This window comes from Toxorhynchites rutilus, chromosome 1, assembly GCF_029784135.1.
Source record: "Toxorhynchites rutilus septentrionalis strain SRP chromosome 1, ASM2978413v1, whole genome shotgun sequence".
Lineage (NCBI taxonomy): Eukaryota > Metazoa > Arthropoda > Insecta > Diptera > Culicidae > Toxorhynchites > Toxorhynchites rutilus.
The window spans coordinates 178,656,286-178,728,374 of NC_073744.1; the positions used below are offsets into that span (position 1 = coordinate 178,656,286).

At 40.0% G+C, this 72,089-nt stretch overlaps 3 protein-coding genes across 3 annotated transcripts; 2 read left to right on the plus strand and 1 right to left on the minus strand.

The window, feature by feature from the left end:
* Positions 1-6,231: 6,231 nt before the first annotated feature.
* LOC129773381 (xaa-Pro aminopeptidase ApepP-like) lies at positions 6,232-18,105 on the plus strand. The gene is made up of 5 exons (XM_055776982.1): positions 6,232-6,725; positions 16,022-16,157; positions 16,215-16,623; positions 16,685-16,780; positions 16,854-18,105. The coding sequence occupies exons 1-5, from the start codon at positions 6,646-6,648 to the stop codon at positions 18,068-18,070; spliced, it is 1,938 nt and encodes a 645-aa protein (XP_055632957.1). The 5' UTR covers positions 6,232-6,645; the 3' UTR covers positions 18,071-18,105.
* A 7,591-nt stretch (positions 18,106-25,696) lies between these two features.
* Positions 25,697-26,693, plus strand: LOC129761615 (uncharacterized). Its single transcript, XM_055759349.1, has 3 exons — positions 25,697-25,832; positions 25,886-26,069; positions 26,136-26,693. Coding segments are annotated over exons 1-3 (744 nt in total). The 5' UTR covers positions 25,697-25,830.
* Positions 26,694-26,918: 225 nt separating this feature from the next.
* On the minus strand, positions 26,919-28,943 carry LOC129762265 (putative nuclease HARBI1). The gene is made up of 4 exons (XM_055760366.1): positions 28,583-28,943; positions 28,086-28,518; positions 27,878-28,022; positions 26,919-27,816 (listed from the first exon to the last, which is right to left on the minus strand). Exons 1-4 carry the CDS (start codon positions 28,693-28,695, stop codon positions 27,557-27,559), a joined length of 951 nt encoding a protein of 316 aa, XP_055616341.1. The 5' UTR covers positions 28,696-28,943; the 3' UTR covers positions 26,919-27,556.
* Positions 28,944-72,089: the final 43,146 nt, after the last annotated feature.

The following is a 72,089-nucleotide window of genomic DNA, read 5'->3' on the forward strand; positions in this document are numbered from 1 at the left end:
TTCGTCCACATTTGTTCAAATCATATTCGATATAGAAGGTACATGTATGAAATAAGCTTGGTCTATTCACCTAGAGTCTAAATTTAAATTTTCTGATGCATATAAAAATGTTGTAAGAAATACATAACGTTCCGCAAAATGAGGCTTGGTTTAGTTGGAGTGGCATATTAATCCAGGGTCAAAGACACAAAATGATCTTCTTCAAGAGCAGAATGTGATGAGGTATATCAGCTTTAGTAAACAGAACATAGTAAGTCGTTATTCAGCACTTTGCCCCCAAACATCAAAGTGAGTGCTATGCTAACTAATCGTTGAGTTTAAACAAAATATATGCTCACCTCTCCTAGAATATGTGAACAGTCGTCCAAATCGATGATTTGTCCAATATATCAGATTGAATAAACTAAATTTCATGAGAAATGAATCAGAACTATGGCTGAATGGCTATCGAAAGAGCAATTTTTTATTTATATTTTGACATGCGACAGCTCTACTGAAGTACAGGGGGACTCAAAAGTCATTAAATGCTTCAAACATAAGGTGATTATCAATACGCCATCTATAGTCAATAGTTTTAGTACCAAACAAGCAGGTGACCACTTTGCCCCCCATGACCAATTTGCCCCCACTACCCCTATGCAAGTCGGGGGCATTTTTATATTGCAAGTAAGGTGAGTGATACGATTAATTCTAGCAAATAAAATTTAAATTTGGAACGTTAATGTTGATTGCTTCGTGAAATTTCATATCAATGACCGATCGTGTATTGTGAAAAATTTAGCAGCAGTGTAAGTGTAAAATTGTATATGCTAGCAGTTGTGTTAAAAATGACTTGATATATGAAACGATTTATTTCAATTTTAATAAATATAAACCAAAGTGTGTTCCTGTTCGAGAACGGGTCGTTTTGATCAAGCTCTCTATTTCGTTGTGTTCATTTTCATCCAAGAAATGTTTATACAGCGAGAAAAATTGGAAAAGTGAAAAAATATTAGAAAAAGTGATTTTCCATATAGTATTAGGTGCTGTTAGTCCAATTAAAATTCGCATATGGGTTGAATAAACACTCAAAAAGTAAAAGTTATAAAAGAAAATTACTTTTTCCATTTCAATTATGTTTTCTCTATATTACTATTTGTTACTGATGAGAAAAATAATGATAATTATGTTCGGTATTAGTAATTATCTTATATTACTTTGGTGAGTTTTTTTTCTTTATTTCATCCATTCATTCACATATCGTCTAGGATCAAAAGGGTGATTTTCACCTTATCTCGCTCCACTTCGGTATCTTTTATCTGATACGCACCATCCAACGACTGTTTACCATCCTTCTGTCATCATCACTCGGTAAACACTGGTGGAGTGAACAAACAATGTCCAAAAACCAAACAAAACTGCTCTTTTCAGGACCAGCAAATCAATATTAAAGAGTTAAACGATGTAATTCTTCAAACATATTCAAAATCAACAGATAGCCTAACGTAATCCTACGTCAACTATGCGGTCGTGTCTCGGACACAACCCTCTTGTGACTTTTTTTTAATCTTCACAGTTTTATCGAGCTTTTCTATTTTTTCGGCATTTTCAAGTTTTTTATTCTCTATTGTTAAGATTGCTTCCACGACTTGATTGAGGTTATTGAAACTGACTCAGAAACGTTTCACGAGACTGTGGTTGCCTGTTTTAATAGAGACGGAATACCATACAAGCAGGATATTGTAGGATATTCTGCCGAAGGGGCTAATAACATGACCAGTACCGAGAAGTCATAAAGAGCGTACCTAGAAAAGTACTGCCCAAGATCGTTCACACTAAAATGTGTTTGCCATAGTATGGTTATGTGTGCAATATATGCATGTAAATACATGCCTGAGAGAATTGAGCAGCTGTGTAAGGATAACTACTCCTATCTTAGCTGTAGTCCTTTACGATACAGTAAGTTTGCTGAAATTCAAACTCTCTTGTTGAATGTTGAAACCGTTGAAAATGCTGCATTCGTCAGCCATGCGGTGGATTTCATTAGAAAATGTTTTATTATACGTATATTGGAACGTTACGAACCGCTCCAAATTTATTTTGGATTTATTTTGAATGATGATAAAGTAGAGAAGATCCGAGTAAGATCGATCTATGACGGTTTAAATAATCCTACGACGATCATTTATTCAACCTTCTCATCTCATACTCTAAGCATGGTTAACAATATTACCAGAATATTTCAAAGCGGAAGTTCGGAACTATTTACTTTGCGTTCGAGCATTTCAAGATTGTTCAGGACACTTTTGGATAACTTTTTTGAGACAGATATGAAAAATATAATCAATCTGAACAACATGCAGTTCGATCAGGACAATTATGTCAGTTTGAATAACGTTTATGTAGGTGCCGCGATTGAATTGTTGATCAATGAATATTTGGTCGCATGTATAATCTTGCATTTAATTTCAATGATCCTTTGATTATCAACATGACGAATATAGATCCAACTAATATCATAAAAAGGAAGCATATGTCAATTGTTCTCCTTCTACAAAGTCTTCCGAATATTTGCGATCGAAATCGAAAAATTCACGATATTGATAACGAGTTTGGGAGGATCTGAAACCTAGATTTTACTGACTTTACTGTAAACGAATGCAAGGATGCAAGGAATGACAATCATTTTGCTTATCCTAAGTTGAAAAATATTATTCCAATGTTTCTGATTTTGCCGCATTATTCAGCAATCGTTGAACGATTGTTTTCAGAATACAATTTGAACAAAACAAAACTAAGAAAGAGAACAGGAACAAAAACTATGAGCGGAATTTCAGCTTCCAAAAATTATGTAGACATGCATAAAGAACAGTCAGGGTTAGTAAGAATCACACGGAATGTAAAATAAAATTATAATGGTAATAATGATCATGAATTTTAATTGAGGAAATTTTAAATTGCTAGGGTACTTACGTATTAATGCCAACGATGTGCAATTTTTTATGAGTTTATTCTTTTGCTATAAAATTTATTCTGGGGGTAAAGTAATAGGGTGGCGAAGCTCCCATTTAACGAGGATAAGGAACCAATTCATCGAGGTGACGCAACCCTAGTCGACCGCCGACTCGCTGTCAGAAGTGGCGGCCTCTCGCAGGCAAACCTGTTTTCCCAAATTGTAAGCAATAAATTTCACAAAAAAAAAATCATTAAAAATAACGCTCCGGTGGCAGTAATACGTAAGTATCAATGCTACATAATGACACTGTCACTGTGTACCCTTAATTGTATTGTTAATATAAAAAAATTGAAAAAAATAAAAAAAAAAAATTTGTGGCTTTTTCAATTTTTTTTTCTAATTTTTTCCAGCTTTCTCCAGTTTTGACGTAGGTTTACGTCTTTCGGGAACATATTGGGGTACAAATTGAAAATTGAAAATCGAGCACATCGTGATAATTGTCCAATTTCAAACGCTTATTGCTCAGTCATTTCATGATGGTTTGTTGAAATTTTTGCGTCAATCAATTTCGGCACTCCATAACAATTTTTTATATTGAATAAAATAATATTTGTCATGAAACTAACTATGGAACAATTGAAAAATCTCAACCCCTATTCTAATGGAAACATCCACTTCTAATTGGTCAAAACACATGCGGCGGTTCCCTAACAGAGACATCAAAACCAAGCTGTCTGGCCGAAATCGGCATTACAAATAGATGAAAGTAGGGGGAGCTTTTGTTCCTACCGAAATGTGTTCACTAACAGAGACATCAAAACCAAGATGTCCGAGGGAAATCGGCATTTCAAATATATACAAGTCGGGGGCATTTTTATATTGCAAGTAGGGTGAGTGATTCGCTTAATTCTAGCAAATAAAATTTAAATTTGGAACTTCAATGATTTTTTTCAATTTTCATAAATAAAAACTAAGTATGTTCCCGCTCGAGAACGGGTCGTTCAGTTTAAGCTGTCTGTTTTGTTGTGTTCATTTTCACCCAAGGAAAGTTCATGCGGCGAGAAAAAATTGGAACAATGAAGAAATATTCGAGAAAGTGATTTCCCATATGCTCTACATAAAGTATTAGGTGCTGTTAGTCCAATTAGAATTCGTATTGGGTTGAATAAACACTCAGAAAGTAAAAATTATAGAAGAAAATTATCTTTTCCTTTTCTAATATGTTTTCTCTATATTAAAATAACATGTTTTTACTGATGAGAAAAATTGATAATTGTGTTCGGTATTGGTAATTATCTTATATTACATTGGTAAGTTTTTTTTTCTTTATTTCATCCATACATAACACAGGAGGCGTCTCGCCTAGGGTCACAGAGGGCGGTTTTCATCATCTCATTCCATTTCGGCATCTTCTATCTGATACGCATCACCCAACGACTGTTTACCATACTTTTGTCATCATCATTCGGTCAACACTGGTGAAGTGAACAAACAATATCCAACTACCAAACAAAATTGCCCTTCTCAGGGCCACCAAATCATTATCAAAGAGTTTAACGTTGTAATTCTTCAAACATATCCAAAATCAACAGATAGCCTAACGGAATCCTACGTCAACTATGCGGTCGTGTCTCGGACACAACCCTCCTGTGATTTTTTTTCCAGCTTTTTAAAAAATTTGGTTGGCATCTCTGTTTGCGAATCAGTCGCGTGTTAGCTCGTATTAGCGATTTAGCTCGAAATACAAACGTGGTGCCTGCCTCACCAACACTGAGAAGGAAGGGAATACTGCAACAAATTCTCAAATTGTTTGCAACGAGTGAGAGTACAAAATATGTCTTTTGTGTTACTTTTTTTTTTGATTACATAGTCTCGCTTAAGCTGGACAGTAGTCTTCGCAGAAAAAAAACTGCGTCCGTTTACTTTACGAGCGGTCATGGGTGTCATTCCAAAATCGTTGGTTGACAATTTTCTAAATCACATTTTGGAGAATAGAGATGTCTATCTTAAAAGTTTAAAGTCACTATAATAAAAAATATAAAACAAACAATTTGTGTTCTAGTCTTGTTCCAGTCAGCGAGCAGTCTTTCCGGATACTAATGTTAAACACAGCGTTTCGCTCTATACAGGTTTGTCGATCGTCGATGCCTAATTTTCAGAGTTTGTATGGTACAAATGAAATAGGTCAGACGATTTAGATAGCGGTTTTATTTTTGTTATGCTTTAAAAATTCATAACATTATTTCTCTCGTCCACCCTATTATATGGTAAATTATTACATAATTATTTTAATGAAATTAAAATTCATTTTGTTACTTTTTTCTTTTTGCGGATTTGCCGCCGGACCAGCATTTCAAATTTACTCGCACTGCAACCAAGATTATCCATAACTGGCATGATTTGATACATAGAGCTGTTCTTCGTGATAACTTTCTGTATTGATAACGGGATAACTTTATTTTGGGTAGGCTCCACGTCTCACCAAATCAAACAAATTTTCTTCGACTAGTCTAGAGATTCATCGAAATTCGGCTTCTTAAACGCGGGGTAGTCGCAGGAAGTTGATCCCTAGAAATCATTTACTATCTCGATAAAAGGACCACTTTCCCACTTTATCGCTTCATCAACTGAATTGGATTCTGGTGGTATCCGCCACCGAGCTACCGTTGTCTGTTCTAAAATTTGGTTTACTAGAATGGACTGTAGATACTGGAATGTGAAGATGATCCGCCACAAATTTCGCCTATTGCGTGTCTAGAACACAAGCTTTTGTTACTTCGATCTGAAAATGAACGAAGATTTCAAAGATATCACCTTTAATTTGGCGAGGATAAGAAAGCAATACATTTTGGGATTCAGATCTCGGTGTTGTACTCAATCATCTGTATTGAAATGCTACGATAGTTTGCTGAGCTGTTTTTCCAGTTTCCGCCACAGGTTCAAGATACGGTACCTTGCTGTGGATGATGAACTTCGAAAGCAGCCACAACAGACCAAACAAGTTGTCTCAAAATTCAATAACATACTTTTTTCCAGAACAAATTTGTGTTTGAATTTGTATTCGAACACAGTTCCTCGCCATCACACGGTACATCGACCGGCTGTCCGTCTCAATGCTCAAAATGCAATCGTAAACGGCAATACAATGGCAGAATGGCCGACGAGCGGTTGGGGCAAAGCGTCCCCCCATCCACCCCCGAGTGTGGCCTAAGTGAACTTCTGATTATCGAACAGAGAGTGTGGGCCCCGGCGACACCCGCCATTTATGATCATTACCCATTTGGTGGTTTACGCTCGATTGGTGCGGGACTGACTCCCCCGTATTCGGACAACGCAAACACTTTAAGGATTTATTCTCTGTCCCTCAAGTTCAATTTCGCTCAGTTCCGTTTCGGTGCTTTACCGGTGTGGTGGTGGACAATGTTTCGGAAACTTGACTGACCTACTACTGACTACCGGTGGCGTGAACAACGAGGAGAACTCGGTCAGTGGCGCACGTTTTTTCGGTTACTGTCACCAACCATTAGCGGAAGTAACGGTGAAATAGAGACCTTTTAGGAGGAGTAATTTATGGTGCGCACGCTGCGGGCGGAGTGAGAATCGTCAGCTAACTTAACGACCCACACGTGTCCTGTTTGCGGAGATTTGTGTGATATTTGCTGATTCCAGTTGATTGTGCGGATGATTTATGGAACACCAGGACTGAGGTTATGAAGAACGCCAAGAAGTATGTCATTGCCGCATCGGCCCTACTTATCATTCTCGTCGGCTGTGGAGTTGCCGTGGGAAGGTAATATATATTCTCTATTCCGTTGAAATCAAAGATAAATTGGAGCCGTAATCATGCGCTCAGGCACACAGCAATGGAATGATGGACAAATTGCTGCTTATGTGGTCGGCCTCCTGTCGGGTCGCTTCGAGTGTAATCAATTTGATTTAATGTCGGTCAGTCTGTTCAAATATGTTATGATAACGGTTAAACTGAATTCATTCCCCCAAGAAGAAGACGAAGTGCCTCAACGGGAGTGCTTGTTTGTGCAATAGCATTCCCCTTTGGCCCTGCAAATCCGGCCGATTACTTCCTGATATCAATTTTAATTAGGACCAAACGGTACGACGTCGAGAATTTGCAATAATCCATGCTATGCTCTATCTCGAATCGATAGCCCTTGGCCATTCGGAGGCAGACTCCCGTCGTCGTCTCCGTCTGCTATCAGTGCCGAAGCATAATGATCTACTCGAAATTAAATCCGTTTATCTGAAGGTCAATATCGGAGCGGAGCGGAGCGAAGCTTGGCATTCTCTTCCCCTCCGGGAGTCGTTACTTTGCTTAGTAATGGAGTGATGACGGAGAAGGGCTGCTCCTTTGCCTAACCGGAGGAACAACGCGACGGAAGGAACAATTTAGGGCCCATTAATCGCACTCAACAAATTGCCAATAAAACTGTGCACCGGTTGAAAATTGTATCGCAAGATACAATGGAGCAGCTGTAAAATTTGTCATTATCTGTCGTGTACAATGGGACTTTAATGACGGCTGTAAACCTTAATTGATGTACCTTCTGATAAGGGAACGGAACGATTCGGGTATGAGGATACCGGGGTTCCGTTGGTTATTGAATCCAGAGCTATACGATAGTGGATCTTTTTTCTGTGCTAATTAATTTTAATGAGTATAAATGTTCAACGCGGAAAAATACGGTACAGAATATTCCGCCATTTACTTCTTCAATATTGCACTGAGTTACGTTAAAGGGGGGCCCAGTCTGGAAGTTCGAAAAATAATGAATTTACGTGATTCTTTTTCGAATGTTAAGAATAAAATGAAGTGTTCGGGTGTTTTTGTTATTGTTTAAGGCAGGGGTTCTCAAACTGTTTTGGGCGAGAGACCCCTTTTTCAGAATGAAGTGATACCGAAGACCCCCATGGCAAAATTTCTTTAAAAATCTCTAGTTTTTTTTTTCTTATTCATACATAATACCTATCAATTTAAAAACTTTGCGGTTGATGAAATGAGAGAATTTGACCTTATTTTCTTATTAAAATTCAACAAAATAAATATATACATGAAATTATATATTTATTTTGTTGAAATAAATATATACATGTAATCCTACATCAAAAACTATGGATGGGTTACATCTAAAATACAACCGCAAGGTTGACGTAGGACTACCGTTGGCTTAGTAGATATTTTAGTGTATTGATTAAATTATTGATTAAACCAGTGATTAAATGAAACAATTTTCTGTTCTAAGCTCTTTCCGTATATGTTTCCGGACAGTGGAATGGTACCAAAGTTGCAGCTCAGCAGAACTAAAATGAGCTATCTGATCACATACGGTATTGTGTCATATTTTTTGAATGGCATCCTTCGTTTACTAGAAAATTGCAAGGATATCGTTATCGGATTCGACGAAACGTTAAATAAAACACAAAAGCAACAGATGGATGTTAGCGTCCGTTACTGGAATGTAACGCAGGGAACAGTGGAATCCAAGTACATTGGCACAGCTTTTCTAAGCTCAACGCGTGCACTGGACTTGTTCGATGGATTGAAGAAATATTTTGAAGCTAGTTTGAAGTGGGTCAACTCGCAATTGACCTTCCCCATGTTAATTGGAGAGTAGTGAAGCAGTTGAATGAAGAAATTCGTGAAATCCGAAGCAGCCAAAACTAAGAGCTCACGAATATAGGTAGCTGCAGTTCGCAGATTTTGACAATTCATTCAAAGAAGGAATGAAAAAGACTGTTTGGAAAATTGATGAATTCCTCCAGTGCTTGTATAGCCTGTTTGAGAACGTTCCGTTAAGATGTGCGGAGTGTTCTTGAACTATTGGATCGGCTGAAGTTTTGCGGAGTAAAATGGATCGAAAACCAACCGATGGTATAAATAGCCCTTGGCATGATGCCGTACTTTAAAACCTTCGTAGCCACAGTCTAAGCACAAACAAACTTACGTTCCTAAGTACAAAGATACACATCCAGATTTCCGTAGGAGCTTTGCTGCTGTTTTCACAGCCAGTACCTTTAGAGTAGTTGCAGAGGCTTTTGAGGATAAATTGTTGAGGGCTTTTCTTAACATCAGCTGCTGCAGTTCAACCATTTATGAAGAGCTTTCAGAGTGACGAGCCTATACTGCCCATGATTGCATAGGAGACGTAATCGACAACACCATTAGTGTTGGGAAAACGCATTTTTGTTGTTTTTTGGCCTACAAGCATAACCATGCAAATTTCCGATACAATGATCTGTCCAGTTGAAGGATATTATCGGTAAAAAGAAGGCCTAGATCAATTTGCGAATTATGACATATTTTTTCCATTTGGAAAACGCTTGCGTCTATTTATGCGAACAATCAATCGTTTCAATGAACATTTGTCCGCATAGCTAGACGTAATCACCAGGTTGCTCTGTTTGTAGCGTTACTATTTACAATTCCGATAGTAGTCAAAACGTCTCCGTCGGTAGTTTCAGTTGTTATCGGATAAAATCAAAAAGGTTTGGAAGAAATTATGGGAAATATCTGGAAAAGGCGCTCTTGATTTGTTGCGAGTTTATGAAAGTACGTTTTGATAAGAACAGCAGGTTCGTGTTTTTTCAATTAATTGAATTTGTAAAGGCAATCTGCAAGTGGTTCCCATGGCCTAGTGGTAAGCGTTGCGCTTGCCAAGATGGGGCTTTGGGTTCGATTCCCGTTCGGGTCAGAAATTCTATCGTCATAGATCGATTTTCTGGCTTGCACTGGTAAAGGGGAACTGTCTAGGGGGTGGTGGGATGAGCATTGGGCATTGCCAGTACCCAAGAAAAGCCACAAAAACCCGGAAACAGCTCCTCTAAGCGAATGGACGCGGCTATGAGCGTCTTCGCCCAGTCCTGGTGGTACTCGGGACGTAAAGCAGCAGTATCACGATGGTCCTCCTGCGAGATAGTGGGGTCGGTCGCAGGCCTTGCAAGCCACACCACTAAAACACCAAGCAACGAACGATACACAAGAAAAATTGTGAATCGGGCCATGTTGTAAAGACGTTAAGCCAAAATAAATAGATAAATAGGCAATCTGCAATGTTGGTAATTTCGGCAACATGATTTACCGTTATCACGATCAATCGCACAAATATGGTAGAGTGTCAACGGTATGAGTAAATGCTGAGTATGTGGAATAATTCAATGTTTAATCCGACGAGTTGTAATGCTAAGAACCAAAATTATTTTAATTTTACTACTGATCTGATTGTTTCATTATCTACTTAAAAATTCAAATGCATAAATTAAGGTGATTATAACATTAAAAAACACAATTGCTTCTCTTTGTTCAACTTGTACAGAAAATAGTAATTATATGAGCAGCGTTTCAATGGTTTCTTATATTCATCTATTAGGAAACACTAAGTAATAAGACACCATCGTGACAGGTATGTATGGACCCTAAAAAGAATGTGATTTAAATATAGATTTAGCCTCTAGCACATAATAAAGGGTGTGTCACATCAAATTGCATCACGGAAAAAACGCTGTAGAAATTCGCCCAGTAGACTGATCCTTTTGAAAATTTTAGACAGTAAAATAAAAACTATTAAACAACTTTTGGCATTTTCCATTTTTTATACTTCGAGCCCAAGCCCGTATGCTCGTACCTTCCTCTTTACCCCGTCCATAAGGTTCTGTACAACGTCAGGTTGTAGTTTTTTTTGAACAGAAATCCATTTTCTCTTGAAGTCCGCCTCCGATTTGACAACTTTTGGGTTCTTCCGGAGGGCCTGCTTCATAATCGCCCAATATTTCTCTATTGGGCGAAGCTCCGGCGCGTTGGGCGGGTTCATTTCCATTGGCACGAAGGTGACTCCGTTGGCTTCGTACCACTCCAACACGTCCTTTGAATAGTGGCACGAAGCGAGATCCGGCCAGAAGATGGTCGGGCCGTCGTACTGCTTTAATAGTGGTAGAAAGCGCTTCTGTAGGCACTCCTTAAGGTAAACCTGCCCGTTAACCGTGCCGGTCATCACGAAGGGGGCGCTCCGCTTTCCGCAAGAGCAGATCGCTTGCCACACCATGTACTTTTTGGCAAACATGGATAGTTTCTGTATGCGAATCTCCTCCGGAACGCTGAATTTGTCCTCTGCGGAGAAGAACAACAGGCCCGGCAGCTGACGAAAGTCCGCTTTGACGTAGGTTTCGTCGTCCATTACCAGGCAATGCGGCTTCGTCAGCATTTCGGTGTACAGCTTCCGGGCTCGCGTCTTCCCCACCATGTTTTGCCTTTCGTCTCGGTTAGGAGCCTTCTGAACCTTGTATGTACACAGGCCCTCCCGCTGCTTGGTCCGCTGGACGAATGAACTTGAAAAATTCAGTTTATTGGCGACATCCCGGACCGAACTTCTCAGATCACGTCTAAACTGCTTAACTACGCGCTTGTGATCTTTTTCACTGACGGAGCATCCATTTTTGCCGTTCTTCACCTTCCGGTCGATGGTTAGGTTCTCGAAGTATCGTTTTAGTACTCTGCTGACCGTGGATTGGACGATTCCCAGCATCTTACCGATGTCCCGATGTGACAACTCCGGATTCTCGAAATGAGTGCACAGGATTAATTCACGACGCTCTTTTTCGTTCGACGACATTTTTCCAAATTTACGAAAAATTGACAGTGAAGCATGGCCAACGTGATCTATACACTCTTATCTGATTTTAAAGCAAAAGCTGAAGATATAATTCCTAAAAATTAAATTTCTACAACGTTTTTTCCGTGATGCAATTTGATGTGACACACCCTTTACTGACAATTGTTGATTTTCGAACGATGTATGAAAGCTGTATGGAACTTCATCTGCTATGCGGACAAACAGTAACGGAAACGTTTTTTCTAAATTGCTCAAATGTTTTCGAAAAAAAAAAGTTTGTTTGCATGTTGAGTAAACGTATTAAATTGTGTAGGATGCGAAACAGCGAAAAAGTCGATTTTGTTCATTTTGTCATTTACGTCTCCTATACAAACATGGGCAGTATAGCACCTTTTCTATTCGAACTGACGAACCCTTTCAAACCAGTAATCCCTTATAAACGTCGATCTTTCCGATGATTCGTTTCTGATAAGCAGCGACTGAAATTGAATTAGGATTCGCTGTAAAAGTTGCAATCAACGGTGTTGTGGAAACAATCAAGTTTATGAGATAAATATCTTGATTTTTGACAGAACTGTAAAGAGTACTACATTTAATTTCTCCGAAAAATTAAGGAACGATCACCTTTGTCGTATCCACGACAAAGACACGACACGATATATTTCTTGTATCCAGCGTTTATTGTTTGCAAAACAGCGCATGAATTTCGCTCTTGAACATTTCGTCCAGAAAAATAGAATCAGTGGTACCGTGGCGAACAAAACTAAACAGGAATTCCTCGAGTTTTGTGATACTTTTGGATCGTGCGATATGCTAAAAAACTATCGTCGAAAAGAAGAACGTTTGGTTTTTTTTGTGGGTGAAGAAACTCATAGGTGCAGCGGGAAAATAATATACAAACTTGTCTGACTTTGTCAAAGTGATCCTCATTCTGCCGCATGGCAATGCTACATTGGAGCGAGGTCCTCCATGAACAAGGTATGTTTGGTGGTTAACCAAAATGATCCGAGTTTGGTAGCTCATCGCATTGTTCACAATGAATTCATCTTATTTTGCAAACAACTTGTAACCTAAGTGCAAGCTTGTTATGTTTGTTTGGACTTGAATGTGATCATGGCTTCATTCGTTCTACTTAAATATAAGTCATTATTGTAACAAATTGCTTCACGTAATACAACTTATACAGTGTCATGAAATTTTCAAATGAGAACAAGTATTAATTAATAGGGGTCGATTTTCGACCTCTTCGACCCCCAAAATCAATTTTCGTTTGTATCGACCCCTTGGAAACCGAGATCGACCCCACTTTGAGAAACCCTGGTTTAAGGTATATTTGAAGATGTGTTCACTATTTTCTGAGTACACGAATAATGATTATTACGCTGTTGAAAGCTGGATGGGTAGATGCTGTCGGAAAATCGATACCTTGCTAATGGTATCAGTTCTGAAGCAACGGGGTGTTGCAGAACGAATTCCAATGAATATCTTGAAACTAGGACAATACCCAAACCGTTACATAGGGGGTTCTTGAAAATTGGAAAATTTGCCAAAATGGCGGTAATTTTTGTTAAAAATAAGTTATTTTTCACGAAAAATCACTGTTTAGAGCCTCATAAAAAAAATTGATATCAAAAAACGACTATGTAACGCTTAAGATAATTAATTTTTACATACTGAGAATGAATTTCAGCCGAATCGGTCGAGTAGATCCTGAGATATTGATACCACCAGCTGAACAAACATGATTTCGAGAAAAACGCGCTTAAAACTTCGTACAGCAATACTGTATTCCTTTGATGTGACCTCATACTATTGGCTGCAACACTCCAACGAAAACAAATAGCGAAATACTTCTAGGACAACATGCCCTTAGGATGCCCTTAGACATGAGCTTTCCAAAAATGAAAAAAAAAGTTTTTTTTTAAACTTTCCAGAACGGTGTTCGTTTGTTCACATCATTGCGTCCCGAATCGTTATTCACGCTTGCAAATAAAATCCCGCAACATTTGCTCGTGAGTTGGCTAAACTGTTGAATTATCTCAAATTCACGCTGTGTAACGTTGCGATCACTGTAGTGGTAATTCTCGCTGTTGAGAAGAACCGTTTAGTCCAAATGGCCATTCAAAAGGTTTTATTAAAATCCGACGATCAAAAATTTGCTACTAAAAGGAGAATTCAAGAGCAAACCAAGTGGAAGATTGGACTCTAGTCACTTAAAACATGTTAATTTGCAAAATAATAACTCAAAAGCGAAAAATAACACTTCTCTGATTTTCGGATATATTATGTAAAAAACCTCAGCTTTACAGAAAAAATATAAAAAATATAACGCCCTCTATCTTTAACCGAGAAAACTTTGAAAAACTAACACAATCAATAATTCCAAAAACGAAAATCCGGATTTTTCGCAGAAGTAATATTATTTCAAAGTATGCTAACTCATTAGCTTCAATTTGATATGTCGATCATCCAAATCGGTTCAGTAGCTCAAAAGTTATGGATTTTTTGTAGTGGAAAAAAGGAGGAAAAATTGATTTTTCGGACCATCATACCTTAAAAAAATGAAGAATCATACCTCCAAAAAAACAAAAAAAAAATTGCATCTTTGATATCGGGATATATTATGTACAAAATCCTCAGCTTTTAAGAAAAAAAATATATCGCGCCCTCTAGTCCAAAGCCATGAAAACAATAACAAAAAACTAACAACAATCAATAATTACTAAAATAAAATCCATTTATTTGTAATTTCAATATAATTAAAGGCTATTAAAGGCTTATTGGCTTCAATTTGATATATCGATCATCTGAATTGGTTCACTGGTTCAAAAGTTATGAATTTTTGAAAACTTATGGAAAAAAGTGGAAAAAATTATTTTTTTGGACCATCCTAAAATGGAAATGGGCACACTAATAAAAAAAAAATAAAAAAATACAGGTCGAATATTTTGAGATAAAAAACAAAATAACCATTTTTTACGAAAATCTGAGAACCACTATATCGGTTTGGCATGGAATGGCTGCTATGTAAAATAGTAACACATTTTTTCGCAAATTGTGTAAATATAAAGCCTGTCCACGTTAAATTTCGGACACTTTCCTTCAGTGTAGTTTATGAAGTATTTCGCTAATCAATGAAATATTTCACTTACATGACAGCTGAAACCCTCCTCTTTATTTCGATGTCCAACATGTTTTGCATTCTTCTTCAGTTTGGCAAAAGGGCGTCGAATCAAGTGGAAGTACGCAAACGCATTTTGTGCGAACGGCAGCAAAATCCAACACTGTCGGTACGCGATCTCGACAAAAAGCTAAAACTGCCGTGTTTAGTGTGTGCAAATCATTTGACCAGCGCTCAACTGTGGATCAGAAGGTTGGAAGCGGAACAAATCGAAAAGTATGCTCCCGACAGATGGACCGAAAGGTGGTTGCTATTATTGAGAAACATCCCAACCTTTCAGTTAGAAATGTGGCTCGAAAGTTTGGAAAATCAAAATCATATGTACAAAAAATGAAGCAGAGGCATGGACTGAAGGCGTACAAAGTGAAAAAGGTGCCCAAACGTGATGATAAGCAAAATTTCACTGTAAAAAGCCGTGCTTAGGTGCTCTACACCCAGTTTTCGCAAAAATGTTCATGCACCATAATGGACGATGAAACTCATGTTCTCGAAGACTTCAAACAGCTTCCGGGTGTTGCTTTTTATACTGCAATGTGAAGGAAGCAGTCTAAATTCCCCAAAAAGTACTTGGTTTGACAGGCCATATGCAGTTGTGGCCGAAAATCCAAATCTTTCGTCTCTACCGGCACTATCAACAAAGATGTCTACAAGAAGGAATGTCTCCAGAAGCGGTTGCTACCATTCATAAGAAGCCATGACTCTCCAGCGTTGTTATGGCCAGATTTGGCCTCTTGTCCCTATGCAAAATCCATCCTGGAATGGTATAATGCACATGAGGTCAAATATGTGCCAAAAACAGCAAATCCACCGAACTGTCCAAAACTTCGCCCAGTGGAAAAGTACTGGGCTCTGATTAAACGAAAACTATTCGAAACTAAGAAGAAAACGAATTGCATTAATGATTTCAAGAGGACATGGAAAAGCGTCGCCGCCAGCATATCTGAGGATACTGTACGGATGTTCCCAAGAAAGTTCGTGAATTTTACAGACAACGTAATCAACATCGAAGTAAGCTTTCCTTGTTTTAGATATAAGTCTATTTTACTGAAATAAATAATCGGTTTTGTTGTATTACGTGAATTTTTGTTTTACTGGCATCATCTTGGTGCCCGAAATTTAACGTGGACAGGCTTTATGTGATCGTCCGGGAAAAAGGAGTCTTAGGGTGAATTTTTCGATTTTGAGTTTCCCCAGTCTACACAGCAAACATTATATCTGCAAATAGTAAATTAAATTGAATTATCTTTGAGGACCACCCAAAACGCAATCCGATTTTCGTTCCAGGGCTCTGAACGGCTACGATGAGTATATGTTTGACGATACCCCCAAAACGATGGAGGAGATCCTCACGGAGATACGCAGCCTCTTGCAGAGTCATTCTCTGGCGGCTTATATTGTCCCCTCGGTTGATGCTCACAACGTAAGGGTTTTATTTTCAAACTCAAACATTCTCTGATCAATTTCTTCAACCCCACAGAGTGAATACATCTCCGGGCACGATCGACGGCTTGAGTACGTGACAAATTTCACCGGTTCCGCCGGCACCGCCATCATCACGCTGAACGCAGGCTTGCTGTGGACGGACTCACGCTATCACTTGCAGGCGGAGAAACAGCTCGATCCCGCCTACTGGACGCTTATGAAGCAGGGTTCGGTGGGCGTGCCATCGATTGATCGATGGTTGCTGGATAACCTTCCAGTCGAGTCTAAGGTGGCAACGGATCCGTTCCTGATCACCTCGACCGAGTTCGAACGGCTGTCCGGAGTTCTTTCTGCGGGAGGTATTCGGTTGATGATACTCGAGCGGAATCCCGTGGATGCCATTTGGAACAATCGACCACCGCAGAGCAATGGGTCGTTGATTCCCTTGGATATAAAATTCTCCGGTAAGAAGGATTTTTATGGTCATGGCAGGTGGGGGATAATTTTGAAAGCATCTCTTTTTAGGGAAGCGAGCGTCCGAGAAGATCGCCGATCTTCGCAAGGATCTGGAGACCCACAAAGCCGCGGCCATTGTGATCAACGCACTGGATGATGTTGCGTGTATGTAAGATTTGTCCTGACTTGTTGATCGACAACACACCCAAACAAAACTCATATATTTCTCACTCCAAAGGGCTTCTTAACCTTCGCGGATCGGATATTCTGCACACACCGGTCTTCTTTGCGTACGTTATTGTATCCAACGAGCATATATATTTGTTCACCAATCCGGATCGGATAACCGAAACAATCTTGGAACATTTTCGAACTGAGGGGGTTCGGGTCCGCATCCGCAACTACGAAGACATCCTCGACGGCATTGCGAAGCAAGTGCGGAGCGGTGGCCATCTGATCATCTCCACGGCGTGCAGTTTTGCTATTTACACCGAGATTCCTGCTGAGCAGCGAATTCAGGTCTACAGCATCGTGGCCAACCGAAAGGCCGTGAAGAACGCTGTGGAAGCGGAAGGTATGCGAAGGACTCACATTCGGGATGGCGCTGCCATCATCCGGTATCTCCACTGGCTCGAGGAGAATGTTGACTCGGGGAACGTGACCGAGCTGTCCGGAGCGGCAAAGCTGGCCGAGTTTCGCAGTGTTCAGGAGAACTTCGTAGACTTGAGCTTTACGGCGATCAGTGCGTTTGGTTCGAATGGGGCTATCGTGCACTACAGTCCCACCGAAGAAACGGATACGCTGATCACCCGGGATAGCGTATATCTGATCGATTCCGGTGGGCAGTACTTCGATGGAACTACGGATACCACAAGATCCGTGCATATGGGTGAGCCAACGGACTTCCAGAAGGAGGCTTTCACCCGAGTTTTGAAAGGTTTCCTCAGTTTTGGGGCTGCTGTTTTCCCCAACAAAACTTCGGGTGCCTTCTTCGACGCCATGGCCCGTCGTGCACTGTGGGATGTTGGTTTGGACTATGGCCACGGGACGGGTCACGGCGTGGGATCCTTCCTTGGGGTTCACGAGTATCCACCCTCGATTGGGTCAACCAGCGTCAGTCAAGGTTTGGTGGAAAATATGTTCACTTCCAATGAACCCGGTTACTACGAAGCCGAGAAGTTCGGTATTCGGCTGGAGGACGTCGTTCAGGTAGTACAAGCCGACGTTCCTCATGATTTTGGGGGGCGGGGGGCACTTACGTTCTACACCAACACGCTCGTTCCGCTGCAGACGAAATTGATGGATTTGGGGCTGATGAGTGAACCGGAGGTTGAGCTCGTCAACAGGTACCACGAGAGGGTGCTGAAGGAAGTCGGACCGCTACTGCTGGAACAGGATGCGAACGATGCGTATATTTGGCTGGTCAAACAAACACAAGCTATTGTTAAAATTTAACGGTAGTAAAGCTTTTAGGGTGGTGTGAAAGGTTACGCGAAGCGTTTGTTACAATGTATCCGAACGTTCCTGGGTTTGGTTGTCCCGCTGTGTCATGACTCTCATCGTTGATGTTGAACAAATCACTGGGAACAAATCATTGCCTAATTTTTTGACGTAGGTCTTTCAGTAATGATACCAAATCGGAAATTAGGGCACGTTTCTATGAAATAGAAATAGCAAATTCAGCGTTCGCTCTATGGACAATGTGGATAGAGAAAATATTGCAATTCAAGCTCTACTCGTTTTCAATTTATTGAGCATAAACGAGCTGTTCGTGATTTCATAGCATTCCCGTTTCATCAGTTATCAAGTTTGAGACCAGACGGTAGAGAGGTTTTCCAAATGGCCACAGTCTCGATCCAGCTAGCAGTCAACCGTCATTCTCAATGTTGTTGTCAGATTCAACTATTTAGCTCGATACAAAGAAAGAATGAAACAGTGGTGCAATTGTTCGGTGGAACCGAATTTAAAGCCGTATGGATTTTTCACATCTGTTTTTCTGCATCTGTACTGCGGTGTATGTATAAAACTTCGAAATCCGCTATCAAAATCTAAATCGTGGTATCTTCTGTCCACGTTCTAACGAAGAGGCAGTCATCCCGAAACCGCCATCTCAGTTCAAATTGCAGTCATTTCTATCCACTGCAAAGCCAAAGAGGTTTACCGTTCTTTCGACCCTTTTTGGGCCACCAAAACCTTCAACTAAAGTGTTATTTTTAAAATTTTGATGCATTCTACAGTCGTATAATAATATCCGAGGTAATCAAAAATGAATTGATTTTTATATTTTTCTTCTGGAAGGAAGCATCTGTGATTTATTGTATTTTTTACGTTGCCACCTGGTCGCTAGCAGAATGACAGATAAATCGTGGATGAGTTATTGGCGATTTTTTCCTTACAAACAATTTCCGTGAATTCGAGCATTGTTTTCGGGTTAAAAGTGGGGTCAAAGTGCAGCGCATTTTAAGTCGGACGTGAAGAAGGTATTCACGAGCTTTACGTCTAAAGTCTTCTCGTTCATTACCTTGAGTTTTAGAATCACGATTTCTTAGACTCATTGTAAACAGATTTTGTTTCACCCGAACAAAACAAGAAAAACCTTCGCCCGATTTTTCTCATCATCATTACCTATTCCGACGGTATTTCATTATTGTACAGTGTTTTGTTCAAATGCGTCCTTCAAGCTTATCTTTTGTCCACTACAAAGCCAGACAAGCGGTCATCTTGATCCGCTACGTCAAAAAAACGAATGGCGAAATATATTTACGTAATTATAACCTCACGAATCGCCAATTGTATATCTATATAAATAAAAATGATTTAGTGTATGTCCTCACGATTTAACTCAAGGACGGAGCAACGGATTTGAACAGTCAGTATCAGGATTAAACATATATCCAAGATACATTTCGATGATATATGATGCATATAACTGGCATATACACGCAAAAGTGGAGATACTGGAATAAAAATGTTTCAAATTAATGGTGGTGGTGGTTAAGAAAATTGCTCCGATGGGATTCGAACTCTGGTTGTTTGGGTTATCGAGTTTTATCGCACGGCTATCAGTAATATAATTCTAGAGCAGTTGAAACATGTACATATGAAACGAAAGAGATGCATTCGGATGCGTAATTCCTGGTTGTCCATTTAACTTATTTCACTGTGTTCTAAGGAAAAGGAAGTCTTCCCAATCAAACAAACAAAATAATTAGTTGCGTTCATTGGAAATTGATAGGAACAATCTCAATTGTATTATCTGACAACAATTTGTTCTCTCAAGTAATTCTGAATGTAGTTTTGCATAATTTGATACTATTTGAAATCCAACTTGGCAGCCTTGTAAAGCAAAATAAACGTCAACAATTTTTATGTGTGTGGTGGTGTGTGGAGAGATTAGCATCGAGATGAGAATAGAAGGTGGGAAGATTCACGGATTTTGGTTGTGTATAATGTATAGGGAAATGAGATTGTTTCCAATTTTCATCAATTCAAACCATATACAGACTATGGTATAGTAATGTATAGCATATCAAACAAATCTTTAAAAATTCCGTTTCGATTGGTATGCAAATCGTTTAAATCCGTTTACAGCAAAAATAGTTATTAACGTTAACTTTATTTTCGTTAACCTGTTTTCTGATTTGGCACCCTTAATGAACGACGTAGTTCTACGTCAAAAAACAGAACATGTCACGAAATAAAATGTTTATTTTTATTTCTTTTCTTCTTATATTAGAATTTAGTGTTCTAATGTCTACTAGGTTTGGGTTTTAGAGCAAATTCGTGGAATTTTATCTTTTGTCAGTGACTTCACAGATTTAAAAATCTTCCCACCTTACATTTTCCATCTCGGATTAGCATCACACATATCATGCCAGAGGTACAGATTCGTTTTCCATTCCAGCCGGACGGATCTTTTGTCAATGAAGATTCTTCCCAATTGCACTGTAATCACGCGTATCTCAGAGCTTCCCACTCAGAATATACTTAGGGCCGGATTATTTGGCATAGTAATTTCTGCAACGTTGAAACGGCGAAGTTCCTATAGAAACGTCAGTGCCATTAAATAAGAAGAAGATTTTTGTCAAATTCATAATATGATGTGATGTCCTTCGATGCCGATGCTTCTTATACCGAATTACGACTCGATCTGTTGTGTAATCGGTTTTTCATCATTTTTATAGTATAATTTAACAAAATTAACACGTTGTGCGATGCTAAAACGATCCAGATTGTAAAATGGCAGTCATTCAACTAACGATATGACGCTTTGGTTGACAGCTATGTCATACGGTTGTCAGCGCAGGGCTGTATACTTTCGGAAGCCCGAAATGGAAAACCCTGTATATGATCAATGTCCTGGAAAAAAGGTAATGAAGATGGTAGAGTTTCGAGCGACATAGCATGCGCTGCCATAACTATTTCTCAAATAGTGAAGTCAGTCGTTGTGTTTATCTTTGATTGCCCACCGCATCCATGTGAAAATGCTATTTTCAGAAAATAATTTATCAATTAAAAAAGTACATTTTTTTAGAGTTCCCGCTGAATATGAGGCTAATGTGATAGTGCGCAGTGAATATTTGTGGAATCACTTCGAAAAAGACGGATAAAAGTGATATTTCCATGTGCCATTTTCACTCCCCCACGTTCATAGAAACAAACGAAGTTTCATTATTCTAACGTTATGAAGTGTATGTTTCGAAGGCTCTCAGTGTCGGTGTGTATGTTGTGAGAGAATAATCGCCAATTAATCAAAATTTCACCGAAAATGTTACTGATTTCAAGAACTAAGCATACGATTGCTCTCTGGACCTGTTTACCACATAAATAATCGAAATAAGCCACGATACAATTGTCATCTGTTAAAAAACATACAGTTGAATGATTTCATGAGAATTTTGGTTCAAATTATCATGCAACCGTGAGTATTTTCAACATTGTTTTGTTTCTTCCATATACATTCCATATTGGATGCAAATAATTACGACACGATATTTTGCTTGCCAATACAGATATACTTCGCCTACTGCTCCACCTCTATATGAACCTCATTGATATATGATGCATATAACTGGCATATACACGCAAAAGTGGAGATACTGCATATCGTGATACCAGGATGATCTTCTTCTTCTTGAATGGCGTTAACGTTCCCTGTGGAACTTTTGCCGTCTCAACGTATGTATTTACTAGCGTCATTTTTTAATACTTAGTTGAGATTTCTTAAGCCAATTAACACGCCTTGAATGTATTCCGAGGGGCAAGCTCTAGAATACGCGTTACCACAGTGCAAGCCGAAGGAAATTTCTCTGACGAAAAATCCTCCGGCCAGAACGGGAATCGAACTCGAACACCCGGCATGATAATGTGAGACGCTAGCCACTCGGCCAAGGGTGCACTCCAGGATGATCGTGATACCGATATACGACTCAATCCATCAATGATATAGAAAATTGTGTTTTCGCATTTTATACGATATCGGATACACATAATGCATCCTTTGATTGATATTTTTTACGACTATAATTTGATAAGAATTTATATCCGACCTAGCATGTGCAAAAGATATACGATTGAATGTTTGCTGGGTAAATAACATTGTGATTCTATACCACTTCATAGATGACTTAGAATATGCCAAATTATACAACCTAATGTTTGCTGGGTAGTAAAGCTCTGTGCGTTACTATGCAGAACCTGCCTGACAGCATTAACAGACAATATGACCAGGCTTGCCGAGTCGTCTATGAGGTACCACACAGAGCACAAAGCAAAATTGGACGAAAAAGAAAACCTTATCACTCCGCGCATGTTCGTCCCCATTGAAAGTATTCCCACGGAAACGAATTTTTCCTGCGGGAGAGCGGGAGGAATTAATTCGGCGAGTGTCCACCGAAAGATCTGGGACAAAGTTGAAAGCAAATCGCAAAGCGGGAATGGAGTTCCACAATTAATGAGATTTTTCCAGCTGAAAGTACTTTATAAAATTGGATGGCGTGCGCGCTCGAGAACGGGGAGATCTGACGGGCGGATGCTTCAAATTTTCGCTCCATTAGTCTGAGTGGCGAATCGGAGTGGCGCTTTCTGCTAATGAGGCTGAGGTCGAACAATATTGCCGCTTGAATTTTGATTCGAGAAACATCCAAGTATCGCAGAATTTATTCCACGAAACGGAAAGGGGGATGCGGACAGAGCAGTTCCAACCCTTCCGCGCCAACTTATTGCTATTGTTCGCGTGTTTCAGGGACGAGTCTGGGGCCCCAGTGACGTAACATTCTTCCGGTATCGCTGGAAACGGACTGTTCTCCAAATCACATCTTTAATATTCATGAGCGTATTATGTGATAATGATAATGGCTTATCGAAATCCGATGGAGTGCGAGGTGCGTCTAAAAGCACACATTCCCACACACACAAACACACACGGTGCCTGCAGCGGAAGAACGGAACTCCGAAAATGGATAAAGCCCCACGGGGCACATAACACAGTTTCCTGTGTGTGTGTGAGAATCGACTGCCGCGGCGGAATCAATTAATCGCGTATAAATTCGATCGGCCGGGGCGCCATTTTCAAGCAATTTATTCTATTGACTCAATTTGGCTGCGAAGGATTTGTTGGTTTAGTAGTTGGTTGATTGTGACTCTGCGGGTGTAAATATTGGGACTTGATTGTGCAACTGTTTGCGATGCGGTCGATCGATCCCCGGCGGGGGTTATCAACAGAGGCGCAGGTAAATAACGTTTGAACGGGGTTTTATTTAGGGGAATGGTTCGGTAAACAGTTCCCAATCTGCGTTTATCAATCATGAATTTGTGATTAGGTCAGCCAGTGGAATAGAGGTGGACGATCTGTTTGCAAACATCACTTGGTCGGTGTTAAGTCAGACCGGACCATGTGACATTTTTATGATTTCGAGAAAAACGAACTTGAAGTTCAGTGCTCTGCTATTTTCAAAGCATTTAATTTTTTCGTTCAATATTGTTCTCAGAAATGTTAGCTACTCTCTGGCAATACTTTGATGTATGATAATTGTAAAAAACATCTAGTATCGAGCCAAAAAAGGCAGTCATTTGGCTCCCTATACGTACATAGTCCACTTTGACTGAATGAAATGAAGCATTTTGACGTGGGACTACGTCTAACCGGAGTATATGGGGGGGTAAAATGAAAACCTAAACACAGAACAAGCAGGAAAAATGAAAGATTCCGAATGCTTATAACTTGAACATGTCTTACTGGATCGGAAAGAAGTTTGCATCGATTGATAGGGAATGTTTCTACGCTTCTATCGCAATTAATAAAATGTTATTTTGGCATTAGATGAACAATTGAATAACTGTAAAATGTTAACCGTTATCTAAACGCCCTAACTGACTCATTTTGATTGGCTCGATCTACGGTTTCCCTAACATAGCCATCAAAACCAAGCAGCTTTGGGGAAATCGGCATTGCAAATACTTGAAAGTATGGGAATTTTTGTTCTCACCGAAATGTGTTCTCTAACACAGACTTCAAAACCAAGCAGCGTTGGAGTGATCGGCATTGCAAATACATGAAAGTCGGGGGTATTTTTTGTTCCGACTGAAATGTGTTTCCCTAACACAGAATTCAAATACATGGAGCGTGGGGAAATTGGCATTTCAAATACGGGGGCTTTTTTGTTCCGACTGAAATGTGTTTCCCTAACACAGACTTTAGAACTAAGGTGTTTGAGGAAATTGACATTGCAAATTCATGCAAGTCGGGGGCATTTTTGTTCCGACTGCAATGTGTTTGCCTAACAAGATGTTTGGGGAAATCGGCTCTGCAAATAAATGCAAAATGCAAGTACTTTTGTACTCGCTTGCCTTTGTATAAACTGGAATATTTTTCCTTCTTCCGAAGGTACTTCTGCACTCGCTTTTTTTTTCGCACTCCGAAAAGTGTTTTCCTAACACTTTTTACAAAAGCGGATACGAACACCCCGCTTTGGCTCGGTTATTCAAGATTGCATTGAAGGATACGCCTTCATATCTTCTGCTCACTGAATTCCTACGCATACCATTTGATGATTAGGCAAGATGTTGATAACCAATTGCTGCGATGATGCCTATTGATTAAACAATATGCGTTCGACGTATAATGTCAAAATCGAAACTGAGTGCCTGAAGTTCATCAAATCAAGCAAATTCGCGGTTCGAGAAGTACGTACACTTGAGAGATGCAAACTTCAGAAGGAAACGTAAAATGAAATAATCGTTTGATAATTCTTCCGTTCACATATTTTGTCCTAGGCAAAATATGTGAAATATGAAATCCTTCTACCAAACGTAGAAGGACTGTCATTAAATTTACTTGTAACGAAGAACATAATCTATCACAATGGATGAATTGACCTTACATGGAATTATACAATCTTTTTACTCATAAAGTAAATATATTGAATTCAATTGAATTCGAGAATTGTTTCATTCGATCAAAAATTCAATCAATACAAACAAATGATTGGTACGATAAGGTAGTCCCACGTGAACCTTGCGGTTATATCATAGATATAACCCACCCATTTTTTTTGGATTTGGTTCACTATGACTGAACAATTTCGAAATATTTCTCAATCAAATAACATTTGTGAGTCAAAGTGTGTCATTCTGTTATGAAAATTAGAGTGAGAAGGACTGCGTAAACATTTGGTTGCGTTCTCTGCTATCTATTACAGGCATTAATATGATTGCACGGCTTGCATTAGAAAGCATATACTTCCAAATTTCAATAATCTTAGGCAGTGATCATTAATAGAATCGTCAAATTCAAATTCATTGTCATCGCTAGAGTCTAAACAGCACTCTGAAATAGCACATTTTGCGATCATTTTACACCGAAGACCAGCATTTTGTGGGCAGAATTGGTACCTACAGTGAAACTACGCGCCGAGAAAAATGGAGAATAAGGAACAGAAGATTAAGAAAAAGACACGCGGTTTTGGTTTAACAGAAATATAATAACGTCTTGTTATAATGGTGTCTATTCTGTATTTCAATCGATTCGAAATATTTCGAACGACTTGGTAAATTCCATTCCCTGTTTCGTTCGAGGTGTTTTCAAATTCGAATACCTTTCGTTCGGACTGTTTTGTTTTCGAACATCTTTCATTCGAATCAAACCAAACGTCAAACCCACTTTGTTTATGAAGGAGTGAATAATTTCCGCAGCGGATGAGCGGTGAACTGCAAAAATGTAAGCTAATTTTTAATCATTTTTTTCTTTAAATTAATTTTAACGTTCAACAGGGAAAAAAACAAAAACAAAACAACCACTAAAAATCAGTTCGAGCGGATTGTGCTGCTTCTGGAGCAAGAGCCGGACATAGCAAAGGGTTTCTCCCGAGGAAATTCCGGACCCTTCTGGGATGATCTGGCGGCAGAAGTCAATAGTTTGGGACCGCCTATTCGCGATGGAAGTGGATGGAAAAAGGTATATACTAAAACGAATCCGAAACATATGTTTATAGTCTTATTTTTGCCCTGGTTTTCTGTGTAGGTTTGGGCGGACTATAAGTCCGGATTAAAGCGAAAACTCGCTCACAACAAACGGGAGCAGAGGGCGACAGGTGGAGGACCCAATAAAATTATCAATTTGTCCGAGCTGGAGGAGCAGGCAGTTCTACTAACTGGGTTACTTGCGACCGTGGAAGGAATCCCGGGTACCTCATCTCATGGAACACAGTTGGGTTCGCCTTCGGGTGAACCTCAAGCTGCAGACCAGGAAAATTTTATATATTATGGTACTTCCGACGAGTGTGACGGTATCAATAATACCATTCACTTCCAGCCCTCTCAGCCGAAAAAATCCAGACCTTCTACCACGAGGCTATTAGAGTTGCAAGTCGAGCAACAAAACAAATTTCACACCAATGTGAAATCCCTGTTAAAAAACACAAACAAGAATTTGAGTGATCTGGTTCATTATCAGCGCCAATCAGCTCGAGCGATTCTTTCCGTGGATGCCACACTCAAAGAACATCTGAGTGAACAAAAACGACATAACCACGAGATGGAGAAGATCGCGCTGGAGAAATCAATAGCGACAAATCCTTGAAACGCAGATTGCGTATATTTCAGAACATTAGAATAATGTTTCAAAATATCAGTGATCTGATTTTTTATCTTTATATTGTAACTCAAGTATAAAAAAATGAAAAATGTTCTAATCGTATTTTTATATCTTTCCATGGAAGAAAAATCTTACTTAATTTTTTCTTTGAAGTTTGTTTGGAATAGCATCAAAATTATATAAACTTTTTTTAAATTCACGAATTTCGCCTATAGTTTATGGAACTTCCTTAACCCCTTCACGTACAACATTGAACTTCACTCGTTGTTTCTCGATGTGAAATAATTACATAGCTTCAGGCATATGATGAGGATACCGACAACTGAAGATTATCAAATTTCCGTTATTTAAAAAAAAAATTGAATGAGCTAAAAATATAAAATATAATTTGAATATTATAATTAAAATAAAAACGAACGAGTTAGTACGTAGTAATAACTCCTTCGTTTTTATTTTAAACACAACATGTATTTGCTCATCATAGGGCACCCATGTTAGATACCCACACTCAGCAGAGTAGCGGAACGACTCGAAGTGCTCGTTTTGGGCCGTGCTGTTGGAAATTAAATCGTACAGCAAGGGGTTAAAACAACGCAAAAAGTATTAATAATGGTTATTTGAATACTTGGCCTGCTTACGAGAAATCGATAATGACATGTTCTCAAAGTGTTGGCAGGAATAAGAGTAAATAATTCTGCCGAAACCATAGTTAAGTAAGGAAGACACTTCCTTTTCCGGTGGTTGTTATTTATTTGAGCATTTGCAAACAAGTTAGATGAAATTTAACAGTCATAAATATTAATTTAAACAAAAGTTTATTATGTAAACAGCTGCATAACATATTATAACTACTGAGAACGACCAAATTCTAAGCATATATTGTGAAGTGCACAGCATACATTTATAATTTGAGCGCATTTAGTAGGATTGTAGTGAAGTTGTCTCGCGCCAAGGATGCATCTAAACCGATTTTTTAGTAAACCGATTGTCCGCTCGACGATAGCACGACCCAAGGCATGCCTGCGATTAAAATCGCTCTCCAAACTCCCTTCCTCCGCTGCTCTGAATGGCGTTACTAACCAAGGTTCCGATGGATAACCAGCATCACCTGAAAATATTTTATCACACAGTACATACAAGTATACTAAAATATTGTAGTTGAACATTACCTAGAATCTTAGTATTAACTTCACCATTTTGGTGAAGCTGCTCAAAGTGAGTTCTTGCAGGGCTTACACGCCATATATGAGAGTCATGATTAGATCCCTGGAAGGTAGGATCAACGAAACGAATCCTTTGCTGATCGTCACAAACCTATGTTGATAAAAAAGAGTATTTGTTCATTGTTTTCTTAATTCAAATACTAATAATACTTACAATCAGAACGTTGAGACTATAAAATCCCTTCCGATTAAAAAACAAATTTCGATTCAGCTTAGGTGGAATAATTTTTACGTGGGTTCCATCCAAACACATAATAACACCCGGAATTGATGTTTTCTGATAGAAGTGTAGTTTAGCACGCCGCTGTTCGTCTTCCGTCATATTTAGGGAAATCCATTTCTTACACAGTGTCCGCTCCAGAATGTTAAGCATTTCAGTCAGCACCTTGGAAAATGTGGGCTGTGCTATGGCAATGTGATAATCTTGCCCTGCTCCATGTTGATAATTTCCTTCAGCAAAGAATCGCAAACATGCTGCGAGTTTCACCTCCGTGGATAGACCACCTTTCCTTGTGATAAGGCAGTTCTCAATTTCCTCTAAAACGTACCGAAAAGCTTCCTTACTTAGACGAAAACTTTTGATGAATCTGAATAAGGGCAAAATTAATCAATAAGAGAAACAAACATGGGATTTTTGAGACGGATACTTACGCTTCATCAGAAAGTTTCATGAAGTCGGTTGATTTTCGGTGGTTTCGCCGATGGTAGCAAGGCATTCCAATTTCTTCTTGCTCCGCCAAAATCGGTAACAAAACGGAATCCATTGAACGAGAAAATTTTCTCACAAATTTCTCTTAGGATCAAAAATTAACTGAAATTCAACTCGCACTCGCCGCTATTTAATACGGTGTTTCTTTTTGTTTATCGGTTTTTGACAGATCGATGCATATTCGAAATTTTCTAACACTTTCGTTCGAAACGAGCAAAACGATTGGAATAGGGAATGGTAAATTCGAAAACGATCGAAATATCACTTTCGAACGAAATAGAAATCCGTCGGAATACAGAATAGGCACCATAGTTTCGGCCGCCGAAGTGATCGAGTTAGCTGGCAAAGCTGCTCGCGACGATAAGAAAACCCGCATTCGGAACACAACACATTCGGTTCGGTGGACATCAAGACAACAGGCAGTTGCAGCGAGTGGTGAGTGGCAAACGCAATCGCAAAACGGCATCAGGCAGCAGAAGAAAAAAGTTTGTTCTTTATACAAACTGCTTTGGTGGCAAATCCAGAACAAGGCGGCATCGAGGGCATTCGAAATGGTTTTTTTCAAAACCACGAGTACAAAGTTTTCTAAATTGGAACCATTCCATAAAACAAGGCGCTTTTCAGGGCCATTAAACCTTCCCACATTGAAAGTCGACACTGTACCACTGTCATCGCAAATGTTCAATTACAGGTTAAAATCGCCTCCAATGCGACACTGAGTGGTGCTTCGGCACGTCTCATTGAATGTAATTTACTGTAAAATATGTCACAAGCTGGATGGGAAGAAATTTTCCAACTGTGAAAGCTGTGGCGAGTGGCACCAAATCGCTAAACAGGAAGGTTTAGCCGAACAAGATGGGGATATCGAGTGATAACAAAATATTAAACTCTTTAGATTGAAGATAATTTTGTGATCCTGAAATGGACCCTTTTTAGCCTGCATGTGAATCCAACGAGCGAACAAATCGTAATGAATGTATTTTTTTGCCATCGCTCCCTTTTAACGCTCATTCGTTCGTCTCTCTGGCTGAGTCTGCCGATTTGTCTCTATTCTGTGAGTGTGTACCGCTAGAGTATAAAACACGCGGACCCCAAAAAAATATCTTATTTTCTTTCAAACCGTAAACCCGTGTGGTTGTACGGCATCGGCACCGTGGACGTAACAAAGGAGGACAAGTTAAGGGAAAGGCAAAGTCTCACTCGAACCGTGCAGGTCTCCAGTTCCCTGTTGGTCGCATTCACTGATTGCTCCGCAAGGGTAACTAGGCCGAACGGATTGGTGCCGGAGCACCAGTATACCTAACAGCGATTATAGAGTTTCGGCCGTCGGAGTGCTCGAGTTGGCTTGCAAAGCTTCTCACGACAATCAGAAAACCCGCATCAAGAACAAAGCAGCTTCGGTTCGGCGCTCATCAAGGCAACAATTAGTGGATGGGAAGAAATTTTCCAACTGTGAAAGCTGTGGCGAGTGGCAAACGCAATAGCTAAAGAGGAAGGTTTAACCGAACAAGATGGGAATATCGAGTGATAACAAAAACACAACACCAAAGGTTCTTTTCAGAACCATCAACATATCCATAAAGAGTAAACAGTAAACTAATCCATTTTTCAGGTAGATAGGTAGGTATTCACGTATTCAAAATAAAACAATATAATTAAAATATATATGTAACAAAACTGTCCCCTTTGTATAGTCCTACGTCACTCAGGTTATGTCCCCGACATTACCCACCCGTCTTTTTTTTGTGCGGGGTATGAAAAGAGGCATATTTGACGAAGTTATAGTCCATTTAGTTTATTCGATGGTTTATATGCATTTCAGTGCGAAAAAAGCATATTTCCGTCTCAATCATCCAATTCTGAAATCATTCCCCTCCTCTCATCAAATGCTCTAAGTTTTTCTAAGTTTTTGCATGACATGAATTCTAACAGCAACATGTTTCGACATGCAACTGAAAGCACAAAACAGTCACGCGCAACCGAAAAGGCAAAGTGTCCCATCGCAAGGCAGGGAAACAAAAGGAAACTGAACGGTGAATGGCGTGGATTTGGGTTATTTTCTTGGGGAAAACTTTTTTTATGCGGTCCTTATTTACCGCCCAAAAAAAATGTTTTTTTCAAAATGTGTACTGAACACGATTTTTTAAAGCTGCTGGTTAAGTTTTGCACGATTTTTTTTATCCCCCTATCCCCCGCACAAAAAAGGTTTGCCTGTACATTTCAACAAGGTACCTATTAGCTTCAAGAAAAAGTTTTATTGGTTTGATTTTGGTGCCTGAAAATTGTTTAAATTCAATATACAAATGAGGGGCTTAGAATGAAAGGGGTGTAAGTGATTTGATCGATTTCTCTACATCGACTCTATCGGTCATAGCTTAGCTGCAAACTCATTCCCAGCTGTATTTAACAATGTGGAAGGATGGTCAGAACCTCATCCATAGGATTCTATAGCAAACTCAAATTGGAATGTTTTTGCAGTTGAGTTATTAATCAAACAAAAAGTTGACGAAGAGAAATCGATCAAGTCACTTACACCCCTTGCATTCTAAGCCCCTCAAATGATTGATACATGGTCCAAGAATCTTCAATTGAAACTGTGATGATGATAATCAAATTGAATTTAAATCCCAGAGCCTCAGCCCCAAAGCCCACTGAAACAACATTTCCATCGGATTGAAATCACGAATTGGAAGGGACTGGGTAACCCGGGTAGCTGACCCTTGACCGGGTTAACAGCATTGCAAAGCTGTGGAGATAATAATCGTGGGAATGTGTCAAGCTGCCAAAAAAAAAAAAAAGCAGGAAAAAGAGAGGCTGAGAGCTTAAAGTAACACCGCAAGTGATTTACCCATTTCACCAAAGCAAAGCGTTAATGCATACCTATGTATGTAAATGCGTGTGAGTGACTATTGAGAATTGTACGATATAAATCACAAGAACCTTCCGTTGGGACCTGGCCCATCTCAGACACACACACGCAACTGCTGCGGTTCACCGGAATCCATTTATACGAGGACCCAAAAAACCCACCGGATATCACCTTTTTTTTTTTTTTTTTTTTTATAAATTCGTTTATTTTTACAGGCTCAGTTGCATAAGTTTAAAGGAGCCGAAATCTTAAATATATTTTTAAAACTATATATATGAACAATTTTCTTAAATCTATGGTTAGTAATGTGGGAAACCGATTACTCGCGGTGAACTCGAGATTAGAAGGGTGACATATTTTTCTCAGGAAAAGGATGGGGTATAAGGAAATTATTACAATGTCGATAATCACACACACTCAATTCTTAAATCTATTCGTACATCTATTGTGAATTTACATTTCATTCTCCTGTTTATAGCAAGCGGACCAATTACTCATAAAGGAAGAAATGGAGGGTATAAGGATATAAGGATAATCACACACGAACATCGATAGATTTAAGGAAAACATATATTTGGGACATGTAATCAAGGTCTAACCGAGCCAACACATCTCTCACCGGCACATTGGGCTGCCTTCCTCTAGCCCGAAGGGAGTTCTCTAAATTCGATCTGGCAACAAGATACACCTCACACGACCAAACAACGTGTTCGATGTCGTGGTAGCCTCGGCCACAAACGCAGATATTGCTGCCGGCCAGATTGAAACGAAAGAGTAGCGCGTCTAACGAACAGTGATTGGACATGAGTCGGGAGAAGGTGCGAATAAAGTCCCGACTCAAGTCCAGACTTTTGAACCATGGTTTGAGGCTAACCTTAGGGATAATCGAGTGAAGCCACCGGCCCAATTCACCTTCGTTCCATTTGCGTTGCCAGTTAGCGATGGTATTTTTACGGACTAAAGAGTAAAATTCATTGAAGGCGATTTGACGCTGATAAATATCGCCTTCAATCGCACCTACCTTTGCTAATGAGTCAGCCCTCTCATTACCCGGAATTGAGCAATGAGAAGGGACCCACACAAAGGTAATGACATAACAGCGTCTGGATAAAGCACTCAAATTTTCTCGTATTCTCTCAAGGAAGTACGGCGAGTGCTTTTCCGGCCTCACTGAACGGATAGCTTCGACAGAGCTAAGACTATCCGTTACAATGTAATAGTGTTCAACAGGTCGTGAGGCGACGCTGTCCAGCGCCCAATGAATTGCTGCCAATTCAGCAATATACACTGAGCAAGGATTCTGAAGACTGTGTGAGGTGCTAAAAAATTCGTTGAACACTCCAAATCCTGTGGACTCGTTTATAGTGGACCCATCAGTAAAGTACATATTATCACAATTGATACCCCCATACTTTTCATCGAAGATCGTTGGAGCGATCCTCGATCGTTGGTAATCTGAATATCCATGGATATCTTGCTTCATGGACAGATCAAAATGCACAGAGGAATTGATGTAGTCAGGGAAACAAACACGGTTGGGAATATACGAAGAAGGATCAACCTGCATGGAGATGAATTCATGATATGAACTCATGAATCCGGAGTGAAAATTTAGCTCGATCAGCTGCTCAAAATTTCCGATCACCAATGGGTTCATGACCTTACACCGGATGAAGAACCGAAGAGATAATAAATTGAAGCGATCTTTTAGTGGGAGTAGGCCTGCCAAAACCTCGAGACTCATGGTATGCGTTGAGGGCATACATCCCAACGCGATACGGAGACAAAGATACTGAATTCGCTCGAGTTTAATGAGGTGTGTTTTGGCAGCTGATTGAAAGCAGAAACTGCCATACTCCATCACTGAGAGAATAGTTGTTCGATACAACATTATAAGATCTTCGGGATGGGCTCCCCACCAGGTGCCGGTAATTGTACGGAGAAAGTTTATTCTTTGTTGACATTTTTTACTCAGATACCTAATATGGGCCCCCCAAGTACATTTGGAGTCGAACCAGACCCCAAGATACTTGAATGACATAGCATGAGTGATCGGTTTACCCAAAAGTTGAAGCTTTGGTTTTGCTGGTCTATGCTTCCTAGAAAAAACCACCATCTCTGTTTTCTCCGTGGAGAATTCGATCCCTAGCCCAATGGCCCAGGTTGAAAAATTGTTCAAAGTATCTTGTAAGGGTCCTTGCAGGTCGGATTCGTTTGATCCTACGACAGACACCACTCCATCATCTGCAAGTTGTCTTAGGCTGCAATTTTGTGTAAGGCAATTGTCGATGTCGCTTACATAGAAGTTGTACAAAAGGGGGCTTAAACATGAGCCCTGGGGGAGTCCCATGTAAGAGACCCGACTTACTGCCGAATCTCCGTGAGAAAAGTTCAAATGCTTCTCACAAAGCAAGTTATATAAAATATTATTCAATAGAGGCGGAAGACCCCGAGAGTGTAATTTGTCTGACAAAACCTCTATTGAAACAGAATCAAAGGCCCCCTTTATGTCCAAGAATACTGAAGCCATTTGTTTTTTTCCGGCGTAAGCCATTTGAATTTCTGAAGAAAGCAACGCAAGACAATCATTCGTCCCCTTGCCCCTGCGGAACCCATATTGTGTATCTGAGAGTAGTCCATTCGTTTCAACCCATCGATCAAGGCGAAACAAGATCATTTTCTCCAACAATTTCCGTATACAAGACAGCATTGCTATTGGGCGGTACGAATTGAAGTCGGACGCGGGTTTTCCGGGTTTTTGAATAGCTATAACTCGTACTTGTCTCCAATCATCTGGAACAATATTATTCTCCAGAAACCGATTGAATAAATTCAATAAGCGATGTTTCGCCACATCAGGGAGGTTTTTCAGCAAGTTGAACTTAATTCTATCCGATCCCGGAGCAGAATTGTTACATGAAAGGAGAGCAAGAGAGAATTCTACCATCGAAAACTCGGAATCAAGATCGCACCTATCTTGTGGTATATCTCGAACAATTTTTTGCACAGGAGCGGAATCAGGACAAACCTTCCGTGCAAAATTAAAAATCCATCGATGTGAATATTCTTCGCTTTCATTCGTTGAAGAGCGATTTCTCATGTTTCGAGCCACTTTCCATAATTTTTTCATTGACGTTTCTCGTGACAAACCTCCCACGAAATTTCGCCAATAAGCACGTTTTTTCCCTTTGATTAAGTTTTTAAATTGATCTTCAAGGGCTAAATACGTTTGAAAATTTTCAGGGGTTCCACGTTTCCGAAAAGCTTTAAATGCATTCGATTTTTCTACATAAAGCTTGGAACATTGGCTATCCCACCATAGATTGGGAGGCCTTCGGGAAATGGTGGAACCTGGGATGGGTTTCGTTTGAGCGCGAACCGCGCTGTCATAGATCAAACGAGAAAGGAAGTTATACTCCTCCAATGGAGGTAAACCATCTCTGGAATTGATGGCTAGAGCAATCGCGTCCGCATATTTTTTCCAGTCAATGTGTCTTGTGAGGTCATATGCCATGTTTATAGATTCAGAAGAATTCGACCCAATGGTGATGGAAATTTTGATTGGCAAGTGATCACTACCGTTGGGGTCCTGGATTACATTCCACTTGCAATCTAACGATAGTGAATTCGAGCAAAGCGAGAGGTCAAGAGCACTTGGGTTAGCAGGAGGTTTAGGTACACGTGTTGTTTCCCCAGTGTTCAAAAGTGTCATATTGAAGCTGTTACAAAGATCATATATCAACAGTGAACGATTGTCGTCGTACTGTTCCCCCCAGGCAGTTCCGTGAGAGTTGAAGTCTCCCAAGATCAATCGTGGCTCAGGAAGGAGTGAGCACATGTCAACAAGTTGCTTGCGGCTAACCGCAGCTCTCGGAGGCCAATACAAGCTGACAATACAGAGGTCTTTTCCTCTGATGTTTGCATGACAAGCAACAGCTTCAATCCCTCCAATAGGTGGAAGGTCAATTCGAAAAAATGAGTGGCACTTATTGATCCCCAATAGCACCCCTCCGTATCTGTCATCACGGTCCAAGCGTATAATATTAAAATCGTGGAAAGAGAGATCATCTCGCGAAGAAAGCCAAGTTTCGGACAGAGCAAAAACATCACAATTGAACTTATGAATTAAAAATTTGAATGTATCCAATTTAGGGATAAGACTACGACAATTCCACTGTAAAACAGTGATATCTCCGACCTCTCTATTTGAATTAGACATCAAGAGAGATAATCATTGCAAGGAGGGGCCATGTTTGCATCAATTGTTGCAAAATTGTCTTTAATACTGGAAGCATTGATATGACAATGGTTCTGATGGAGTCGGAAACATTAAAGCATGTGAAGATTTGAGCCACAAGGTCAGTCAACTTTATAAATCCCGATTGGGAAGTTGAACTGGTCGGTAAAATAGGGACAGTTGGGGTTTTTGATGTTCCTTCGAGTGCTGGGTCGTTCGAAGGTGAATTATTCCCACGGAAGCCAGGAGGAACCTGATTTTGCTTGTCCGCTGCACTCGATTTTTTAGGCATGCTAACAGAGGGTATAACCGGAGGGGCTTGTACTTGAACTTTGGGAGTGGTCACATTTTTGTGCCGGGGATTCCCTTGGAAGATGTACGGTGTGCCCTCGTTAGCTGTATCCGCTTCCATTTCGTCAACTGGCAGCGAAGCGAAGACATTGTTTGCGGTTAAAGGTTGTTGCTGTTGGGCCAATGGAGAAGCGCCCTTTAAAATTTCCGCAAAAGTGCGCTTCGAGCGTTCCTTTAAAGAGCGCTTCTGCTTCTCCCAGCGACTCTTGTAAGTTTCACAAGCCGAGAGCACGTGCGGAGTTCCTCCGCAATATGGACACTTTTGCTCAATCGCACTGCAGGATTTGTCCACATGTTGCTCTCCGCAAGTGGCACAGCGCTCCTTGTTGGCGCAGTAAGCTGCTGTGTGACCAACTGACTTGCATTTCAGGCAAGTCATGGGCTTTGGCACGAAGAGTCGCAGCGGTAGCCTCAATTTGTCCACCATAACGTAGTCAGGGAGGGCGGAGCCAGCAAAAGTGACTCTAAACGAGTCGGACGGCGTAAATTTCGATTCTTTCCCTTCCTGGGAGACTTTGCCGAGTTGTCGGCATTCTAAGATTTTAACCTTAATCAAAGGCAGCTTTTTAAATCTGCCATCTCCTTCCATAATTGATTTGCACGTCAGACCCGTTTCGGTTATCACCCCCGAGATTTCTACGTCATGGGAAGGCACGTAGACACGATATTCCAGGGTAAACCTCTGGTCGACGACAATACCGTTTGCGTCTTTCCGATCAGCTACGACAACACGCAGTTTGGTCGGTCTAACCTTCGAAATTTCTGTCACGGAGGAGTATCTTGCCAGATCTTTCATGATCTGAATAACATTAAGTGCTTTTCCGTTTGGCTTAGGCCTGAAGAAAACAACCCACGGACCAGTTCCAGGTGCATCTTCTGGATAGACCTTGACACGTGGAGAGAAGACTACAGGACGAGAAGGAGATGACGAGGATTGAAGGGGATCGGGGACAACAGGATGGGGAGGCGAAATCTGAGCTGTTGTAGGAGCGAGGGGGGTTGGAGAGGAGGTATTTGCAGGTTTTTTAGAGGGGGGCTTGCTAGAGTTAGCAGACTCGTCCCCGGACGAAACATCCTCTGATGTAGGAACGCGTTTAAGTGTCTTCGCTGTTCCTTTATTAGAACTTTTTTCAACCAGAGGGGAGTCATCATCAGAGATCTCCATATCTGGAGATCCTCCCCCTCCTTCTGCCATTCTGTAATTCGTACTTATATTCTAATAATTTGTTTTTAATAATAATAATAATAATTAAAAAAAAAAATTAAAAAAAAAAATAAATCGTAACGTAAATCGTAACGTAATCGTAAAAATTAAAAAAAAAAATTAACGTAACGTGCTTATATCTTACTTATTTCTATTCACCACAATGCACCCCAGTGCTGATGAACTGGCAACCGCTGCTTGCTTCTCAATCGGAGCGCTTGAGCGCTCGGCACTATCACACACCACTAAGAAGTGATGCTCTCCTTCACACTGCTGTAAGTTAGCAGCGAATCGCGCTGGTATTGTGTGCGTGCAACTGACCACCGATGTCCGACTTCGACTGCGATGGCGACAAATCGGCGATAACTGAAAGCCGGCTGGCCTTGCCAGGCTTTGACGATTCAGCCTTTCTCACCAATTCCGAGTTCACACTGCGTTCCACGATATCTCGAACAATTCGAAAACGCGCGAAAAAAGCACACCCGGGCGACAAAAAAAAAAATAATAACAGCCAACGGTAACCGAAAACAATGCTTCAACGGAGACGCTCACAGCACACGACCGGTTACTCGAAGCTTATGCCGAAGAAATGTCGGATATCACCTTGTTCCGTGCGAAAATTTAACCTGACATGTTATATGAGACTAACGGATGTGTGTGTGTGTGTGTGTCTGGTGGAATGTCGGAGAGTTAAACATAAATCATGAGAGCAGCAACAAAAAAAAAGGTACTGCAGGAAATTAATCCCCCCTTTGGTCTATTTATCTGTCTCTGGGCATCTGAAAAGTATTTGGAATGACAGCAAGCGATGGATGATTTTGCCTTCGGTATATCATTCACGTGATGAATGACCGAACCATGTCCGGTCTGTGAAGCTGTGAAGAGGGATGCTTGCTCGTCTTTTCTTTTCCATAATTTGGTTTCGCTTTATTTTGTACGGCTCATCGCAGCTTCCGAGAGAAGCTGCGTGAGTGATTTTGACGCTGACCTCTGGATCCGTGAGATTCTGGTGAAGTTAGTCCTCCTACATAGATGTTATCGGTGTGTAACATTCAATATTCAATTCAATAATATTCATATTGCCATTGTACTTGGGTACAATTGCTGCGGTTCACTGACGTTTTGGTTCTGTCAATTACTGTTGATTACAACTCGGTCTGGTTATATGGTTGAATAGTGGCTAACTTGAAACTACATGTTAAATGTGAACAGTTCCATGTGAAACCGGAATATGAAAATCGCTCATGCAGTTAGAAATAAAGCAGCGCATTTTTCTTTATTTTTACTATCTCCGTGATTTCAATCCTCGCAAATGATATGTTGGTAAACAATAACGCCATATTGATTTTGATTTTGGGTAGCCTATATTCAATTGATGTCTAACCCCTGGTTCTAATAAGCGTAAAGATATTTGAAAAAAACAACTGGCATCCCTGATTTTAGCATCTTGGTAATATGCAAGGTATTAAAGTAAGGTAAGACAATATTACGTTAGTAGACTCTTCGTGACGTTTCTGGTAAAAATATGTCGTCGCACGTCTCGCCGGGTCACGTTCCGTTCCAAAAGAGCGAGGGCCTGATTCTCGAATACACTACGAATACACTTCACGGTGGAAACGGAATGAAACGTATTCGCGATGACAACGGTACAGTGTCGACATCTGGATACGAGATTAGTTTCCCACTAAATTTATCATTGTAATATCAAATTATCTTCAGATGAATCTTTTGTATGAGATTATTATATCACATGAAGAAAACAAAGTTTTCCACTCACATTGAATACCAGTTTGATACGAAGAAGTTAATTTTCATTAATGATTTTTTATTTGAAAAGTGTTCATTCTGCCTGAGAACTCATTATTATCTTCGACACTTCACTAACTCGTAAAACGTAGTTCAATGGCGCGCCGTTTATTTCGTTTCCACCGTGAAGTGTATTCGAGAAACAGGCCCCGAGCCTTAATTGGACCAACTGCTATTATCACTGGTAAAGCGACCAACGATTAGTTGAAACACTTGCACCCCATTTTGCTATCATAACACTAAATGTCAGTTGCAGCACAAAAAAGAAAGTGAAACAATACAGTCGACTATGCTGCACTTTGCACACCAAACGAACGTGTGTTATTCACTGGGTAGACTCCGTTCTCCACGGTTAACCTCCGGTTTCCTGAATGGAACAAGTGGGTTGAAAGTGGATGACCGCAAACGGGATTTTTTGTTCTCTCACCGCAGAGTGAATAACAATAGTCATAATAAGATGCTGAGTGAATAAATGCTAAGGGGACTCTGGGAAGGGATTTGCTTTTGTTATATTTTTTTCTGCATATCGCCGCAAGCAATTGTTTCAGTAAAAGTTGCTGCATTCTCGTCCGTGCTCGAGGGCCACGGAGCCAGAGGCTGGGACGCCGATCTGGGTTCCCGAGGGTAAGGCCAAATTGAAATTAAATGGAGCGAAGCAAAATGGCGAATGGGATGGATGCAAACCATTATGAAAAGGTATTGGAATACCTGTGTCGTTAAGCGTTGAGCGTTTCCTTTCGTTTTTGAAGGAAACGGTGTACTTCTCGGCCAAACACTGGCCGAGATTCGCCCACGTCTCGGTTTAACACTCCTATACTCGCGTGACGACAAATCGTAACTCGTGTACTCACAGACTGTGCGAGTCTCTGTAACATTGCTATTGTGTATTTTTAGGCGTTATTGGTATTCATTCAAAGAAAAAGGATATACCGTTTTGTCTCATATTCCGAACAGTCTCAAATTCCGAACGCTTCTTTATGACTTTTATGTTATAAATAATTAAATAACGAAAACACAGACATTCTTTGAAGTATAGGCTTCATTTTGACATAATTTACATGTATCGATACAGCCTATAATTTATAATATTAGGCATTTGCAAAAAAGACGGGTGGGTAATGTCGGGGACATAACCGGAGTGACGTAGGACTATACAAAGGGGACAGCTTTTGTTAAATATATATTTTAAATATATTGTTTTATTTTCTTCTCCTACGTGAATACCTACCTATCTACCTGAAAAATGGATTAGTTTACTGTTTACTCTTTATGAACATGTTGATGGTTCTGAAAAGAACCTTTGGTGTTGTGTTTTTGTTATTACTCGATATTCCTATCTTGTTCGGTTAAACCTTCCTGTTTAGCTATTGCGTTTGCCACTCGCCACAGTGGTGACATATTTTACAGTAAATTACATTCAACGGCACGTCGCATTACCACCACTCAGTATCGGATTGGAGGTAATTTTAACCTGTAATTGAACATTTGCGATGACAGTGGTTTTGAAAAAAACCATTTCAAACGCCCTCGATGCCGCCTTGTTCTGGATTTGCCACCAAAGCAGTTTGTATAAAGAACAAACTTTTTTCTTCTGCTACCTGATGCCGTTTTGCGATTGCGTTTGCCACTCGCCACTCGCTGCAACTGCCTGTTGTCTTGATGTCCACCGAACCGAATGTGTTCTGTTCCGAATGCGGGTTTTCTTATCGTCGCGAGCAGCTTTGCCAGCTAACTCGATCACTTCGGCGGCCGAAACTATATAACGCCGGCTAGGTGGACTGGTGCACGGGTACTAACGCGCTCGGCCTAGCTACCCTTGCGGGGAACTCCAGATCAACACGGTTCGAGCGGGATTTTGCCTTTCCCTTCACTTTTCCTCCTTTACCATGTCCAGACATGGCTGCTTGGGTTGGTTTGTTGATTTGTTGTGATGCGAACCGATGTGGTGTACGGTTTGAATGAGAATGATCGTTACGGAAGGAAGGAAGGTATTGTATTATAGAGGCTTTAAACTTTTGCAGTTCATTCGTCTCTAGCCTTGAGAAAGGCCATTTGAAAACTCTACTCTATTCTACTCCAGCGCTACCACCTCCGCCCTCTTGCCTTGAGAAAGGCACTCGATCCCTTGCCGTCCAGCCCGTCCAGCAACGATGTTGTCCAGTCGGTGTCCACACAAAGAATGGATCGTTACGGCAGCGGAGCGGGGATTTTTAAGCTGACTGGCTGGCTCGAGAATTACGCATGTGTGAGACTGCGACCAATGTTTCGTTCATTTTTTTCTTTTTCCTTTCCAATCGTGCTTCATTCTATTTCGCTGCTGCTCTGATTGCCCGTTTTGGTCGGTACGATTTGAGAAGCACAAAATGGACCAATCAAAAATGGGCACATAGTGCATTTTGACAATGCTTGATATTTCAAAATTATTCAATTATTTATCTCAAGAAAAATGAAATGTTATTCGTTATGATAGATGCGTGGATATATTTTCTATCAATTGATGCAAAAACCTTTGCGATCTATTGAGAAATGCTCGAGTTATAAGCGTTCCAAATCTTGCATTTTTTCCTACTTGTTCAGTGCCTAGATTTCTATTTCAACCCCTATATCTTCCGGTTAGACGTAGTCCTACGTCAAAAGTGACAGTCAAAACCAATGATAAAATGTTTGTGTTAGCAAATTGCGTAAAAACAAGCATCGTTCATTTTTCAGTTTTTTTTGTAGTTGTTTGAACTATTTTGTTTGTTGTTTCCATGTTAATTGTTAGAGAATGGATGAACCTACAGTAAATGGGTGAAAAAAATGATCTTTTATGCAGAAATCTTCATTAAAATTAATATTGAAGTAGTGTTCGGAATATGAATCAAGTTTCTACGCATGACTCAAATTCCGAACACTTCATTTGCAAATGTAAATTACTGAACTTTAATATTATAAATAGTTGAATAATCAAAACCCTGAAATTCTTTGGCTTCTAGCCTTCATTTAAACATCATTTACAGGTATCGATACAGCCTATAATTTATAAGGCATTTGCAAAAAAGTGACAGTCGAAACTAATGATAAAATGTTTGCGTTAGCAAATTCTGTCAAAAACAAGCATCGTTAATTTTTCAGTTTTTGTAGTTTTCTCAACTATTTTGTTTGTTGTTTTCATGTTAAGTGCTAGAAATGGGAAGAATCTACAATGAATGGATGAAATAAAATGATATTTTATGCAGAAATCTTCATCAAATTAGTGTTCGGAATATGAATCGAATTTCTACTCATGATTCAAATTGCAAAAACTTCATTTTTAAATGTAAACTTACTGAACTTTAATGTTATAAACAATTTAATATTCAAAACTCAGACATTCTTTGGGTCATAGACTTCATTTTAACATCATTTACAGTTATCGATACCGATGTAGCGCCCTTGGTCCCGAAACCATGTAAACTATAAGAAGCAAATACAATCAATAATTACAAAAGCAAAATCCAATTTTTTTTCGAGCTTAGATTTTTTACAAAGAAGACTAGCTAATTGACTTGAATTTGATATATCGATCATATGGATCGGTCCAGTATTCTAAAAGTTTTGATTTAAAAAAATGGCATTTTTGCTGTTCGGAATTTGAGACTAAAGTGTTCGGAATATGTGTCAGTGACAAAAATAGTGTTCGGAATTTAAGACAAAAGTGATTAAACATCTTCTTCTTCTTCTTATATGGCACTAACGTTCCTAGAGGAACTCCGCCGTCTCAACGTAGCATTACTTGCGTCATTTTCATTAGTACTTAGTTGTGATTTCTATGCCAAATAACACGCCTTGAATGCATTCTGAGTGGCAAGCTCTAGAATACGCGTGACCACAGTGCAAGTCAGAGGAAATTTCTTTGACGAAAAATTTCCCCGACCAGAACGGGAATCGAACCCGAACCCCCGGCATGTTAGGTTTGACGCTAACCACTCGGCCACGGGAGCACAATTAAACATATTTTTAGTTTTTCTCCATGAATATGTATTTGTAAATCAATTTAATTGTAGTCAAATGAAAAAGAAGTCTCTATTGTATCCAAAAATCAAATTAATTTCGTGAGAGTACCATTTTGAATAATGAAACACTTTTTAAAGGCCATCAAAGCTGAAGTGTTCGGAATATGAGACAAAACTATAATTTAGTGAAAAAACTCCTGAAAATATTTTTTCCTTAGCTTCATTCAGTTTTAATAGCCATTTCATCAGCCACCTCATTCGTTCTCGGTCTGTCAGACCTATGCGCGAGTATAGGAAGGTTAAAAACAAACAGAAAATGCGGTATTGCTTCGTTAAATGACTACACCAGCTGGCAATTTGGTGGATCGCATAACGGAGGATCCATGAAAAGCGCTCGTCACGGTGAAGGTTATGTTTTCTGAAGTGCTTTTCTATGTTCGGTCATTTGAACTCCCAGTGAGAGAAAGATAATTTTCATCTCGAGAGCGCTGAAAAATGAACCGACGGTGGTAACATTTCTATGGCTGAGTGGACAATGAATTATACTGAAAATTTTACTTGTGTACAGTGGAAAACGAACGTGAGGTCTACGAAACAGAAGTGCAATATGGCTTCTTTTTGAAACAGATTTCACTGATTAATAAGCCACGAAATAAAGTATCCAACTTTCCGCATGACCGTGAAAATGAAAATTTGTTCCGCTCTGTTGCAAGTAGTGTGGCAATTTATGGTTTTTGCTGTGACTACCGATAGTCACCATAATTCCAGCGTCCAATCAGGTCAGAATTGTTCGAACGAAGCGCACTTTTGTATTTTGCAACTCAATCCACTCGCGTCGTGCTTGTTCGAACTTGTTCGAGAATGCAACGTATTGTGCAATTCATCATAGAATTGATTATTTTTCTCTGCCGTGTATTCGTTTTAATTTATTAAGAATGAGGCTATATAGCGTTAAAAAATTATATCTTTTGTACAACATTGTTTAGTCTAACTAAACTAAAACTGAAATTTTTGAATTTCTTTCTCAAGTTGTCAAAAAAAATACAAACATACTTGAAGAAGATCTGATTTTTTTAAATAAAAAATGAAAAAAAAGTTGTGAACGAAAACGATCCGTAATCGGCTGTTCGGCGAAGCTTTCGTTTGATATCGGAACAGGAGCGTTGAACGGTATTCATGTCAACTTTGCGAATGCATCTCTTGATTCTACCAATCAACTGTTTGCGATTCGTGGCTCTCCAGTTATTTCTGTACACCAAGGAGCTCAAAATCCATGAGAAATCTTCGATAGGGCGACACTGAGGCAGATTTGTCGGGTTACGGTTTTTGGAACAAGGGTAAATTTAACAAATTTTTGACAAAGGACTATGTCTTTAATTTCTATATAGGGGGAAACTCTACGAAAAATGTAACGATTCTTTAAGAGTTTTCAAACGCATTTTACTCAAAATCGTTATTGCGACATATGTTGTGTTGTATACCATTAGACAGGAAAGTTATTCAGCATTTTTTGCTTAAGACATGAACAGTGAATACAGTAAGAAAAAGTTAACAATTTGACAATTAAAATGGGTATGTTTTTCGATTTTACTAGCCCTTCGTTTTCCCCCACAACGAAACGAGCAACCTTTTTGCCTACAATTCGGCGTTAGCTCACAATGTGATTAAATGCGTCTTATGAATTATACTCGATTTGCCGATAATTGGCATTTATCAGTTGTCACAATTAATTGACCGATGGTCTAGGAATCATCTTGAAGATGATATTGGATGATTTCACTTTATACTCCCCAAAGATTTGACGAGAGCCTGGCTCAAAAGGTTAAACGTTGATAGAGATTTTATTAGACTGAAGTTCAGGTTGTTGTCCAATCAATTCGTGCTCAATTCACGTTTTATCGTGTAGGTCTTGCTACTAACAATTTATGGAATTGTGGTTCAGGATGTCATTATATCAAGCATGTTGTTTGGTTATGTAAAAATGAAATTAATGATTTTAGTTGGCTGCTGATTTAGGAGTTCGAAAGGATGTACTCACGAATATTTTTTGATGCATCAAATAAGAAAAAAATACAGATTTTGAACAATGAAAAAACTCAATTCAAATGCAATTACTACACACAATCACAGTCCTATGTCAAGATCCCCTCCGTGCTCATTGGCCCAGAACCATCAACTGTGTTCACCTTAGTATGCGTGTGATGAGATCACTTGTTCATCGTAAGTCATAGTAACCCATGAGTTTTCAAATGAAATTTGACAGCGATTTCAGTTGAACCGCGGAAAACAGTAAAGCAGCTGCGCTCCATAGTTTGCGCGTACTGGAATCTTCATCTCGTTGCGAAGAAAATGGACATCGTCAAGTACTTTGAGTTCGTTGGAAACGCTCGTTGCGGTATCTATGACATCCATACACTTTTGGAGAAGAATTAGGGTTCCGGTCGACCGATGATGCTACGCGATCGTAAACTGCAGCTAAATCTAAAGCAGAAGACTGAGGGCAAGGTGGCTACATCGTTCTGAGTATGGGCCGGGAAGTCGAAACAATTCGAAAAAAAAAAATACCTAGCGAAGATGGATATCGTCGCGCGGAAACAAAGGCTGTAAGTGATGGAGAATTAAATTTCTCCGACGAAGCGGAACGTTGCTATCGTCATGGACGATAAGACTTATTTATCGCTTGATGGAAACGATTGGCAGGGAACCAGCTACTTTACGTCCCCCACCAAGGAGGTAAGTTCCAACGTGAAGTACATTTGCCACACCAAGTTCCAACAGAAGTTGCTTCTGTGGCTAACCATCAGCGAGAAGGGGATGTCGAAGCCACTCTTCTTCGTTCGGGACTTGTGATGAACGGGGAGATTCAGAGCATAATCGTCGAAAGTTGGGTCATTGATCCAAAAATATCATCCAGACGAGGATGTGGTGTTTTGACCGGATCTGGCCTCCACTCATTACGCGAAGAAGTCGCTGGGGAGATGCATCGCTTGGAGTTAGTGCCCCAACCATCTGAACGTCCCTCAGCTACGACCCATCGAAAATTTCTGTTACGAAAAAGTTTTCGTAACATGGTCAATAAAATAAAGTTGAATGGGACATTCGTCCCATTAAATGATCTTTTGTAGCTTTTTTATCGCCATCCAAACGTTTTTTTAATGCAAGCGTTGATGCGATGACGCTTTGTCCGGCCGAAACACGTACTGTCCAACTGTATGATGTTTTGACGTAGGACTACGTCTTACATTAAGGGTACCAAATCAGAAAACAGGTCACGTTTTCATGAAATAAAGTTAACGTTAATAACTATTTTTGCTGCGAACGGATTTTAACGATTTACATACCAATCGAATTGGAAATTTTCTAAGATTCGTTTGATATGCTATACATTTCAGACCCATAGTCCGTATATGGTTTAAATTGATGAAAATTGGAAGCGATCCAATTCCCCCATACATTTGTTCTGTCAATTTGTGTGCTTTCCCGAACAGATCTGTCAATATCGGGCAACTTATGCAGCCGCTTGAATAGAAACAACGAATAGCGAAAAGAGAATATTTGCGAAGTAAACTCCACCCTTGCATAGGAAGTAAGCTGTCACTAGCGTATAAGTATTGCTTCTCCTCTGAGGAAAATTATCAGAATCTTTCTGTGCTCGAAACAACAAAGGTTGCTTATTCTGCTCATTTTGTGTTCTATGTTTCCCCTCGAGCTGTGGACGCTAGCGAACATTTCACTTGAAGTGCATCTGGCATTGCAATTAACACAACCATCCGAGCCATAGCAAAGCAGGCGAAAAAAGAGAAGAGTGCAAATGATTATAGGTCGCTTCTAGCCATCTGACGTAACAAGCTCCTAGCATTGTTGACGGTTTTGACCGATAGTCGAGAAATGATTTTTCATAAATGGTCATTCCCGCGATGTTTCATTTTTATCGCTACAACTGTGTGCATCTGTTAAACGCGTGTTTGATGCTTGTTGAATGACGATGCACGGTAGATGTCTCTCGTTAGATACTCAGTGCAATGCGTGTATTGATATAAAGAAACAAATTGTGACATATGACCAATTAGTGTATTGTTCTCGCAAACGCAAGAAAGAATCGTTGCTTCTCGAAATGATTCTACAAAACCACGCAAGCCATCAAACCTTTTCAGGGTCCCAGAACTTTTTACTAAAGAGTTATTTATGAAATATCGACGCATTCGCAAATAATATCCGAAATGATAAACCAACAAATTAAAAAAAAAAGATTGCTTAGTCCTACGTCATAAGCGGTCGTGTCTCGGATACAACCCTTCGATTTTTTTTGACGTCTTTCATTTCTATACTGGGGTGTGGGTTCAAAGATTCGAGACGAGCCGAAAATGTTACATTGGAAAAACAAGATTTTGAGTGTTAATACATCTTCGCCAGCTGAAAGAAATGGCATGATTACCATTTCATTCGAAAGATAAAATACCTACGCGTTATATGCTTGATACTTATTGATCCAAAAACTGGTTTCAATAGCTCAAAAATTCGATTTTCCTAATTTCTTGTACCATGTTTGTGGGGACAATATCAAACACTAACCCATATTCCACACGATTCGAACGAAATAGACTTTTGCATTTTGAAATCTGTTCGACATAAGTTTAACCGGTCTATGGAACTGTGGAAAACTTGGCTTGATAAAAAATAAAAGTTGTGGTGTAATTTACTCTCCTTCAGATTAGCAGACCGAAAGCAATTTTACATTTGACTCAATATCGTCTATGTCAAATTCCTATGCATTACAACATTATCACAACTTGATTGGACTTGAGTCGAACGGATTACAGAATGAAAAATGCGATCCGTTCGAGCTATTCTGACTCGATCGTATTTCAGAACACGGGTGAGTAGTTGATCAGTAGGCGGATCTGGAATTTCCGGGCAATTACACTATCAATTTCAATTGCGTTATAGTCTGGCAATAGCAAAGGCTGTGTCGGCGTTGCTTTTGATAGCTTCTCGCAGGTGAATTTATTCGTCCTCGTGCTGCTTCTGTCGTTTATGTCGTAGGAATCGCAGTCGTTCAGTATCGACCGTTTTCGGGAATGTGCGTCTTCGAAAGAGGGGATTAGCTTCCGTGGCCCAAAACAAAATATTTTACGGAAGAATTTTTTTTTATCAATCAGTGGCAATTGGATTTCAGGGTCGAAATCTGTTTTTCAGTGTCTTCCGGGGCTCTAGCACTTTATTTTGTCTCTTTCGAATGTTTTGCAGATGTACTGGTGAGAGCAGTTGAACTTTTTTGCGGCATCCCGTTGGCTCATAGAGTCCTTGTTGTTGAAGGCGCTAGAAAGAGAACGAAGTTCTTTTGCGTCCATAATTTAAGCTGGCCTTCCACTACCTTCCTTGTTGGGAATCTTAGGATATATGTGTTAAACAGTCATTTACATTTTCTCTTTTCAAATTTGCAGTTCGTAGAACCGCACAACGCGCTTACGCGAATACCTTCTTGTTTCACCGTCATTTTAAGCAAAACTGAGCAAAAATAAACAAAACAAAAATTATTACCAGAAAGAGGTGAGCGAGAGCGCACACATTCACACTCTCATTTCTCTCTGAGCTCGTTAGTCGTTGAGCACAGGGTTCTCGAAAAAAAAAAATCAGAATTGTAGTTGCCACCCGATACATGAAATAGAATCCTTTTCCATGTCCAATTAGTTTTTCATCGGTTATCTACAGTGGGGACAATTCGTTTGAAGGCAAGCTTATTTTTGTTCGAAGTCCTTAAACAGGCAATCATAAATCCGTCTTCACAACTATATTTGATTGGTCGTCGGGTGTATATTTTAGACCTTCAATCATTTAATTTGAAAACTGCGTATACTTTTGACAGGGGGGAATTTTTTTAGAGGGGAAAAATACGTTTAAACACGCACAATTGAATATAAGCGACTGGCGCACCTATGCCACCAAGTACCTTGGTAATCTGTCATTTCAGATTTGTTGTTGTGCTAGTACGCAAAGCATTTGAGTGAATCAGAACAAAGAGTTGTACGTGAACTGAAGAAAACTGGTATGAGTAACCGGGAAATAAGATGAACAGTAAACAGATCCGAGACTTCGATTCGTAATGTGCTGAAGAAAGGTGAAAAATGACGTTAAGAAGAAAACTAATGGGAATACCAAAATAAGCTATTGTGACAGGAATTGAATCCTGGAGCTGGCCAGAACTGGAAAGTTCAACGCATCCCATTATCAATAAGCGCATTGCACGCATATTGTGGGGATCTGGTTGCTTCAAGGACACTTCAAAGGCCAAGAAACCGAATTTTACTCCAGCACAAATTTAGGTTCGATTGAATTTCGCCAAAAAGTATATGGCATGACGAAATGAATGGGATAACGTTGTATTTTCGGATGAAAAGAAGTTCAATTTGGATGGCCCTGATTGTTGTGCATACTACTTTCATGATTTGAGGAAGGAACCCGAGGTCAAGCAGAGCCGAAACTTTGCAGGCGGATCACTCATGATTTGGGGTGGAAATACTGGAAAACGTTCTAGTACCATTTACCGACGATTTAATGCCTGAAGACTTCATTTTTAGTCAAATTAACTGACAGCTATCCATATCAGTAAGAGAAGTACGCAGTTGTTTTCGGAACGAAACATCAAAGTCTTGAACTGGTCAACACGTAGTCCAGACCTAAATCCAATTGAGAATCTTTGGGGAATTCTCGCACGACCTGTGTGTAGCGGTGGAAGGCGGTACGGAACAGTTCGGGAACTAGAAACTTCTGTGAGATAATACTGGAGGTACATCGCTTAAAAATCTCGTTAATTTCATGCCGAACAGAAAATATTCGCAAGAACGGAAAGCAAACCAAATATTGACTATAATTTTTCTTTAAAATGTTAACTGAATCATGTTTCTCATTGATAAAAACTAAAGTGCGATTAAACGAATTTCCTCTCTCAAATCCTATTTTTATTTCTCATTCAGCCAAATAAGAACTTAAAATTGGAAGCAAAAATGTAATAAAGGGTGTGTCACATCAAATTGCATCACGGAAAAAACGCTGTAGAAATTCGCCCAGTAGACCGATCCTTTTGAAAATTTTAGACAGTAAAATAAAAACTATTAAACAACTTTTGACATTTTCTTTTTATTCATACTTCGAGCCCAAGCCCGTATGCTCGCACCTTCCTCTTTACCCCGTCCATAAGGTTCTGTACAACGTCAGGTTGTAGTTTTTTTTAACAGAAATCCATTTTCTCTTGAAGTCCGCCTCCGATTTGACAACTTTTGGGTTCTTCCGGAGGGCCTGCTTCATAATCGCCCAATATTTCTCTATTGGGCGAAGCTCCGGCGCATTGGGCGGGTTCATTTCCTTTGGCACGAAGGTGACTCCGTTGGCTTCGTACCACTCCAACACGTCCTTTGAATAGTGGCACGAAGCGAGATCCGGCCAGAAGATGGTCGGGCCCTCGTGCTGCTTCAATAGTGGTAGTAAGCGCTTCTGTAGGCACTCCTTAAGGTAAACATGCCCGTTTACCGTGCCGGTCATCACGAAGGGGGCGCTCCGCTTTCCGCAAGAGCAGATCGCTTGCCACACCATGTACTTTTTGGCAAACTTGGATAGTTTCTGCTTGCGAATCTCCTCCGGAACGCTGAATTTGTCCTCTGCGGAGAAAAACAACAGGCCCGGCAGCTGACGAAAGTGCGCTTTGACGTAGGTTTCGTCGTCCATTACCAGGCAATGCGGCTTCGTCAGCATTTCGGTGTACAGCTTCCGGGCTCGCGTCTTCCCCGTCATGTTTTGTCTTTCGACGCGGTTAGGAGCCTTCTGAACCTTGTATGTACACAGGCCCTCCCGCTGCTTGGTCCGCTGGACGAATGAACTTGACAAATTCAGCTTATTGGCGACATCCCGGACCAAACTTCTCGGATTACGTCTAAACTGCTTAACTACGCGCTTGTGATCTTTTTCACTGACGGAGCATCCATTTTTGCCGTTCTTCACCTTCCGGTCGATGGTTCGGTTCTCGAAGTATCGTTCTAGTACTCTGCTGACCGTGGATTGGACGTTTCCCAGCATCTTACCGATGTCCCGATGTGACAACTCCGGATTCTCGAAATGAGTGTACAGGATTAATTCACGACGCTCTTTTTTGTTCGACGACATTTTTCCAAATTTACGAAAAATTGACAGTGAAGCATGGCCAACGTGATCTATACATTCTTATTTGATTATAAGCGAAAGCTGAAGATATAATTCCTAAAAATTAAATTTCTACAGCGTTTTTTCCGTGATGCAATTTGATGTGGCACACCCTTTAAGCTACGATTTGGAGGGGCCAGCATTTGCAATTGCTGTTGATCAATAATCGTTTGTTGACTTACTGAAGCACTAAAATAAGGAATTACCAACACTGTCCCCCTTATTCTACGCGGCGAGTGACGTAAAATAGCAAAGTTTATCGCTTCATTGTGGAAGCTACCTTACTTTTCAACATCATTTTAATATCCGAGTCGATAACATATGAGGATACGACTTCAAATCTCACCTAGTAACAAACTACAGTCACGCCATTCGCCTACGAGAATGCAGTGACTTAAGTCATCTCACCTCATTCGCCGCGCGGAATAAAGGGGTGTATCTATACATCACCTTTACAAAGTGGAGATATTCTAAGCTTAACATTTAGTGTAGCTTTTCTAAGATAGACAATAATAACACTTGTAGTGTTATTTTTACCCCGGAGGATTAACCTTTTCCATCTTTCTATCTATCGTATGCTTACTCGAATCGCCATTCTCAACGTTCCATAGCTAGTGACAACCAACTAACAACACTTAAACCGGACAATGAATTCTTCCCATACTTCGTACCAGAGTTCACCAGAAGCGGTCACACAACAAGGATTAAATCCATCTCAATTTATCAATTTTGTCATTACGATCGATGCAATTCCGATAGCGCTTCCGGACATGCAATTCAATGAGCTCTTTTCTCCACCCGAACAAAGACAACAGGAAAGCAAATGACAGCAAGCAGAACAAATATACGTCCCTTCCGTCCTCCCTAACCAACGCAGACCCACCGCAAGTTTCAATCGGATTGGCAACCCCTAGTGGTCAATAAATACACACACACACTCCCCCGCAGTCACCGGATGTTATTGGAAGCGAACGCACGAGCAAACATTAGACAACATGATTGCATTTTTTTGTTCTTCTCTTTCCGCACTTTCAACCCGTTGACAACTTTCTTCGGGACGTGTGATAATACGACCGGATTGTGGTCCTCTCACTCTCTCTGCCCGAACCGCCGGAGGGAATAGAAACTTTCGGGTTAACACGTGCCTTGGCCACCGATTGCATTTGTAGATGGAATTGAAGCTGCACAATCAAAGGATCAATGTGCGGCTTCAATTGAATGAAAAGCACTCACATTTTGCAAGAGAACGAATTGAATCTATCGATTCAATCCTCCTCCATCCATCGGCTGGATGGTCCAGCATCCAGGGTAAGTTCAATCGCGAAAATAAAAATAGATTGACCGCAAGAAAGTGGAGCTGCATGACGGACGGCGTGGCACAAATCGAATCGATAAGTCGGTCAATTAAGACACTCCCAGTAGTGTTCGGGTTTTTGCTGGTTACTTCGAGTCTTTGAGCCGGACACTCGGTACTTTCCGTTGGAAGAAATGCGACGCGGGTGGTGGATGAAAGGAAAGCGGAAGTCTTCCGTTCTTTGAGTGAGTTTCATAAGGATCGTAGGCAGTGGGTGGAAGTGATTCCCGATAAATCGTTAATCAAGCGTAGAATTTTCAATTTTCTTTGGAAACTGAAGTAGGTAGTAACCGAGCTTACTCTCGTTCTGGATAATATTTCCGTCGAAGACGTTGGGAGGAATGAATTACGAACTAACGAGCATTATGACTTAACTGTAGCACTTGGGAGTTGAATTCTGTTGAGTTCGCAAAATCGACGCTTGGTCTAACGACAAATGGACATTGCATTACTTTACTCTCATTTTCTGATGTTTTGTTTTGTCTGAAATATTTCAATTATAGACGTATGTTGAACTGTCGTACTCAAACAAGCCTTTGCATTCTTGTTGCTAGATAAACAGAAAAATTGTCTGAGTTTGTGTGGGAATTTTTTGGTGATTAGTGGAAATAAACTTATACATCCGATATGGAAATACAATTTTAGACTCGATTATTTACAGATCGATTTTTTTTCTATGTTTCAAATATGACTTATTTCAAGAGAAAATTAAATGGATCAACATTAAAGTGAAATTTAATTGGCTGTTACGAGTACATTGAAGTAAAAATCGTGATTTTGGTAGAAGATTTACCAGGAATTGTTTAAAACGATATTACAGCGAAATTAGAAATGACAGAAGTTGGGTGTCAAGGAACAAATTGTAGAGATCTTCAATTTGGTTGATAAAAATATTCATGTTTATTGTGTATTTTTTGGATAATATTAAGCAAAACACATTAAAAACAGGAAGTGGGTTATATCTATGGTATAACCGCAAGGGTGACGTAGGACTATCGTTGATTTAGAGATCATTTGTTTGAAGTTGAATCTAAATCCATCCTGAATGAATGAATAGATAAATATTTGGGTGACTTCAAAAACGAGAGTGTTACGTTGGAGACTCAAGGTTTTATGCATCCAATATTGGATACAAAAAACCTTGTTCTGAAGAATAATCTTCAGAAGCTTTCCTGCTAACTGCACTTGATTGACAAATCACAAAACCAAATGTATGTGGTCGCAGTATTATATGGATAGAAAACATTAAAATAAACTCGCTTGAATGTAATTTTCAATTTCAAGGGGAACTGGCAGATTATTTTTCAGCAACGATCATTTTTTTCCAGGTTTCCTCTCGATAACCAGCAAACGAAAAGAGTTGCGCGCGTGTATGTGTGTGTGTGTGGCGGCTGCTTCTATGTCTTCCCGAGGAACCGTATTTCGATGCTGATACTCTCTTGGTCACCTTCTCTTCTCCTTCTGATCGATCGGTTTTTCTGCGCTCCCTCACAGTTAAAACAAACTGATTGCATTTCAGGTCAGGTCAAGCCAGGTAATGAATACCTCGATCCCTCGCCGTTCAGCTCGTTCAGTAACGATGTTGTCTTGTCGATGTCCTCAGGCGTCGTGCACAAATTACGTAACGCAAAAATCCGGATTTTGAACCTCCCCCCCCCTTTCGTAACGCAATTTCCTATCTCTAATAAACAGAAAGTAACGCAACATCTACCCCCTCCCCCCTTATCGCGTTACGTAATTTGTGCACGACGCCTCACGAAAAATGAATCGGTTTCACCACCAGAATATCATTTCAGTATGCTTTTCGTGCGTGATTGAATCGAGAGAAGGTGTGGTTTACGATGGCAATTTGGAAGGCAAACTAGAGGAGAATGAACTCTCTGAGTATGAAAATTTCGGCGACTGAGCAATAATCGATTGAAAATTATATAATTTTCGCGATACGAAACATTTTCCGTTTTTCATGTTATGCATCCAATATTGGATACGAAAATATCCTACTGATGGGAAAGAATAATCTTCAGAAGCTTTCCAGCTAATTACACTAGATTGAAAAATTACGAAATCAAATGTATTTGGTCGCTGTGTTCGCCATATAATTAGAAAACATTAAAATAAACTTTTTCGCATGAATGTATTCTTCAATTCCCAGGGAACTGGCAGATTATTTTTCAGCAACGATTAGATCTTTCCGGAATTTTCTCGATGCTGTATGGCATCCAAACGAAAATTCTCGTTTCAGTTTGGCCTGCAAAAAACTTTTCTAAACTCTAATCCATCAAATTTGGAGCCCTGAAAAGGGCCGATGATTATATGCTAAGCTAATATAGCACCCTCTCCTTGGATTCGATGGGCCAGCTGAATGTCCTTGGGCATGATGTGACGCGTTTTGCGTGGATAGCACACAAATTTGTATCTTCGAATAAGCCTCCTGCAGCGTCATAACCGCGGAACTTTGGAAGCGCAAGTCGGTTTGGAAGTCCTGAGCAATTCCACGATCCAAAAGCTGCAAAGGTAGCTTGCGGATCAGCAATTCGGTCGACTTCCGATAGCGATGAATTTCACGCAAAGTTCCCGGTCGATAGCGATGTGGCTTCTTCACCTATCCTGCGGCTGGTGCGCTTATCCGAGCTGCTTTCGTGTGCCTTACCACTGAAAGACTAACCTGCTATCTGCTTGGTCCCAAACAAACGAGTCGTCACGGTGCGAGAGTAGAGTAAGAAATGAACGAAAGCAAGGGAAGTGTCATTTTATAAAACATAAAAGAATCGAATGTAAACCCCACCCTCTTTATTATATAAGCTTACTGTATACTCACGAATATATTAAGGGTGGGATTTAGATTCTGTACTTTTATGGTTTATAAAATGACGCTTCCTTTGCTTTCGTTCAATGGTGCTACTGACACTCGACCGCAACGGTTATGTTTTAGCGCCATCCTAAAAGAGAATAATAACTATAGAAGTTTTCTCCTACAACCGAATGTATAGCTTTTTTCAAAGCTGATTTCGGTCCTAAATATAGCGTTTTTTTCAGCAACAGTTGTCCGGATACCAGGAAAGGAGGAAGCAGCCGAGAAGCCCCCAACGGCCATTCAGGAAGTTGGTTCGGTCGGATTGGCCACTTTGACCGGCAGTTTTCACTGCCCCCTGCGTGTCCCGCTGTTTGTGCCCGTCTCATCAGCTACGTTTTTCCTGCCAGTGACGCGCGATTTTGGCGCAATTTCTACTCATCAATCATCAGCAGCTCAGGAGGTGTGGAAAGAGGTTTTCTTCGCTTCGTCGCTTCGAACCGCTGCGGCGATTGCCCTGCCGTCGGCGGTATCCGGTCCCTTCCCCGCTACCCCACTACCATTTGGTGGTGTATTAGGAGTGGTTCATCAACACGATCGGTGAGTGACCAAACCTTTCTTAATACCAGGAGTTAGTGAGAGATAGGACGCCCAAAGGGTATAGGTTAAAAAATTTTTTACTACATATCCCAAATTGATTTTAATTTAACTAACATTTAAAAAGTGATTTTTTCCAAGTGTTTTTAAAAATAGTGTTTTTCCGCCAAGTGATTTCGGTGTTTGTTCTTGTAACTGCGTTGGCATTGTCCCCCGCCGTTACCGTCCTCCGCCGTTTTCGTCCCCCGTCGCACGTCGTATGGTCTACTTTGGTTAGTGAATATTTTATGACTTTTTCGCCGGCTACACCTGGGTGTAGCTAGGCAACAAAAATGGCTTCCAGTAGTTCCGGACCTCCAGGAGGCCGGGCTACAAACCGTTACCGTGGAAGACCAACCCAACGGACCAGTCCATTTTGGGCTGACCCACTGTGTGGTGATCTTGAAATTCTTCTATTACGGGCCACAGGGGAAGATACCCTCCCCTCGAACCCCTTTCTTGTAAGCAAGACAGTTGCCAAGGCAGGATCCTTAGAAAGTGCAAGACCACAACGAGACGATAAAAACCGAATTCAATATGTACTCTCAGTAAGAGAAAAGGATGTTATCGATAAGTTACTTTCAATTAACAAGCTAATTAATAACACCCCAATAGAAATTATTCACCATCCGACTCTAAATCAACGCAAATGCGTTGTCACCTGTCGTGAAGTTCTAGATTTAAAGGAAGACGAATTGTTAAAAGAACTAGCCGATCAAAAAGTGATCGAGGTAAAGCGTATCACCAGGAAAGAAAATGATTTGATTATAGCCACACCAACATTAATTCTGACCATTCGTGGAACTGTTGTTCCTGAATATATAAATTTTGGATTTCTTCGAGCAGGGACTAGGAATTATTATCCAAACCCCATGCAATGTTTTAAGTGTTACCGCTTTGGGCACACAACAAAACGGTGCAGACGAAATACTCCACTCTGCAAAAACTGTGGAAAAGAACACAAAACAAATATTTCCGGAAACAAAATTTGTAAATCCCCTGAATTTTGCGTCAACTGTAAGGGTGATCATACCTCATCCAACAGGACGTGCCCAATATGGGTAAGAGAAAACAACATAACCAGAATAAGAGTAGATGAGGGAATATCTCACAACGAAGCTAGGAAAAAGTATGACCTCCAGAACAATGGAATAACCTATTCCAGTGTGCTGCAGGACAGACTTAATACCATTCAAACAAAAGTAGATGGCTGCACTCAATGCAAATGCCAATGTAATTCCGCTAGACCCAATCAGGATAATAGCCAATCCATTACTTCAGGCAATGAAACGGAAAGCTCGGTAGATGAATCTGAAGAAGATTCCGAAGAATCAGAAGAAGAAGAAATGGAGGAACCAAAGAATATAGAATCTGAAGAGGATAGACAGGACATGCAAACCGAAGAGGAATCAGATAATCCAATGGAATACATTGAAATTAGGAATAAAAATAAAAGGAAAATCTCGAACAAAGGAATATCTTCTGAAGAACATAAGTCTTCTGATGAGGAAAACAAGCAAACCAAAGAAGTCCAACGAAAACGGACAAGGAACGAACAAACAAATCAAATAAATGGAAGAAACAACACACACACACACCAACAATAAACACCCACATAACAACAATCAACAATCACATGCTAACACTCTATACCACTCCACTCCAAATAAAAATAACACTAACATAAATAACACACACACCAGGAAAGTTTCCAGCCCTCCAAAGGGTAATAATAAAAACAAATAAATTATTACTTCTATTACATAATTTTAACCTTTAATCTGCAGCTTTTTTATATCAATCAACATTATTTTAGTTAAACCGAACGGCCCGGAGTTGCCGTCCACCTTATTCTTGAGGGAGGTAGGATGGACGGCGGCTCCAGCCCTCGATCTCTTGATACTATTTACCATACTTTTCATAAAATAATTCATTAATCGAAAGACCTGGAGTCACCTTCCGCCTTATTCAAGAGGGATGGGACGGAGGGCGGTCTTCAGGCTTTCACTTATTCATATTATATTTAATCGGATTATTTCTTTAAATAACTTTCATAATCGTAGGACCGGAAACCGACTCTCACCTTATTTTTGAGATGGTAGGGTGAGCGGCGGTTCCTAGTCTAATATTATATTTTCTCTAAAGGCCGGGAGTTGTCCTCCATTTCACTCAGTGGGATTGATGGCGAAGATTCACGGTGGAACACATATTAATCACATGCCCTAAATTTAATGCTTCAAGAATAAAGTTTCAGGTTGCAGACACCATAAGGACAGCACTATCGGACGACGCCGTCGAGCAAAAAAGGACCATCTAGTTCCTAAAGGATACAGGTTTATTCGATCAGATCTAATGTCAAATTACTAAATCTACCTATACTGATAAAACTACGTTTGTTTTCTTTTCTAATTTCAGCAAAAGATGAGCAGGTTTTTACGCCCATTTTAGAAGCAAGCTCTTCAAGCACACTAAAATGGGCTTTTTCCCTGCTCCAATTGTTTGGTTGTGTTTTTGGCCCCAGAGCCGTGTAGGGTGCGGCGATACGACATACGTCCATAGCGGTTACTAAGACTGAGTCGAGCGAGAATAACGAATTTTGCAATAGTTTTTCTTAGTTTTCCTTTAGTTAAATTTCCCGCCCTCAAGGGCAAGAGACGAATGAACTCTCAGAGTTTAAAGTCTCTCTAATTCAATACCTTCCTTCCTTCCTTCCTGCTTTCGTTCATTTCTTACTCTACTCTCGCACCGTGAGGACTCGAGCTCGTTAGTCTTTCGCAGACAGCTCGTTAGTCATTCGGTGGTAAGGCACACGAAGGCAGCTCGGATAAGCGCACCAGCCGCAGGTGAAGAAGCCACATCGCTATCGACCGGGAACTTTGCGTGAAATTCATCGCTATCAGAAGTCGACCGAATAGCTGATCCGCAATCTACCTTTGCAGCATTTGGTTCGTGGAATTGCTCAGAACTTCAAAACCGACTTGCGTTTCCAAAGTTCCACGGTTATGACGCTGCAGGAGGCTTATTCGAAGATACCAATTTGTGTGCTATCCATGCAAAAAGCGTCACATCATGCCCAAGGACATCCAGCTGGCCCATCGTATCCGAGGAGAGCGTGCTATATTAGCTTAGCATATAATCAACGGCCCTTTTCAGGGCTCCAAATTTGATGGATTAGAGTTCAGAAAAGTTTTTTACAGGCCGAACTGAAAGGAGCATTTAGCGAAAATCGTGGTTTCGATAATAATTCGTTACCGATAGGTGCCATGGATATGGATTTCTTAATGAAGAATATGAAATACATGACATGATGTAGTGAATATATCCGAAGAAATCACTTTGGTGAAACTGCATTATGAAATTATTTGTGTACGAATGCCGCAATCGATAGTCGACTCTAATTTGCGCTGGGTAATTTCATCGGAGGACTCGATTCCTCCTTTGAGCATTAATAATCTCTTTCTGGCAAAACGATGTGGTATGAATCACATTATTTGAATGATAGAATGAAGAAGTTTTCTGCCAATTTCCTTCAACCTCCAAACGTATCTTTCTCCCGTTTGTCGTTTTCGCGTTAATCCTTTCTCACAACACCCATTTCTAGTTTGAGAAATTGTTGAGTAAACATTGTTTGTCAGTGCGCGTAGAACGGGAATTCCTAAAGATTCATTGCACCTCTAATAAATTGCCGAAAGACGTGATCTTACGTTGATCGCACTTGATTGAAAAAATCCAAAACGAAATGTATTTGGTCGCAGCATTATATGAGTAGAAAGCAAATAATCGCTCGAAAATGACTTGATTTTCGCGATGTGAAACATTTTCCGTTTTTCATGTTATGCATCCAATATTGGATACGAAAATTTCCACTGATGGGGAAAAAAATATTCAGAAGCTTTCCTGTTAATTGCGATTGATTGAAAAATAACAAAACCAAATGTATTTGGTTGCAGTGTTATATGGATAGAAGACATTAAAATAAACTCTTTCGCATGAATGTATTTTTCAATTCCCAGGGGAACTGGCAGATTATTTTTCAGCAACGATGATAGCAACGAGAATTCCGCGCGTGTATGTGTGTATGTGTGTGGCGGCTGCTCCGATGTTTCAAGCGGAACCGTGGCATCACTCTCCTCCTGATGGATTCCCTTTTGGCCTTAGGTGCACAAACAGGCTCTTGGTGACACCGTTCATCAACGTTTTCATGATAAACGAAATTAGCTTCACAACAACAGCGACAACATGCTCCAATCGCTGTTCAATCATAACTGAGTGGGTTTACGAGCGGCGCTCGCTTATATACCGATTGGTGATTTCAATAGCCTGTTTTGAAAGCAATTTTAAGACTATTGAAACAAGTTTTTGGATCAGATAGTAACAAGTATATGACGCGTAGACATTTTATCTTTCAAATGAAGTGTTTATCATACCATTTCGTTCAGTTGTTTAAGAGCTATTAACGCTCAAAATCTCGGTCTCCAGCGTAACGCTTTCGTTCTCGAAACTTTGGTTTTACACCCCGGTATAGAAATGAAAGACGTAGTCCTACGTCAATACAACCGAAATCAAAGCAAAAGCCGAGACACAAAGCCCAGACAAAAACCAAACGAGCAGTCCGTCTCCGTCAATTCTCGCGTAACTTTTGAAAAGGTCCTATGTAACAAATGTAAACAAATCGAGTTAATGGATGCACGCTATTAGTTTTCAATCATTGAATGTATTACAAAAACAATCGTTCACGTATCTATCTTCTTCATCTTTTTGTCGCCGATACAAAAAATATCCAATGTACAGATTCGAATTTTAGGCACCCGGCTGTTACTTCGGACGCCACTCTCCTCCGACGGCCGAAACGTCCGAAGTAACAAAGTAGTCAATACAACACGCAGTCGTACTTCGGTCGTTTTGGAATTTGTTTTTTATAGGTGTTGATATCGATTTCAGTGCAATTCAACGAGTGATAACAATAATAATCAGTCTTTAGAACGAAATGCTGATATTTGGATTGTTGTTTCTTAGTTAGTTTCAAATTTTTATAGTGCAACGTAATATGTCCAATGTGCAAACGCGGGCAGTCAAAACGTCCAATGTAACATTTTTCGCTCCGAGGCTTCAACCTTAATCTCAAATCACGAAACAATAGTTACGATTGGTTTTACGGAGTTATTCTTGACAGCTAGTGGTGAAAACAGTGAAAAAGATTGATAGCTTTTAAGACAATTCGCGAAATACTGTTCGGGTCTTCAACTACGTTTTTCTCGAGTTGGCGAAAATGTTACATTGGACCTTTTCAAAAGTTACGCGAGAATTATTCTTTTCTACAAATCCTGCCGGTCGTTTTCGTTGAACGTATGCTGACGGGTCGTTACGTTGCCGGTGTATGTGAATTTTTCCATAAGAAATGCATGGTAGAATAACTGACGTAACGTGACGTGACGGAACGTGGACGTGACGTGGATGTTGTATGTGAATCGCACTTATTCGAGAAACAGGCCCAATGTGTTGGATGTGAACAACACAGATTCAAATTTGTCTCGATAATGCTGGGTTATTTTAAGTCGTTTGTATGACTTCAATTGGCAGTTATTTTTATTTGTTTCAAGCGGGTAAATAAACACCAAAAGTCCATCTCTTAAAAATCTTGCAGACAAACAAAAGGAGACCGGATTCGATCAGTTTTCCACAGATTTGACCTCGTTTCCGCTCAATAAAACATCATTGCATGGGAAGCTGAGGCTCGTTTTCAACACACTGAATATGCATCACTATCATTAGTTCAGTTGGAACGAATCGATAGTGCTGCTCTTATCGAAAAATCGCTCGAAGTACTCTTGCTTATCAACCCTAATTAGATCACGACACTCTACGGACGCGTGGCCTAATGATATCATTACAACAACATAACGCATCCGAGGACGCCCGCAGGTGTTAACATTTCGGTACTATGGTTAATAAACATAACATTTTTTACGATTCCCACGAAACGTCCGACGGTTTCTCCCCCGACAGAGAAATTGTCTTTTTTTCCGCACCGCCAGCAAAAACCACCTTCCAGCCATCTTTTCGCTGCATTATGCCTCAGCCGAGAGCGTGATAAATTAATCGTAAATGCCAAATTACCAATAAGGATTATTATTTTATGAGTTTGGCGCTGCAGTATTTTTGTTTCCTTTCCTCGCCTGTTTTCATTTTTCCTCGTTTATGATTCCGGTGCCGTCTGGGGACCACAAATCCTTACGCCACCACCCGTGGTTCCGTGGTTAAGCTTTGCTCGTTTGTTTGTTTCTTTTTTTATGTTTTCTGGGAAGGACACCGAAAAAAAACCAAAACGCCGAAATCGACATTTGCCACAAGGCCAGACAGCCAATTTCTCAACGATTGAATCCTCCTTCACTTGAGAGGTACTTTGTCACCGGGCGGGACAAATGTCAGTGGCAGTGAAATTTTCTGCTCCCCCCTCCCTCACGGTTGTGAAGAACGAGATGGGGAGGGATAAAATCCTATACAGGGCACATTGCTTCCCGCCGCCGAAATGAAGATTGATGATTCGGTCAAATTTGAACTGTCAGATCAGTGGTCTCTCGATTTCTTTTTTGTTTGTTTTTGTTTTTGCAGGATTTCCAGGGAAATCCACTCCTGAGCAGAAGGGAGGACAAAGGACAGATGAGTGAAAAAACGAACATATAATGATTTGGACCGGGGCCAAATCTTTTTGTCAATCCCAGTTTATCGCAGTCCGACGGGAGGATCTCTTATTCTGATAAACTGTTTTGGGGAAGGACCGCTTTCCCACTGAGCCGCGGTTAACCTCGATTGATCCCCGCCGAACGCAATAACGTATAGTTCCACTCAGTTGGACGGCATTTTAATGCGCTGTAATGGCATTTGGAGCAAATAAATTTGCTTCCCGGTCGGAACATTCTCGTTAGTGCCCGTCGTCGTTCGCAGGATACACTTCCCCTCCCTCACAGGGATTGGGAATGTGGCGGAGGGGGCCTGGTCGCGTGAATAACAAACATCATGCCCCGTGTACACCAGTTTGAATAGGTGATGAATAAGCAAATGCGACACAAATTACAACATAGATCGCACTCCGGAAGCTCGTTAGGGTGGAGTGGGCACAATGTACACAAGTTTCCACCTGAACTATGACTTCATTTGTGACACATTGGCAGTCGGCGAACAACAAACAGGTACAAAATTGGCGACAGAAATTGGGTGGGACTTCCACTGGCAAGTACGGTTTCTGGGTGCTTGCGTCATGTCCGGGATAGTGGTGATGTGTTCCAGTATTGTGTAGTTAGTTTGTCAACGGGATGGCTTTAGACCGAAATTTTAGCTCATGTTATCTGATATAAATTTGTAACACTGTCATTTGTTTCTTTGTTGTTGAAAATTTGATTGATTTTGGTAATATGTGCAAAGATAACATTACGGTGCTAAATAATACGCTTATATCGTATTTGGTAATAGCAAAAATTAGTTATGAGCTTATAATTCCCACGGTACTTGGTATTGAATTAAAAATGCCTTCCTCGCTTTCCACCCAAAAAATTGCCTCACTGAAATCAGTACAAGGTAAACCCTTAAAACTGTTTTTAGGGCCAATAATTCGCAGACACCTTGAATGTATCGTTCGCCCTCACAGAGTGTGTAATATAGAATTTCTCAAAAAGGTCCGGTTTAGATAGCTTACCATCAACAGGAATGAACAGTTAGAAGTGCAACGAAGTACTTCAGAATAATTTAATTTTGTTTTTGCATCAAAAACACCGTGATAAATAAGTAATTTGGCCTCAATTTATATAATCCGGAATGTCATGACATCGTTTAATGAATAGGGGCTTCAGATTCTGGATTGGTCAGCTTGTTTACCAAATCAAAACCCAGTCAATAACTTATGAGGAGTGATCGTACGAATAGTAGATGCAGCTTACAAGCAGTATGAGTGATTTGAAGAGCTTTAAGGTGAAGGTGGAAGCTAGTCACAAATAGCTGCCACAATGGCGCTCATTTCTTTCCACTCCCATCTCCAGAAATTTTCTTACCCATCTCCCGAAAATGAATAATTTTGCGAAACAGTGTGAAGAAAGTAATTGTTTTCACACACTTCCCACCAAGTAATATTAACCAAAATCTAATCGATTACTCACCAAATATTAAATTTTCATCTGCCGTCGCAATGTATAGTGGAAAACGTCGTAAAACTCGAGCTAGTGCTCTGAAAGTTAACTTTTCATTTTTCAATTTTCGGCAATGGTTTTGTTTGTACTGGTAAAAACATCGTTACTTTTTCGACACTGATGCCAGACAACATCATCGAAACAGCTATAAAAACCATTCAATAAAATGTTATTCCAGAGTCATAGCGTCATAGTCATGTCATGAAAATCAATACAATGAAATTGTGTTGATATCAATACAATTATTATTTTTACGTTTAATGAGTCTATAATGTAAGTTTTAGCAACTTTAACATTGGGTAAGAAAATTGTATTGCAGAGCTCGGAACACTGCCACGGCTGCCTGTGCTTTCAAAAATAGTAAACGGAAAAGTATCACAGTCAATCAAAATGACCAACGAAGAGAAGGGTGAGGGCTCTCCAACGTGAATATGTGAAAACAATACGACCAGAGAAGGAAAATATTAAGGGATTATCAATATCAAGTTACTGTGCGGAAAAACTCGTTAATACCAAAAGAGAGAGCCCCAATTCGCATGTGTTATAAATTTGCTCAAGTTACGCTCGCGTATAATCAGAATTTTACTTCATATGCAAATACACCTTCTATATATATTTATATTTGCAATTGTTCATCGGAACATATCGTTCATACATTTTACTTCAATATTGAATTGTTATTTTTCTTCAAATGTTTTCTAACACTCGTGTCAGTGAATCGCCGCACAGTCTGATAAGTGAATTGATCTATTTACGTACAAAGATCAAAACAAACGAAACAAATTGCTCTTCACAAACACTATTACCCCATTTTTACACGTGGTTTTACCTATACTACTACAAAGGCTTGCTTCCACCTTCACCTTAACGTGCAGTATCCTCTGCGTAGAGCGAGATACACACTACAACATGGCGCAGCTTGGTCGAACCACCCCGAATGGTTTATTTGAACCGATTGAGAACGAAAGATAGCCTACGATTTAGAAACTTGTTGTTATTCATGTGGAATTGACGTTCATGACGTGACGTGCGAATGTTTCCATCTGGTTCTATAGTTATGAAACACTGGAATTATTCTGAATGTTTCGCGCCTGGACATAACACTAACGTTCAAATGGCCAGTCTTATAGAAGAAGATAGTTATGACATCCTACACCAGGGATTCTTAAACTATTTTGGGCGATAGACGCCTTTTCCAGGCAGCGGCAAGCAGTGTTTTTGGGGTCAATGGGCCGTTGCAACTATATTGCCACCAATTGTTTCAACTGTTTCAATAGTTTATTTTTGACGTAGGACTACGTCTTTCATTTCTATACCGGGGTGTAAAATCAAAGTTTCGAAAACGAAAGCGTTACGCCGGAGACCGAGATTTTGAGCGTTAATAGCTCCTAAACAACTGAACGAAATGGTATGATAAACACTTCATTCGAAAGATAAAATGTCTACGCGTTCTATACTTGTTACTTTCTGATCCAAAAACTTGCTTTCAAAACAGGCTATTGAAATCACCAATCGGTATATAAGCGTGCGCCGCTCGGAAATCCACTCAGTTCTAATTGAACAGCGATTGGAGCATGTTGTCGCTGTTGTGGTGAAGCTCTTCGTTTATCATGAAAGCGCGGATGAACGGTGTCACCAAGAGCCTGTTTGTGCACCTTAGGCCAGAAGGGAATCCATCAGGAGGAGAGTGATGCCACAAACGGTTCCCCGGGAAGATCTCGAAGAAGCCGCTACACACACACATACACGCACGGAATTCTTTCCGTTTTGATACCATTCAGCATCGAGAAAGATCCGGAAAATAATCTGCCAGTTCCTCTAGGAATTTAAAAATACATTCATGTGAAAGAGTTTATTTGAATGTTTTCTATCCATGTAACACTGTGACCAAATATGTTTCAATCAAGTGCTATTAACAGATGGTTATCGAGTTAGCATAAACCACTGGTGGGCTTCCAGTATCGAGGAAAATGTGGAAATATCTAATCGTTACTGAAAATAATCTGCCAGTTCCTCTGGGAATTAAAAAATACATCCATGTGAAAGAGTTTTATTTGAATGTTTTCTATCCATGTAACACTGTGACCAAATTTGTGATTTTTCAATCAATCGCAATTAACAGGATAGCTTCTGAAGAATATTCTTCCCCATCAGTAGGATATTTCCGTATCCAATATTGGATGCATAAAACCTTGTGCCTCCAACGTAACGCTCTCGTTTTCGAAGTCCCCCAAATATTCATTCATTCAGAATGAATTCAGATTCAACTTCAAATAAATGATCTCTAAATCAACGATAGTCCTACGTCACCCTTGCGGTTATACCATAGATATAACCCACTTCCTGTTTTTATCAAAGATAATGTGTTTTTCCTCATTTGTAATATGTTCTCTGTAGTTTGAGTCGATTCCTTGCCTAGTTTCAAGGCTTTATAAAAGGTTAAGCCTGGGTTGCCAGGTGTATTGAACAGAAATCTGGATGTTGGGAAATCAAAAGGACTTGTCAGAATTTTTGTCACCATTTTTGATATTTACCTGCGAATTAAATTGAACATTTTCACGAGAACGTCGTTTGATGTTTGTGGAAGCGGACGAGTAATGACAATGGAGTGTCTTTCTCAGGGCAGGCGAAGAAGAAGTTTGAATTGAGTTTGTCCATAAGGGCCCTTCTCAGGAATTGAACTGCAAAGTTTTAAAGTCTCTATAATTCAACACAATCAATCAATCAACATTTTTACGTCTGATGTGTAAAACATGGTTTAATTGTTATGTCTTCTTATCATATATCTAGGCAATATACTTAAACTTGATGGTTGCAGACATGTGCACCAAACCACTTTCTTCAGTGTTCATTAATTTTTGACGTAGAATTACGTCTTTCATTAAGGGTGCCAAATCAGAAAACAGGTCACGTTTTTATGAAATAAAGTTAACGTTAATAACTATTTTTGCCGCGAACGGATTTTGGCGATTTACATACTAAACGAATCGGAAATTCCCTAAGATTTGTTTAATATGCTATACATTAGAATCTCTTGGTTTGTAAATGGTTAAAATTCATGAAAACTTTAGGCGTTTCCATTTTCCCATACATTTGTTCTGTCCATTTGTGTGCTTTCGCGAACAGAGCTGTCAATAACGAGCAACTTATCGACTACCAACGGAGGGGAAATCGTAGGATTTAAAGTCTCCGTGAACAAAGGAAAAGAAGAAGAATGACGGGGAATTTTTGCCTAGAGTATAAACAGTGGATCTCGCTGAGGCAAACTTTCATTCGGCATCGGACTGTTGTGCAATCCAGTTCACTTTGCTTTCGCTGCGCTCCGATCTAAGATTGGATCCCACCAGTGGTAATTCAACTTGGATATCGCCGTGTGGTTTTTCGAGTTCGTTTTTCGCGTTATTCGTATCGTGTGTTTTTCTTTCCGCGTCATAAATTGGATGCTTCGCATAGTGTGTGATGAGCAAGAAGAAAAGGAAGGCTGGCTCGAGCCCTGCAAAAAACGAACGCATTGCCAGGGGCAATAAAATTTCGAGGCAAGCGTCATCTATTGATGCACGCGATGTTGGTGCAGTGAAAAGCGCTCGCACTGAATCGAGCCTTCGCATCGAACAACAGCGAAGTAGGCGACTTCGGCGCGCCGGTCAAAAATGTAAACGCCGTTACCCAGGCAGCAACCAAAATCAAGCTCCCCCCGCTGGTGGTGAAGGTGGTTGCTCTTGACAAACTCATCAGCGAATTCGCATCGATGGGTATTACAGCAGAGTACAATCTATGTGGCATAATTCTGTCTTTTTCCAAGCAGTTAACATTGTTTGTTTTCCGTCATCATAAGGGCTTCGTTGGTGCTTTTGACATTGCATGAATGCATTAAACTGATGTTATAGCGAAGCAGGCGTTAAGGTTGTACGCCAAAAAATCATTTGGGGAATGCCAAGCATCTTGAATGACGTACTGGAATGTTATAAGTTATTTGGGTTCGCGTGCCAGTCGAAAAACTGCCTTCAACTAGGATTGCATTTGCACTAGTCTTGATCATAATGAAGCAATGCTACTGTTTTCGAGGTTGTTGATATTAAAAAAAAGAGTTTATTTTGCTTGTTGAATCACCAAGAAAGTGAATGTCGTTCTGGAATTTTGTATGTGATTAGGTTTCGCTTGCCAGTAGCAAAACTTCCTCCACTAAAGGTGACAGCTGCGCTTATCTCGAGTATGAGAAAGTAATGCAACTTTTTTCGAGACCAGTAATATAAACAGAAGTGTTTCTTTTGAGAATAGCGCAAAATGATGAGAAGTGTTTATATTCCTAGTAGTTTCAAGGCAAGTCTATGTCAATTGCGAAAAATGCCACCGGAATAGCGTTCGAGGTAAATTTTCAATGCATTGACATGAAATAAATTGCGATATACGATCAGCTAGTGTATTGTTCTGCGAAGGCGAGAATGAATCATCAGTCAATTATCGTCAACTGATTCTACAATGAAAAAAACATTTCAGAGATTATTCTACTAAGCAGTTGTTTCTAAAATTTCACAGCATTATAGAATAATATCCAAGGTTTAAACAAGCGACTTTTATAATATAACAGCGTAGTTCTACGTCAACAATGCGGTCGTATCTTGGACACAACCTCCTATAATTTTTTTAAAAGAATTAGATTAGGAAAATTTTCAGTAAGCGGTAGAATGGTTCTCAGTCGCAGCATGCTTCAAGAAATCCTTCAATCCTCATGACACTTTAAGTCTTTACTACAATTTTGTAGAAACCAGCATGGTTGTAAGTGCTCTAAGAAATCCTGCTCAGTCTAGCCTCCCAATCCCTTTGGCGATATCAATGATGCTATTTTGAATAACCGTTTCAATAAAACTAGCACAAACTAGCTTCCCAAACCAACTCAATAAAGTCAAATGTGATTGCAGAATTTGTTTTAATCTGGAAAGATCTGGGCAAAGTGCGGAAGGTTCGGACTAGATAAAGGACGGTCTGAATATCTGGATGCTTTACCAAAGTCTGAATATTCGAGACAAATCTGGAAGTCTGGCAACCGTGGGTTAAGTGAGTAAACTCGACATCATTTTCTCATCACAATTTCTTGAAAAAAATATAAAAAAAAGATGTTATGAGATGAACCTGGTGACTTTCTTTCTATTTCTACTAATGTAATCTCTTGAATTAAATTAGTAAATGAGTGTATTCAAGTTCCAACAAATTTCAGAACGCACATGCCAAATGCACTTGCCAAATTTTTCATCTCATACCAACTTATGCGCGCTCAGTCTTTGAAAAGTACAAAAATAATACTTTCTAAATCATGTTGGATCATGTAACATAAGTTATACTGTGTATTGAAAGTTTCAAACAAGAACTTGTGTGAATTGATGGGGGTCAATTTTTAGACCTCATCGACCTCCAAAATCAATGGCGATGCTTTTTCACTCCACCATCCAACATGAAGGGCAGGCAGCCCCTCATGTCTCACGCTTCCGGATTTCTCTGGTTCCCTTTCTCCTATAGCACTCGCTCTCCGGGTTCCGATTGAATCCGTCGGATTTTATTACTACTCCAGAGGAAGTGATGAATTTAGTTGAGCTTAAGGAACTGAACGAAGTTTAACGAGAGTTCCGAGAGGGCTCATAGAATCACCAGCTATCCTGTGTCGAACGCGTGGATGATTCGGCAGACATCCTGATTCTGCAGGTGCGATCCAGTGTCGGCACGAACATCTACTCAAGATTGGAAAGAAAGGGGATGTGTTGGAGTCTCGGCTTATTTCCGTTACAGTTTAATCCAAGTGAATGAAGTCATTTCTTGTTACGTTTTCATGATTACTCCTCACTGTCCTCGACGTAACATTCTTTGAAACTTCATCGAGATAGAGCTGAGAGATTTTATAATTCCGTATTCCGGTTTGATGTTTACTGCTCACTGATTGGCCGCCATCATTGTCATTCAATAAATGATAGAAATGATAGCGATTGAAGCAAATTGAAAGAATAAAAAAAGAAAAGAACGCTGTAAAAAAAACTCAAAGTGGATGGAAAGCGAGCTATGAATTTGAATTCCAAGCACCGCACCAATCGAAGTTGGTCATAGATGGTAGGGGAGATGGGGGTAAGACGGACATGTTAAGGAAAACTTCAATTGTATCTTTGGAAACTCATGTTTTCAAAAATTTAAAAGCAGTTTCTTACAGTTCAATGTACTGGTTTTTGAAATAACTGGCCAAACGTTTTATAAAAATGTGTTTTCCATGTTTTTTAATGAAAATAAAACAAGCCGAAAAGTAGACCATTTTTATCGGTGCGGGTATAATGGACATGTAGTGGGGGAATATGGATAGGTTCATAATATACGAAGCGTAGAGGTTTATCGCTCGTGAGAGGAATAATTTCACTCTCTCTCAGTGTTTGTGCGTCCAGTAACTGAAATAGAACAAAAAGAGAAAGCAATATAAAAAACAGTTCAATATTCTTCCCTTCACTTTCCATCATGCATTGGATGTGATTATGGATGTGACTGTGACATTTCAACCCCTGCAGTGCAATTATTTAAATAATTTAAATTTACCACTTACGAATGAATTTACTCTTCCGTAGAGTAGAGTGGGGTCAAACCGGTCGGTTTTTTTTTGGAGAGCTCGTGCGATGGTGTTTTTGCACCAATTTTAAAAATTAAGCACGCGTTGGAAAGGTTATTTATCTGGCAACATTTTGGCTATACTGACTTCAAGTCTGGCTAAATATTTTGCAAGCTAAATTCAATAAGACGAAAGTACCTTTTTTCGAGATTTTAAAAAAGTGTGGGCAATATAGGTCACTATATTTGGCGTGAAATAAAACAATATACACGTTTACAAAATTAGAGCTTGAACTTTTATTTGAAGAATATGAATAGCATAGATGCTATAAAAATAAGGAACACAAATAATACAGGTTTTCATTGACGCCATTCTGGTAGAAAAATCTCAATGTAGCAAATGATTAAAAAAATATGAAACTGTGGAAGAAAATGCTGAAAAACTTGTTTTTTCAGCGGCTACGTTTCGTTTTGTACTTTCGAATTACTTCTTCTGTGTCTTCATCGTCATCAAAGTGTGGAATGGGTGTTCTGCATTCCGGCTCACATGTTTGCTTAGCTTTGGGACGACCACGTTTGCGCTTTGGCGCATTTTTCTCCGAATCCTGTTGCTTCTCTTTTTCGGCCAACTTTTGCTGTTTTTGGATAAGTTTCAGCCGCTTTGCTACCTTTCTTTCTTCTTTTTTTTTCGCCGAAATTTTTTTTCTGGCTTGCGCGGCTGATTTTTTCTGAGCTGCAGCTGCTTGCTCAGCGCGTAAAGACTCCAGCATCACTGAATCAGTAAGAAGAGCAGATTTACGTTGCTTCCGGCCTTGGTTGGCCTTGGTAGTGCTATGCAGTAAAAACTTGTCCTGGAATTTTACCCGTGGATAGATGAAGAAAGGTGGGATTCGATCGCCTGCAGCTGACACTGCGAGTGCCATTGTCACATTCGTACCTCATTCACCAGAACTTATTGCACCGACACATCTAGTACCTTTAGACGCCATAACGAATTTGGTTTTGTGGACAGTGGACAGTCCCGTCTCATCCATATTCCATATATCAGCAGCATTATACTCATGTGATTCGCGTGTAAAAAAATGCGTCCACTGTTGGCTTATTGAAGGCTGCGGCACGACCAAGTGAAGTTTGCACAGGGCGGCGCAAACTCAAATCAGAGTGGCGCTTCATAAATTCATGCAGCCAATCTCTGGTAGCTGCTGGTTCTTCGTCAGAATTTTTCGCTGTCCTGGAGTCAGGCACTTTTTTAATGGCTTTAATTTCCTTCAACTTGCA

Coding starts and splice junctions, on each gene's coding strand:
- LOC129773381 (XM_055776982.1), top strand. CDS start 6,646: ATGAAGAACGCCAAGAAGTATGTCATTGCCGCATCGGCCCTACTTATC. Junction 16,624..16,684: donor CTTGGATATAAAATTCTCCG/GTAAGAAGGATT, acceptor ATCTCTTTTTAG/GGAAGCGAGCGTCCGAGAAG. Junction 16,781..16,853: donor CGCACTGGATGATGTTGCGT/GTATGTAAGATT, acceptor CTCACTCCAAAG/GGCTTCTTAACCTTCGCGGA.
- LOC129761615 (XM_055759349.1), top strand. Junction 26,070..26,135: donor ATGGAAGTGGATGGAAAAAG/GTATATACTAAA, acceptor TTTTCTGTGTAG/GTTTGGGCGGACTATAAGTC.
- LOC129762265 (XM_055760366.1), bottom strand. CDS start 28,695: ATGGATTCCGTTTTGTTACCGATTTTGGCGGAGCAAGAAGAAATTGGA. Junction 28,519..28,582: donor ATGAAACTTTCTGATGAAGC/GTAAGTATCCGT, acceptor GCCCTTATTCAG/ATTCATCAAAAGTTTTCGTC. Junction 27,817..27,877: donor AGTTAATACTAAGATTCTAG/GTAATGTTCAAC, acceptor AAATATTTTCAG/GTGATGCTGGTTATCCATCG.